Source organism: Poromitra crassiceps (genome assembly GCF_964638095.1).
Source record: "Poromitra crassiceps genome assembly, chromosome: 6".
Taxonomy (NCBI): Eukaryota; Metazoa; Chordata; class Actinopteri; order Beryciformes; family Melamphaidae; genus Poromitra; species Poromitra crassiceps.
Window position 1 is genome coordinate 45,780,033 of NC_139627.1, and position 61,419 is coordinate 45,841,451.

The window sequence follows — 61,419 nt, forward strand, 5'->3', positions numbered from 1 at the left end:
TTACACATTACTCATTGCTTTACAAAAAGTAAGTAAATGTAAAGTCAAGAAAATTGAATATTTGTCCTTTCTTCCTTTCTCTTCAGATCTCAAATTATTTTAATGATTATTTTGTCAACAAGGTTTCCAAACTAAGAGAGAACATGGACAAAACTATTAATTCCAACTCTGAGGTGCTGAGCTAAAATGTGTAGGCTACTTTTGAATTTCACCAGGTCGATGTGGGGATGGTGGAAAGGTTATTGAGCTTTCTGCCAGATGATAAGTCTGCTGGGACTGATCACCTTGATAGCAAATTGCTAAGAATATCTGCCGTACATGTATCCAAACCAATTTGTCATATTTTTTATAGATGTCTGATTAGTGGTGTGTGTCCAAAATTATGGAAGGAGGGAAATAATATTCCACTTCCTAAAGACACAAAATCAAGTTTATGTGGTCCCAACAGCAGGCCTATCAACATTCTGCCAGTACAGTACTTAGCAAATGATTGGAAAATATATCAGATAGCTGGTTTACATCAATTGACAGCTCAATGCTTGTGGGCACAGTCATGCTTGACTTCAGTGTTGCTTTTGATGTGATTGATCACAACATTTTCATTTCCAAACTTATTAGTTATGGTTTTAAACCCTCAGCTATTCTGTGGTTTAGGAGCTATATGCCCTCTAGGCAACAGCGAGTATATTTTAATGGATCTCTATCGAGCAGTCGAGAGCTGGACTGTGGCATCCCACAGGGGAGTTGCCTTGGACCCCTCCTATTTTCAACTAATGATTTGCCATATTCAATTAGACAGGCTAGCTTGACAATGTATGCTGATGATTCTACTCTTTATTATGCCGCACCCACATGATCAGATGCTCAGGTCCTGTTTAGCGAGCTTACAAGTGGATAGAAATAAATAAACTTATACTTATATCAAAAACAGTTTGTATAATATTCGGTTCTAATTATAGATGATCACTCAATCCTAAAATGAATTTACAGATGGAGGGTCAAACTATACAACAAGTAAAAAAGGCAAAGCTTTTAGGACTATGGCTTGACTGTACATTGTCTTGGTCTGATCAACAAAATAGTTGCCAAGATAGGCAGAGCAGAGCGGACATCATCGTGATTATGAAGGGGGTAGTGAAGCCGTGAGTAGAATAGGATATCCCCCTGTGGAGTCTAGACCTGGTGGTGATGATGAACTCTGAGAACTGAGAAGGGCTTCTCCAGGTCTCAGACCTGGAGGAGAATGGGGTGGAGGAGGGTTGCAGCAATCACACTGAAATGACAGCAGACAGAGGATGAGAAGAGAACAGCTCAAATGTTGCCGCTAAGACTGAGATTTGCTGAATTGGAAGATGTGGCCGACTGTGATTGGTTTAGCAAAAGCTCTAACGCCCCTCTAATCAGCTGAATGCAGGGCAGCTGAAAGGGGAGAGAGGGGACTGAGTGAGTGTGACAAAAATGTATTTTCTGAACTTTTGCATTAGCTTCATATATGAGATGAAAAATTACACATTATTTTTTTAAGTACATAAATATAACTTATTTGTGTGCAAACAGACAAGGTTACAGTAATTTACAGTCATTTATGTATAGTAGCACCAACACCAGCTTGAATGTCAGAATGAATTCACATTAAAATTCAATATCTACACCAAAGTTCATGGGGCTGTGTGTTACTTTGTGTGTGTGTGTGTGTGTGTGTGTGTGTGTGTGTGTGTGTGTGTGTGTGTGTGTGTGTGTGTGTGTGTGTGTGTGTGTGTGTGTGTGTGTGTGTTTGTGTGTGTGCATGTTACTTTGCGTGTGCACGTGCACGTGTGTGTGTGGGTGCGTGTGTGTGTGTGTGTGTGTGCGTGTGCGTGTGCGTGCGTGTGCGCGCGTGTGTGCGTGCGTGTCATGTGATGTGATGTGATAGTGTTTGACCTTTTTTGTCTCTCAGTCTTTTCAACAGCTACACAGTTCAAATACAGTGATGGAGGTTTAAAGGATATCAGAGTAGCAGAAGTGGGGAAGTTTCGAACGACTACAAAAGATTGCAAGAGTGATAGAGACAATGAGGCTGTAAAGGCCTTCCTTCCTTCCTACATATAACTCATAAATTCATCTATATTGTGCATTATTGTATTCCCCGTTCTATTGTAACATGCTTTTGCAGCACTCAGTACTAGGGTACTTGATTCCTGCTACGAAAGCCTTTTCTGAATATATGAGAGAGAGAGAGAGAGAGAGGGGGGGGGGTGCACTAACCGAGCTGTAAAGGCGTTCCCTTCTTGGCGTGATGCTCTTCTTCTAATCTCGACTCCTCCATCAAAAACAAAACTTGCTCTCCATGTCTGCTGCTGCCTCCTTCCCCCTTGGCTTGCGAGTCACATTTGACTGATTCAACTTGGTTTTCTGCTGCAGCCTTGCATGCTAAGCGCGCCGGAGGTGGGGGTGGGCATGCACCCCCCACCCCCCCGCACCCCCCTTCAGGGTTTGCATTCATAAATGGGAAAAGCATCAATTAGCAGCCTTGCTAGGTGAAGGGGTGACCTGCAGACTGAGGCTTTCGCTGCCTTTAACACGTTCTGTAGCTGCTGTGTGAACTGTGCTAAATGCTTATTGATTTTACAGGTGGACCGGGGGACGTGGGACAAACTTCAGTTAGGCTATTTTATCTCGTATCCATTCCAGACAGATTTATACGCTTATTTGGGTATTTTCACCATCTCACCGCAAATGAGAGTTTGTTCCAGGAAGTATATATTTGCTGGTGGTCTCCGGCAAAGTCATATATTGTTATGCTTCAGCATTATTTCATTTACAAGAAATTAACACAATTGGAGAATGTAGAAGAATGACTGACTATATAGTAAAAACCTTGTATCTCCCAAATGTAAACGTGTTTTAAGCTTTGACATCTGTCCCTTTAGAGTTTATCCCAAAAAATAATAGTCCAATGCAATTCAGAAGCTTTTGGATGGTAGAATTTTCTCAATTCATAGAAGAATCCTTTAATTTTTTACAGTGGTTCTCAAATTTTCTCAGGACCCCTAAACTGACAAAGATTAGACCACGGACCCCCATTTGATAGGATTTTGTCCCACAGTCCCAGATAATAAGATTGATGCTTTTAGATGTTTTATTACAGAAAGTGTATAAAACCCACCATGAGCAAAATAGTCATTGTGTTGTAACTTATGAATGGAATTATAGCGGAAATAAATGACCCCCTTTTGGCTGGGAACCCCCTGGGTCCCCGGACCCCCATTTGAGAACCATTGCTTTAAAACATGAAGCTCCCCAAAATTGGAGTTAAGGTCCTCACCCAACAGCAGCAATCTCAGTCTTGAGATTGAATGAACATATTTTTTGCTCCATCCATTCCTACTTTAAATAATCAGAGTGTGCACTTGCCTTTGGATTTCTATGACACAAAACAGATGGTTTGCATGGCTTTCCAAACGTTTTATGTTCACATGATGCAAATTCGTATTTTTAGAAAGGCAGTTGCAGAAGGAACGGTGTCTTCTGCGTTCCTAAAAACACAAATTAAAGACTGGGACTGAGATTTCAACAGCAGCTCCCACTGTAGTTTCACAGACAGAGAAACCAGTCTGACAAACGTAGATCCCTGACTTTTGGAGCTTGTCTCTCCTCGACATTCTCATCTTAAGTAAATATTCAGATCGTCTCTCTTTCCTCCTGCAGAGAAAATCCCCGGGCCTCTCAAAATAAAGAAAGAGCATCTTAAGAGAATCTCACTGTAATCACAATATTCTAATAGGCTCCATCATATCCTCAAAATGACAGCTTAGGCATTGTCTCTCTGTCTACATAGAGAGGATTTAAGCCGCTTAGTATGTTTGTCTCATTACAACGGGTAAAGTATGTAATTATTAGCTTATTAGATGAGTCACAATAAGCTAACTGATAAAGCGTGTCAAAACAAAGCACAGGCAATTTTTTCACTATCTCTCTCCGTCCGTTTTTATCCAATCCAACGGCAGAATAAAAAAATTGCATTTTACGTCTGAAAGCCAGGATATGTACAGTACCACTGTAAATTTGAAACAAAACGTCTGTAAAACATTTCTAAAACGTCACATTTTACATCTACAATCTCAACGTTTAGGCAACTAAAGCAACAACGTCAACCTAGGTCAAGGTTAGGGTTGTGGTTTGGCTTGTGGAGAGCATCGAAACTAAAAACACGACATGCCTTGTGACATACTTCAACACGAGACAGTTGCTAGACTCTATGACGTGTATAGCTAACATGAAAATTAACATGCAACGTATTTTTTGGTTCAGAAATGTTACATTTCCGTGGATTCCAGAAACATACAACACAGACATTTTATTCTGGCGATTGGGCTGTTTTGATCTCTGCCTCATGCAGTCCGTCCTCATCCCTAACCTCCCTCCCCGTCTTCCCTCACGCCTGACCTGCTTCTGCATTCAGTCTGACTCCAGGGTCTCACACAGCCAGGTCAAAGGTCAGCTGACCCACTTTCCTTTTCAGTTTTTTTTTTCTCTAAGCGCATGCTAATGAGCACCTCTCAATCTTCATTACTCGTTCCCTCTCTGTCTCTCTCTCTCTCTCTCTCTCTCTCTCTCTGTCTCTCTCTCTCTCTCTCTGTCTCTCTCTCTCCCTCCATCTCTCTCTCCCTCCATCTCTCTCTCCCTCTTGTTCTCCTGCAGTGAGGAGGAAGACACGGAAACTTTGCCAAGTTGAAAAATGTAAAGTGTATAGAGATCCTCATTAGTTGATTCTTCAGTGGAAGCTTGATTTGCTGTAGAACCGATGATAGGTCGATGGTAGACATAATCATAATATTAGTATTGCATAATAAAGAGCAGCTTACTGTGTTTATTGGTCAGAGCTAAACAATAGAGAATAAAAGCCAGATAATGAGTGCAAAGTTAATGAGGACAACCTCAGAAAATTACACCCCAGCAACCAAGATATTATGTAACCTGCAGTCGGGTACTAATAGCCGTGCAATAATGGTATTTGCAAGGCTAGTCATGCCTTGGCTGATGTAAATCTGGCTGAGGAAAGTGAGTGAGAAACACTCTGCCCTCCCTCAACATTGTGTTGCGCTGCCATTGAGCAAGGCACAACAATGGCCAATAGTAGAAGATATATAGACCTATATGAAAAAATGCAGCTATTGACAAGTTGCATATAGCTTTGTAAATATCTGTGCTCTCTGTTGATCTGTATCATGTGTATGTGTCCTTGCTATAAGTATACTGGGTGGGGGAGGGGGGGGGCATGTCAACCTAAGTTGTTTTGTCAGAAAGGGGCAACAGGCCTGTTTTGAAATAGGCAGCATGTTTCTTCAGGGATATTAAAATGTCATTTGGGGACACTTTGTGGCTGCGGGACCCCATCAGAACAAATCCAAACTGTTTAGATGTTACTGGGGGAGTGGAGCCAGAGAACATTGACAGATCCTTACCTGCTCCATATGAGCTTATTTTTTCAGTTTTCATAACAAATAGCTCGACGTCGGTTCCCTTTTGCTCTCGTGAGGCTTCCTCCAAGGCTGTCCGAGCATATCTCTTTCCCTCGCCCTCATATCCCACAACAACATGCACCGCAAAACCAGGTTTGAGGTGTTGCCATGACAACAAAATACAGGTAACTTACTCAACGGCCATGTGATGACAGGAGAGTCGTATGAATGCCTTTCACAATGGATGGTCATATCGCTAGAGGTTAAAGCGGGCCATATTCTGGTGAACATGACCTTTTATAATTTAGCGTTATCTAGCGTTGTTACTCAGATTTCAACTTAGCTGGCAGCGAAAGCACAGTCGCACTGAACAAATGTGTGTAAATATTGAAGCTGCATGGAAAGCATGCTGTCTGTGACTGTGTTTATCCACAATAATAGTATGGCCTGGTAATAATAATCATCATCATCATCATCATCATCATCATCAACCTGGACTATCAGAAGTTTGCTGCAATGATGTCACAACATTACTGTATAAATTGTTATATGACCATAAAGACAAAAGAAAAAACAAAGCAGAAATGTAATCTCACATAAATGTATTCAAATGACACAGATCATGGGAAAAAAATAAACAATATCAATTGTTTGTGTCTCTGTATGAGTGTATTGAGGCGATCTTGTCTCTGTATGAGTGTATTGAGACGATCATGACATTCTCACATGATGGATGCGATATGATGCGTCACACTGAAAGACCCTTATTTCTGTTGATCCTGTGGTGATTTCCATCTAACCCAAAGCTCTCAGAGGCCTGTCGGACAGATAGGCTAACAAAGAAACAAACGAGAAAAGATGCTGAACCCTCAATGCAAAAAAAAGCTCTCCTGCTCAACAAGAGACTACATTGTGCACAGGACAGACAGACAGACAGACAGACAGACAGACAGACAGACAGACAGACAGACCGACCAGCTAGCTTTTGTGGCAGTGACATTTATTGACATTCAAAGTCAGCTCATGTAAGTTGTATTAACTATTGTGTCTGTGACCACTTGGGTGTTCCCTATCTCCCTCTTTTGCCGGCCAGTCTCAGACGGCCCCCTGCCACAAAGAGACGAGTGATCTCTCCTGATTCCTATTCGGAATCATGGAAAGTCCTGCTTTCTTCAAAAGGCGACCACGATGTAAGTTATCTGTGGTCAGCCTCCTCGTCTTTTCAGCGGGACCCAAATGTCCCTGCTTTTAAGCCGCGTTTCGAAGTTCAAATCCTCACGGGCGCACGTTAGAAACATTGATAGATGCACCCTCTTATTCTATTGTATTCACCGTAAATTACTGGCAGATTAAAAAGGTAATCTGCAGGATGATAGTTTTACTTTTATTCAGTTTCCATCTTCGTTGCTCAGCCTCATCACTGTAGTCTTTCTGTCCTTCCCACAGAACACCTGTCGGTCAAACAGTGTGGGCGGAGCTTGTCTTCTGTTGCTACAGTTTGAGTTTCTCTTCTCTGTTCAGTGGCACTGTTTTCCACTCTCTGTGCATATCTTCCACATCTTGCCCCCCCCCCCCTGTTTTTACGATATTGGCTGTTTTACTTTTTGTTGGCAATGTGGTTGGTCTGCATTTTCTCCTCCTGCATGGCGTTGTGCTGACATTTTCCGAATCCAATCCGAATTGATGAACGAGTACAGGTGCAATGGCTCACAATGAGGTCATTTACACCTGGCACTACGTGCGTTTTCTGTCATCAGATTGCAATCACATTGTGCTTGACCACTTGAAAGTACAGGTGTAAACGCCCCCAAGACACGTTAAAGACGGATTGCAATCTGATCGGCCAAACCACCTCCGGAGGTGGTCAGGGATGCATTGTGTACACATTGAACACAAGTGTAAATGCAATGTGTCCTCTCAATCTGCATACAGCAACTGTATGCGGATTGAGAGGACACCTATTTTGGGTGATCAGATTGCAATCAGATTGCAATCAGATGACCCAAAACGCATGCCAACGCCAGGTGTAAATGGCCTCAATGTATTTGAGGACCCATATTGCATAGACCCAAGCATTTAAAGAAATAGAAAAATATATACTGTACAAATAAACAACTATCTGACAATAGTATATTCATTGGATATCATATAGCCACATGAAACATTCCAAGACAAACAGGCATCTACTGTAGTGGATATACAGCTTAGAAAAGGCCTGTAATCAATCTCCTCATTTAGACCAGCTATGTCATAGCATTAAGTTTAAAAATCCAAAAGGTTTCCCTTTGAAGGAGAGTCTCTGTAGGCGATCATCACCACCTCTAATGGTCTCCTTCACTAATTATAGACCTTCTATCTTCAATAAAGACACATTGCTGTCGCATAAGTGTTTGGCTATGGGATAGTCTTCATTCTGTGTTCTGATCGCATATTGTGTTCTGACAGTCTGTCCTTAAAGCATAACAGATGAGCAAGGTCAGATGCCTTGTTCAGACCCCCCCCTCCAACCCCATGGGTAGTCAGATTTTAGGGGTATTTTGGGGGCAACTTTATTGCAAATCAATTAGCAGAAAACTCCCCACTAAGAATTAATTTCCCTTCCCCAGCTGGAAAGTAACTGCCAGCAGCCTTACAAAAGAGGATGACAGTTTCCCCCTCTCTGTCCCTACTCAACCAGTCCCATCTTCCACTCCTTGATTGCTGTTTACAATATTGGTTGTTTTATTTATTTTTTGTTGACGAAGAGGTTGGCATTTTCTCCTCCTCCTCCTGGCATTGTGCCAACATTTTGTATTGCTTCAGGCTGCCAATTGAGTTATTTTCAAATCGAAAACATAAAATACATATCAGATCTTCTCGGCCAGAATGCTCTAACAATCTAAAAATCATAGGCTCCCAAAGATCATCTATTAGGGTGGCCCATGGGGAAGAGTCGTTCATGCATGCCTCTAACAGCTAAAAAAAGTAAAAAAGAAAGAAAAAGTAAAACACCCCCTGCTTTTTAATCTCCACAGCCGCTATTTCTTAGCCTCGCAGAGAAATCACATTATGTCACATTACAGTTTTCAAACCTTCTCTCCCGCAATGCTTTTTGATATACCTGCTAGCGACCGGTAGTCGCAGCGTTACACGGAATTCAGATTGATCCGGCGTTGCTCCATATACACAATGATGGCTCCTCTTTCATGGCTCTTCCTGTCTGACCTCCCAGTGGCCGTCACATGCGTAGGCTGAGGGAGGCACTGTGGCTGAGTTATGTGCCCGTTTGCCCGCTCGCACCTGCTTGATTTAAAGGCCGGGCTCCTGTGAATCAGCCGTAATGCGCCGCCACTGTTTCTCAGATGTGACACATCTCTATTCATGTGAGCGATGCCTAATGAGAATCTATCACTGCATACGAGCGGCCCGAGGGCGGAGAGACTGGAGTGGACTGTGGACAAGTCGTGGGAGTCGGCCATTATTCTCCAGGAAGTGGGTGGCTGACGGGTCGCGATCGCCATGCCCCGACGCCGGCTGTGGCGGCTAATCACGATGCTAAAGTGCCCCTATAAGGCCCCATCGCTCCCCGACACTGACCAACTTTAATGTCATCGGCCAGCCGCGCAGATGAGCCTCCTCCATCCGCGCTACATGGCAGAGAGACACTCAAATACTGCAGGAGAGAGAGAAGATGGAGGAAACTGTTGATGTATTCTTTTACACCGGGGGCTTATATACGCTGCAAAGTCATCCTCTTAAGTCTTAAAACACATCGTTAAAGACAGGCCTTTTAATCAATCAACCATATGTTCAATCAACCATGTTCCACCAGCTGATTCAATTTAAAGTTGCTCATCGTCTTCACTATTCTAAGCACAAGTTGCAAAAGTTCTTCCACTCTGTCTCATCACTTTGTGACAGGTGTCAGGTGTCAGAGGGCACTCTGTCTCATGCCTTCTGGTTCTGCCCTTCACTGTCGGGATTCTGGGCCAAAATATTTGACTGGTACTCTAAGGCCTACAAAATTACCCTTCAGCCAGAGGCAAAACTCGCCATCTTCGGCTGCTCGGAGACCTCTCTGAACTTCCCCACAGCTGTGCAACAGTCTCTGACACTGGGGACAACTGTTGCCAAAAAACTAATTCTGAAAGAATGGAAGTCCCCATCTTCACCTTCTTTCCAACTGTTTTAAGGATGGAGAGGCTCAGATCCTTGAGAACGAACTCACTTAAAAGGTTTCTAACTATTTGGGACCTGTTTCTGGCCTACCTCGACGAGGTTAGGGGCGGTGGGTGACTTGCCCGGCTGGTTTCTGTTGGACGCCTTTCGTGGGACCCCATACGCGACATCTCTTACAAGTATATAAGCACCTTATATGGATGGTAGCACCACATTATAACTGTTGATATATGTATGTTTTTTTGTTTGTTTGTTTTCCGTTACTGTGTCTGAGCTTGTTCATTTTTGTTCATATATATTGTTATAATTGGAGGGGAAAAACAAAAAACAAAAAAACAGACATGTTCTACATGTCCATTTTGTTCGCACATTTACCGCTTTGTTGAATACTCCATTCTGTTGAATACTCCATTCTGATTGGCCAATGCAGGCATTCTGAGGACGTGTTTTTATTTCTGAAAAGACTGCTGTATTACAGTAACTAGAAATATTGTGCACTTGGCGCTGTCATTTCAGCTCACACAGAACCCCTCACCTTATCATAGTAGTGAGAGATCATATTGCAGTCAACAAGTTGACTTGGTGGATTTCTGACTAAATTAACTAGTGCCAAAAATTCATTCATCCATGACTGCTGGACCATCTTTCACTTTCTGCATTCTAGGAACCAGCTTTTAATCTGGGCAAACAGGGCGAATCTACAGCGTCTCAATTAGAGACGTGGGTGCGGTTCTTTTTTTTTCTTTTTTTACTGTGGGTGGGGTTCTTTTGAATGTGTTCACCTCATCTGTTATCATATTACTTTGGCTCCGTTTATAGTCTAGGGTTGTGTTTCTCAATTAAGCTTTAACCTTCTTTAACACACTCGAAGACCATAACCATAAACTGAAATGAACTGAATTTGTTTGGGCTGCTGTGATAACATAGCGTGACCATGGCTCTCACCTTTCAAGCCCAGTTTAACCCAAAGAGTCACAACGAGACGAGTTGAAACTTGCAAGCAGCCCGTGCGACTTGACACGCTGAATTGCTGGCGACGCCATAAGCCGGCTGGAGTGGAGATGAGACGGTCCAGTTTACACCGCTGCAATTTTCCCTGCCAACATTCTAAAATAATGGTTTTGTCTCATTGTGAATCATTGGTGTAAACCGGGCTTAAGATGCCTTGCTACAGTACACACCACTCTCGGTTAATTCGCCGTCTCTCTGCGTCGTTCACGCTGGGAGCTGCACCCGGTCCGGTCTATAGTCCCTCTCTCTGGTGCAGCCCTCCACACGTCCAGCCCCCACCACCTGGACAGCTCCCTCTGTTGTCTTTGCTGAACGAGACTGCAGCGTCCAGGGAAGACCATTGAAATGGCCCATAGAGAAACTGCTACATCCCAGGGTGTCCCAGGGGAAAGAGTCAAAGAGACATTTGTCCGTTCATATCTCCATCATGAGTAAAGCGTTCAGTTGTGATGTCACGAGAGAAAGCATTGCCCCATACTCGCTTTCCTTGCGGCTCCTCTCGCATGTGTCCCATAACATGTTCTCCCCTTCCTGCTTTCATCAGGGGGGAAATGATGTCAGACAGGGCCCGCCCTCTAACAAGGTCAGGCAAAACGACAACAGCCCAAGCGCAAATATAATCTATGATTGACAGTCAAACTAGCCAATGACTACTCCTGAATCAATGCAATGGACCAATGAGCCCATAAACTGGGGTTTGACATATCCTTATGACGGATTTGACTGTAACAGGGGATGGGACAGTTTTCTCTCATAAAACGGCGATAAGCAACTTTGAACTAACTTGCGAGGCAGCTGGATTCGCGCGAGATTATGAGATCACGATCACATGACAAATGCATCTTGCCACGCTCCAATCTATTGGTTCGAATCCAAACCACCAGTGGTTCGCAGAACTTCGCACCAATCAGAGGCAACGACGGCGACGACGGGCGGCCTTTAGTGTGTGACGCCAGCGAGAGCAAGCCCGTGATAGACGTCATAGACAGATGGTTCAATCCAAGGTCCAATCACCTGCCAGGTATTTTTTCCGAAAGTGCCCGCCCTTTGAAACAGGTTCTGAGCGACTCGTTCGCAGATGGTTATGTGAAAACAAAGCATCTGGCAGTGTCAGGTTAACTTTGAACAAACCTTAAACTTACTGAAAGAAAGCATTTAAAATAGTTTTTTTTTTTACAATTTACATGCTAGTCTGCTGCCCTGTCATAGCCGAGCGTACTGTACAGGAAGTGAGGACGCTTCACCCGCACTTGACACTACTTAAAGTGTGAGACATGCACACTCAGAGGCTCATTTGCCAAGGGAGGGAAAACACTTATGGATAATGACACCTCTTGTTACTAACACCCCCCCCCCCACACACACACACACACACACACACATACACACTGCCACCCCGCCACTGTTTGGTTGCCCTTTAACACTAGCATTAGCATGCGTCGTATACAAATGAGCGCGCCTCTCTCCCACGGGGCCGCTCTCAAAGGTTAGCGACTGCACACCGCATGGCAGATGAGGGCTTTTAATGAGCAATAGAAACCCGTTAGATTAGTTTGGCTAAATTGGACCCTCAAGGTCCCGACTCCGTGCGATCCTGGGTGCAGATACAGGAAGACTCCGGGTCAGTCTACTGTACGAAAAGCCAGGAGTTTGGAGTACGATTGGACACTTGTTGGAGTTCATCTAATTACTGCGTGAATGTGAGTGTGCAGGCGGACATGTGAGGGTTCACTGAATGTGTCGTGCTGCAAGGTGACTAATTAAACTAAGTATTGCATTTCAAAATGTACATTTTCCTATGAGAGAAAGAGCACCTATGGCAGTAAAACAGGTAAGAACAAATTTGGCTGTCCAAGTAATAATAATAATAATAATAATAATAATAATAATAATAATAATAATAATAATAATAATAATAATAATAATAATAATAATAATAATAATAATAATAATAAAGGATTCATTTCAAAAGCGACAAAAGTATATAGTGTTCACCCAGGTCTGCTGGAGGTATAGTTACCACACTCATAAGCACATTTCACTCTATAGCTCTTATGGGAAACATTGGCATGCAGTGAAGATTGGAAACCAAGGGTGGGAATGGCTAATCACATTTACACACTCACTATAATTGAGTAGCTTTCATTTTTCCTTATTGTACTTCATTCACTTCAGGTATTCATACTTCATTACATTTGAAATAAAAATACAAATTTTAATTTCCAATTTTATAAATGATCTAGTTTGAACTCTGTCCTCTTGTCCTTTTAGAATTATTGCTTTGCTTCTAAAAATGTACTAAAAATGAAAATAAATAAATAATCTCATCAACAAGTAGATGCCCCTTGCACAGCGCTGTCAGCCTTTTCTTCCTGGTGCAGGTGATGCCAGGAAACATCAGATGAGTGGTTGAAGAAGGAGAGTCACAAGACGGCTGAATTTCTTCACTTTAATTCATATCTTAGTAAACAAGTACAAAAAGGGATGCGAATGACGCGTTGCGCTTACTAATTTTTGGGACGGCACGATGGGTCAGTGGGTAGCGCTGTTGCCTCACAGCAAGAAGGTCCTGGGTTCGAACCCCGGTCCGTCCCAGGTCCTTTCTGTGTGGAGTTTGCATGTTTGTGTGGGTTTTCTCCGGGTGCTCCGGTTTCCTCCCACCATCAAAGACATGTATGTTAGGCTTAAGACTCCTGTCAGTGCCCCTGACCAAGGCAATGGCAAAAAGAACTGGAGTTGGTCCCTGGGCGCTGCACTGCGGCTGCCCACTGCTCCTAGTTCTAGGAAGGTTCCTAGTAGAGGATGGGTCAAATGCAGAGGATGAATTTCCCCATGGGATAAATAAAGGATAACTTAACTTAACTACTGGCGAAATTCAGCCTTCTTGTGTGCGGCGACTCTCCTTCTTCAACCACTCATTAATAAACATTTATGTTTTACTCATTTTAAATGAGCTTTTTTCTTCTTCTATCTTACTAAAGTAGATTTTCACACCAACACTTTTATATCAAAATATCATCATATAGTAACAGTGCAATCACCTTCAGTAGGACATACTGTACTCTTTCCTCCTCCACTAAACCTCTATGCAGTTAACCTAGTACCTTGTTTTTCATGTCAACTGTCCTCAAATCATAAATGTTAGCAAATTTCCCCAGGGCATCCTTCTGAATCTCAACAGTTGATGCCTCTGCAGCACGATGAGTTGGAGAACAACACAGATGTCGACACAGATTCACTTTGACGTTTTCTACACAATTTCATGAGCTTCGTTAAAGTAATTGATTTGGACTGCCAAGTGTCTGCTGCTCTTTGGGCTTTTTAGTGGCTGGCTGCATGTCTTAAACTGACCAATGAAGGCCTTCTTCTCTCTCCCCTGAGGGGTTAATTTATGTGGCATAAGATGGTCACCACTGCCAGCTCAGTGGCTGCCTGTCACCCACAGTCATTTCATCTGGGGGTACAGGATACTGCTGTTAATTAACTGTTACGCAATGTTGACACTGTCTGACAGTGGTTATTTTTTCATCTCATTAAGGTAGTGGGCAGTGGAAGCACAAGCGTACTGGCATGTGTGTGTGCAGGGCCGGCCCGCCCTATATGCGAACCAAGCGGCTGCCTAGGGCCCCCCCCCCCCCCCCCCAATTTTTTTTTTTTTTTTTTTTTAAATAAACATAGGCTATAATATTATAGGCTGTGTGTGGTAGTTAAAACATAGGTTGACATTTATTTATGTTTGTAGTTTAAACAAAAACATAAACATAAACATAAATGTAGGCTACATACAACACAAAAGGCTGTTATTTACCTTTTGTCGCCACCTGGTGAGTAAATATACATGTATATGTAACTAAAACCATTGAAATTGACAACCGGTCCTGCATGTATCTACCGGTCCTTGGCACAAAAAAGGTTGGGAACCCCTGGTTTAACTGACCTGGCAACCCCTATGGCTGCTGTGTTCTACACGCTTGCTTGACACTGATAGGGCTACAAACGAGTGTCATTGTCATGTTTGTTTGTTTTAAATATTCTTCTAAATATGGCTAAAAGTCCCAAAACGTCAAATTTTCTTCGGCAGCACCGAGAGTCCCCTCCTTACAGCACCCCCTACTTAAAAGTACTTCCAGCGCGGATGCCCCCAAACCCCCGCCCCTGGGAGGGGGCCCCTGATCTATATCCTGCTTAGGGCCCCCAGATGGCTAGGGCCGGCCCTGTGTGTGTGTGTGTGTGTGTGTGTGTGTGTGTGTGTGTGTGTGTGTGTGTGTGTGTGTGTGTGTGTGTGTGTGTGCGTGCGCGCGTGCGTGCGTGCGCGTGTGTGTCTCTGTCAGCTGAAGCCAAATCTAAGCCCCAGGTTCCATCTCCACCAGCTGTGCCTGATGCCGTCCCAGAGATGTTGCCAGGCCACCGTTTCTCCTTCCTTTCATTCTTCCCTTCCCTCATCGAACCGTCTCTAGTGCCAACGTAAAGTTGAGATGATTATGGTTGTCCATAGCTGCTACTGGTTTTCTGAAAGTAGGACCTTCAAATAAAGTGATCAGATTTCTCGAAATGAACATCGGGGACATTTCCCGTCCAGCAGTCAATATATCATTAAAATATCCAATATTATTATCTATGGGGGGAAGGGGAGGGGGGGACAATTCCGGTTCTGTGTATTTTGACCATGAGAGCTTGAGGAATACCATAGAAAAATGCATGCTGTGATTTGCTACCAAAAACGTTTGACATTTAGAGATTTCTGGATTATTATTATTAATTTTTTTGCAATTGGGTGGCGAGCACATCCCCTGAATGCCCAATGTCTGTAGTTTGTGCTTGTACAGTTTCATGATATGATAAGCATCTTCACTCTAGCTTTCAAAATGAACCCGCTGGATCCTCTGAAAGACAGTCATTTCGGCTGTGGATGAGGAGTAGAAAATCAGGGATCTTTTCGGGGACAGCTCCAGCCGGGGACAGGTCACCAAAAATGGGGACTGTCTGGTCACCTTCCGTTAAAATCATTCTGAGTTCAAAACAGTTTCCAGAGCTGTGAATATACGGTGCTATAATACTTTTGGACTTGGCTTAAAGTTCATAATCTTACCTTTACTTCTGTACATTTTTGTATTGTAACAGAAACTGGCCATTCATAACTTGGCCAACTGTGGAGCCGTTCATATTGAATCATCAGTCATCAAAGAAGAGAATCTGGTTTTAGTTAATGTGGTCTTACTTCGTTTATTCACTTTATTTTGTAATTTTAAAAATTCCAATTGAAAGAATCAAGTCTGAACTCTGTCCTGTCGTCCTGTAAAGATTTCATGGAAAAGATCACCTATAACTACGTTCTCTTCTCTAAAAAGTTAGTTATTTACTCTGAAGACAAACTACTTTTACTTAATGAAGTAGATTTTTGGTGCTAAGTAAGCAGGCCATTCTAGTACTCTTTCCACCACTGGGTAAATGCAACTAGTTGCTTGCTTAATGTTGCTGCCTAGCTGTCAGATGCATTCTGGGGTCTGTGCTGTGTAGCAGGTTAAACCTGTCTTGATAAGTGTAATACAGTATTGTCTTAATGAAAAAGCAAAAGCCCCTCTACTTGAAGTAGGGCCTATATCCATATCTTTCCTCATCTTAATGAACTTTGACTTGACTTGAATAGGGCATCATTAGGATGGAGAGGATGCCCCGCGTTTGCCAATCCGAAACACTCCTGGGAATAAATTAACTGAAGTGGACCGTGTTTTGTTTTGTGTTGACACTGTCCTTGACACTGTGATGTCATAAAGTACCGGTGTTGACACTGTCCGTGACACTGTGATGTCATAAAGTACCGGTGTTGACACTGTCCGTGACACTGTGATGTCATAAAGTACCGGCGTTGACACTGTCCGTGACGCTGTGATGTCATAAAGTACCGGTGTTGACAATAATGTCTTTGACACTGTGATGTCATAAAGTACTGGTGTTGACACTGTCCTTGACACTATGATGTCATAAAGTACCGGCGTTGACACTGTCCTTGACACTGTGATGTCCCCGCAGAACAGCAACAGGAAAACCAGCGAGGCCCAGCAGGTGATCATTTTGAGCATTGTCACAAGAAATCCTTATTGATATATAGTCACTTCAAAGTCACTCAAAATAACACCTTTTTATCGAGATGATGACTGGGAGCCAAGTCAATCCGTAACTCTTCTTAATAAAGGAGATCAAATAAAGACGATTAATTTCCCCCCTACAAAGGAGCGCCTGGCACCCCTGAACGCTCCGCCGGGCGCTCCTTTGGCATGCGCGGCGTGGTGGTTACTGTCAGCGTTTGATGGGTGTTGGCCGAGCCCGTCCTGCAGCGCGGCTCTGACCCTGTCTTCCACCGCAGGCCCTCAGCTGGAGGAGGAGGATGATCGATGATTTGTGGCCCGGTCGGTGCTGCGCCGCGGCAGGGGCGTCCAGCTGGCCTCGCTCCCACGGAACGCCGCCTTGTCACCGACACGCCGCTAAAAGTGCTAAGCTGCTGCCCAGCCTCAGCGCACACGGGGCCGCTTGACAGCCGAAAGGTGAGAATAATGCTCTTCCTTTTGGAACGCCGGGGTTGTGAATTCATACTGTCAAGTGTTTACCGCTGATTATTTATCCGTTCCCTGGCAGCTGTGGAGGTATAATGATGAATGAGCAGGTGGAGGATGAAGAAGCTGCCATCTGTAGGCAGTGTTTACTTGCTCATTGAGTGATGTGCCGCCCGCCCCAAGAGAGAGCAGAATTGAAGCACGCAGTCAATGTGTGCCTTCAGCCTGAAGGAAATCCCTGAGTGGCTCTTTGTGTCCAGGAAAAGCTGCTGGAGCAACACATTGTCCAGTGGGCATGAAACAAAGTCAGAGGAGCTATGCCGGGGGAAGGGGGGGGGGGGTCAAATGCTACCATGTGAAACATGTAGCCTTATGTCTGTATCACCTATTTAGCCACGCCCATTTGACCCGGTTGTGTGGTTGTGTCACGACTTCCGGCTAAAAAACAACAACGCCTGGCTGCTCCAATATCATCTAACTCTGAATGAACTAATAATTTAGCCAATTGTATAAACATACAAAATAAAGCAAACGGCAATGTCTAAGAATGCAACGCCATGTAACTGGCTCGTTAATTCTCGCATTCAAGGGAATTACGTTAACGTCTGCGGGTCTTATAGACGTAAGTGGTAAGAGTGGTAAGAGACTGAAAACCATCTGAAGCTTTCTATGTTGGAGTCCAGCTATGTTTTGTACAAGGACGTCTCTCAGTGTGTTGCTGTTAACTGCCCATTTCGTTGTTTTCTTTTTGTTGATCTCATCTTTTTCGTCTTCGACTTGATTTGTATCACTCAGACCGCAGCTGCGGGCGATGTTCAACACATTCCTGCTCTAAAAACAACTTTCTTCTTCTGACGTTCTTTTGTATTTCGCGCCGTGACCACCGGAAGTGTTAACACAACCCGGAAGAATTTGGCCCACGCCCGCGTATGAACATAAGGTGAATAGTAGCACGCCAAAGTGAATGAAGATGAGGCCGATTCAGGCAACAGAAGAGGGACACAAACATAGAGAGGAGAACCGCAGCTGCCCTGGCCAGAGCAGAGTGCTAGCAAAAATGAGAAAGACACGGATACAAACATGGTCAAGAGCTGTCACGATACTGTAGGTCACTAAAAACCACAACAATGATCGCTTTCCTGGCTTCTGCTGGTGTTAACACAACTCATACTACCGTAGTTAACTGCCATGGATCCATGTGTTTTGCGGTGATTTGTTGTTGTTGTGATGTCATGCTGATTCCTCGTATAGAGTACCGCAGGGATGATGTATTTTTGTAGGCCAACCCAGAAGTCATGCACTTCCTGGTTCCCTCTTCGGGAGGTCAACTGGATTTTTGTATGGGATCTCAGTTCAATGTCTGAAACAGTGAACTTTGTGTTCAAAGATAATCTTCAAAAATTAGGACCACTTTTGGGATTTTTGAAGCGTTTTCTGTCAATCTTGATTTAAAAAAAAAAATCACATTTACCCTTCAGAAATCATAAAAGTGGTCGTCCTAATTTATTATTTATTGTCTTGCAGCTGCTGAACACAAAGTTTGCCGTTTCATAAACTTTGTTAGCCTAACAGTCAAATCATTTAACCAAAATCCCATAAATAAACCCCTTTGACTTTGAGAACCGGAAGTGCTACAGTAACATCTGGGTCTCAGGCAGGTCTTAGCGCTCCCTCCTGCTGCCGTACTCTATAAAGCTTCCCTATATAATTGAAGGTTTTATGAGATTTTATTTTTGAGAAACTGAAGTAGGCCTACCCAAAAGTGCCCCAAATCAAATCACACAGCCATATATCCCTGCAGTACAGCACAGACTCTCTGCGGACCCAGTAATGTGCGCTAATCGCTTATGAATATCCGTCTAAATGTCTCTGCCACTCAGAGAGTCTGTGGCGGCGCGACGGCGGTTCACACAGGTGAGGAGGACAGCGAGGGCACGCTCATTAGCCATTCCATCACCCGCTCCTCCTGCTGACCCCCCCTCCTCCGCTCCTATCATTTATTTATCCGTGCCAGCCCTCAATTGCAGGCGGTGGTCCGGGCGGGGGCCGGCGAGCAGGCCTGGGTGACAGGCAGTGGTCCGGGGGCCTGGGAGCAGGCGCCCGGGTGACCCGCGGTTGGTCTGCCTAATGAACGACGGAGAGAGAGAGAGACCCCCCTCATGTTTATTTCCAGCTTTCACCCAGAGCAGGAGCCCCAGGAGAAACGGAGAGACAGGGCCGCTGAATGATAATCAGCGCTCTGTCGTTTTAATACGCCGCTGCCGCTCTCCGGGCCGTCCCTCTGCATACGGACAGGATGGAGGAGGGAGAAAGGAGGAGAGGCGTGCCACTTACAGGGAGAGATGATGGCGATGTGACTCAGGCTGCCGTCCCCTGAAGGCAGCAGCGGGCAGACGGATGGGCGGTGAATCACAGCCCTCCCTCGCCCCGGCCTGGAAGGGAGCGTTTGAGTCGGACAGTAATGACGCCTCGCTCCATTTTCACGAGCGCTTCCTGAAATTAAACGTCTCACTTTGCATTCCAATTTCTACTTTCCCATCGATCAGCCTGACTGCTGATGATTAAAATGAGCGTTTTTTTTTTTTTTTTTTTTAGATTTTGATATTAATCTATGATGTGTGTCAACCTCTATCAGCAACCAGCAGGATTAAAAGGAACGTTTCTTTTTTTGATTTCAGATTTTGATATTAATCTATGACCTGTGTCAACCTCTATCAGCAACCAGCAGGAATTGCAACAACATTCATAGAGCTTTCCTCATACACAAACATACAAAACATGAATGTGAATCAAACTCTGTAATTTTAGCCATGATTTGAAATTTTTATTCAGTTTTCATCTTCCTCTTCTACATGTCTTGAAAAGTGGAGGCAGTAGTGGACTATAGAGAAAGGTTTTGACAAATTTTTTAGCATGGATTTTAAGTTTTGATTTCAGGAATCAGAAAGTGACTAATTGTAAAATCTTGACGACGTTATACAATTATATCTGCAGCAGTGATGATTTCATTGAATTTCATTTTTCATTGCAAATGTGTTTCACGAAACAGAGGACGGGGGGCAATCAGAGAGACAACTCGAGTCCCATGACTTGAACTGGAGTCACAATTTGAATTGCTTGAGATTTGATGAATGAAGACGACTTGAGACTTGACTTGGGTTCTGGAGACTTGGTGATGACTTGAACAGGTTTCTGAAGTCTTGACTTGAGATCTTGGGTTTGTGTGAATGACTTGGATTGAAAGTGACTGGATTTGTTCCAGCAAATTATTTAATTTAAATTCTATTTTCTGAATTTGTATGGAATGATTTAATGTATTGAAGTTGAAACTGATGATTGAAATCAATCTCATGATGCTCTTACCAAGTTTTTTTTATCCTATTAAAACCACATTGCATTGAAAAGTCCTAGATATTTAGTTAAGACACGAAGTGATGTCTTAGACTGAATTTCAATCATGAAGCCTTTCATCACCCCTATGCTGTGCACGCCCCTTTCATTCATGCTCTCTCCTCATCCATTCAGTCTTCTATGCTTCCCTTCTGCAGCAATAGCCAATCAGCTCAAGCCATGGCGAGCCAACCACCGAAACCTGTCAGCATATTAGAGGCCCTGTGTTTTACTATCTGTTACTCTCCTATGGTTGTCACCCACAGTTGCTGTGATCTTCATCACTGAAGCGGTTGTTTCGCCCCACCTCCACCCCTGCCACCACCAACGTCATGACTCCTGAAGAATTCCCTATGGGGGGATTCTCTATCCACTGACGCCCTCCTCTCTCATCTCAAGAGGAGCGTCATCATATCATGGAGTCATACGCCAAACCTAATTTGTCTATTTGTTCATTAAAGTTTATTGAACCTTCTTACTAGTCTCTCATGACTAGACTTGCTGTCCATATTTCGACTTGACATGGACTTGACTTGGTAATCTACATTTAGACTTGAGACTTGACTCAAGACTTCTGCCTTGAGACTGACTGACTTGGGACTTGAGTAAAGTTGACTTGGTCACACCTGTGGGGGTACTTCATTATCACACGTCCCTACATATAATAGGCCCATGTATTTGGGGATTTGGAGTGTCTCAAAATTCCAATGGGAAGAGAGAGTTTTTTTTGTTTTTTTTAACTCTCTCGTAACGGGACAAGCCCCGTCTTTTATTGTCACACGAACACCACAACACATGCATGCGGCCACAACACACTCATGCTGACGGTGGCCGGTGAAAAGTGTCCTCTGCATTTAACCCATCCAGGCATGTCCTTTCCTCCGAGGGGCAGGCCAGGAGCAGTGGTCGCTTTCTCGTACAGCGCCCGGGGACCAACTTCGGATGTTGTCGTCACTGGTCGGATGACGATGACGATCTGATCTTCTGCATGTTTTTAGTGGGGGGGTTATATACGGAGGAACCCCCTGGGGGAGCACGGGGAGAACATGCAAACTCCGCACAACCAGAAAGGCCCTTACGACGAGATACCCCACCTGGGCAGTAGGCACTGAAGATATGGGGGGGAACACAACCACAGCGCCCACAGTGTCCCAGGTGAGAATCGAACTCAGGACCTTCTGACTGTGAGGCGACAGCTCTACCACTGAGCCACCGTGCCCACCACTGAGCCACCTAACATAACAGTGCGGGCCGGAAAGTGGGGGGGAGAATGTTCTAAAAGCCAGAAACCTCACCAGGAGATGAGCAGTAAAAATCGTATAAGAGTAACTACTGATGCCATTTCTGTCATGTCCGGCATCCGCATCCGTGAGTGTAGCTATTTGTCCCTGCAGCGCAGCTGTCTCTTCCTGCAGACTGTGAGTGAACCAGCTGTGGCAGAATTCATGCCTCAGCATGATTCCTGTCCTTGATGTTGACCTCTTCATCTCTGCTGACCTATGCAGGAGTGGTGTGTAGTGATGTGTGACGGAGGAGCTGTGATCATCCCGTCGCTGAAGGCAAGAGAGGGAGAGCGGAGGACAGGGATCGAATTGAACAGATTAAAACCCCGACCAAAGAGGTGGCAATACTGACCACAGGAAGGGGGGGGGGAGCGAGGCCTTCTGGATATTTCATCATAAAAGTGTATTTCCAGATGGCAGGAATGAGGACTTTACAATCAAACATTTCCTATAGGCTACTGTAGAGTAGATGTTTTCTTTTATTTGTGATTTTATTCTGTAACCTTTTCAATGTTTTATCCTCCTGTGCCTCCTGTCATAAGAGAGGAGCAACCAGTGTGGGATCAGTATGTGATTATTATTCTATGTTATGTCATTAAAAAGCACATTATTGAATGCCAAATAACAGAATGGGCATTCAATGATACTATCGTATCATTAGTTTCCCAGGGAGCAAAAAAAAGAACACAAAAACATGCAAATAGAAATTATATTTAAATAAATGCAACAGTGAGAAATTCGACATTCACACTTTAATTAGGTGCCAATCAGAAATGGTTAGAAGTTTGATATTCAAACTTTAACTAGCCTACCTACGTAAGCTACAAACAGCAGCCAATCAGAAATGCGAAACAAGAATCGATTGATCCAATGGAAAACAAGAGCAGGCTATGAAAAAGTCTGAGGCTATAGCCTAAAAAAGAGATTACTTTCTCCTTCTAAATTGCCTTCAACGTTCGTGTGAGCCCTGCACTTGGTGTTTCTCTGACAGTTTTTTCACTGTGGGTTCCAGATGTTAATTTCAGCCATAGTGCACCATCAAGTCCAAGCGGTTGCGGTACTTGAACTGCATGGATGAACTGGCTGAACCCCTGCTCAACGAGATAGGTTGTTGCAAAAGCAAGAAGTAGCAGCCTGGTCCTCTCCCAGAGAGCCGAGGAAAGTTAGGTACAGTATATTGGACCCACATGCTGGTCCAGCCAGAGGTGCGAAAAGTAGCCCGTGTGTGACCCGCGGGATCCCGCAAATAGCGGGCGGGACCGGGTGGTTACTTTTAAAGGATGGGTTTTCCGTGGGGAATATGAATATATATTAAATCTCACGCCCCTAAGGTTTTCGAATCCGTTGAAATTTTTGAAATTGGATATTCACTGCCAGAGATATCAAGCATCTCTCACATATTTTTTGGGCCAGCCGACGCGTTTCGCGTCATCTGGCCTAAGTCCGCCTTGCGGAAGTCGTGCACCTATGAACTACAACTGTTGTTGGCCATGGTCCCGCCTCTAGAGGTCCTCCACGCCCCTTCAGAGGCCTTGACCAAAACAAAAACGCAGCCATCTTGTCAACCGCCTAGCCTGCTGTAGCTAATATTAGCTTCCCATAGTTCCTTGCAAAGAGACCATTATCTCGGGAACGGAAGCACTAATCGACACGGGACTGGCGGCATTGGAAAGCTCGTCAAATTTTACATCTAGTAGTAGGTGGGTTGAAGTAACGAAATCAACGCTGAGCAATGTACCCGTTTTTACACATTTTTACAGAAAATAGTTACAACATCAGATGCGCGTAACTCCTACGAAAATGCCTTAAAATGCATGAAATTTTTTTTATGAAGACATCTCCCGACATATATACTACCGTTTACATTTGGTGCAATTTGGAGGCAATTGATTTTCGATTTATTTTCGATTTATTTCTTCTTCTCTCCATGTCTTCTCTCCATGTCTTCTTCTTCTTTGAGTTTTATGGCGGTTGGCAAACATATATGTGCATTACCGCCACCTACTGGAGTTTGATATCAGCCAAACGCCTGAGGGGTGGGCATGGAAACGAAGGCCACGCGAGCCCAGTGCATTGTGGGAAATGTAGTATTTCGAGTCCCCGCACCCCCCCCCCCCCACCACCCCCCCCCCCACACACACAGAGTGGATTTCTGGTGATATCTCAGGCTGTAAACAACCAATTTCAAAAATTTCAACGGATTCTAAAACCTTAGGGGCGTGAGATTTAATATATATTCATATTCCCCACGGAAAACCCGGCCTTTAACTTGGCTACGCTCAATAACACACTACACACATTGTGGGAGCGGGCGGTAATCGTCAAGAATCCAGCGGGAGTGGGCAGGTTGTGGGCGGGTGCAGATGTAACCGAGGTGAATCGCGCGGATTCCTCATGAGTCCCGAGTGGTAGCGGGTGGATTGGTTAAACTCACTCCCCAGTATCCAGTATAAAGGCATGTTAATCAGCTCCGCCAAGGGAGCTAGCTCTCTTGGTGGAGTGGTTAGTGTCCTTGACTCCCAAGCCCGAAGGTCGGCGGTTCGTAACCACCCCTGGGCAAGCCCTTGCATGGGTTGCTGCAAGTACCACCTACACAACGCCGTTACACATACACTTAGACGATTTTGAACTGGCTATTTTATTGCTAATTAGTCTACTCAGTCATTAGTCTACTAATACATGTTGATACTGACATCCCATTCCCGTGAAGGCAGCATAGAGCTGTGCTACAGCAGGCTGACAGAAACACTCAGAGCCATTGGAAACACTAAAGTAAATAGTATGGAAACGATACACTCGTCTAGTCTCATTGGTGTAAACTAGCATTATTTTGCAGTAGTTGCAAGTGTCAACTCGTCTCGACTTGAATCTTTGCTTAAACAAACAACATTTTGAAGTTGATCCTATGTTTGAATTTCTTTCCTTCTCTTTGACCTCTCTACTTTCCCAAATACAGTAGCCTAACTCATATCAAGTGTATAAGTCCTTGGGCCATATCTTGCTAATTCTGGCGCAGCAGTGGCTTTTTGAGGCATGTCTAAGTCGCAAAATGGCTTGCTATCTTCCCGGCACCAGGCGCATGGCCTGAACTTGCCAGGTGCGCAGGTGGACGATAGGAAAGAGAGCTGGCGCAGATGCAAGCGCTACCGCAAATGCCTTCTGTGCCGGTGTACACTAGAGCCCAAAGCAGGGGCATAAATATAGACAGCAACACATTCTCACACCCCGCTTTGTCACACGCTTTGTGCATTGGCGGTAACGCACCACGGTACCTTGTGCATTGGAGGGAACGCACCACGGTACCTTGTGCATTTTATAGAAAGCACTCTGCACCTGTTGGGTTCAGTTACGATTGGGGGACCCTCTTTCTCCCTGGTTTTGGGTTAGGCCCTAACCTGCGCCCCTAACCGTTAGGGGCCCGGGTGAGACCCTTCCTTTGGGGTCTCCAACCCCAGGGACACCTGGGGACCCTAACCCTATAAGCCCCCCACCATTTCCAGACCATAAGCCTAAGACCACTTATCCAATGCCTAACACTAAGACCACGTACCCAATGCCTACCTCCAACTCACAAGGTACCGGGGCGTGCTACCTCCAACGCACAAGGTACCAGGTGCGTTACCTCTAACGCACAAGGTACCTGGGCGTGTTACCTCCAAATTGAAAAGAAAAAAAACAGGCAGAAATATGTCTGTGTTCAAAGAACAACAGATACAATTGGTGCCATTTATGCCCTCTGATAGCTTTCTCTTTGCCTCTGATAGCTTTCTCTTGGACCTCTCTACTTTCCCAATACAATAGCCTAACTCATTCAACTGTAAAATCAAACACATTGTTGGTCAAATATATAATGGTATGCGTGTGTGTCTGAGTGAGTGCGTGCACGCTTCATAATAACTAGTTTGCACTTGGGTCCGTCAAAATCGCTTGAACTGGGGCCGGGCATCGTGACTACTGTTCCTTACAGTACACCACTGCCGTCAAGGAAAAAGAGGCTACTTTAAATTATCTCAAATATAAGGTTTGTTCAACACTTTTGGTCACTGCATATTAAATTCAATTTGTGTTAGGTCATAGATTTGATGTTTTTTTTTTACAATAGCAAAAGTACACAGGAACAGGAAATGTATTGCAATTTTATGACATTCTTTTTAGAATGCATAGAAATAAAATACAGCATAATCATCTGTTTGTGGTAAACTGTCGTGCATTTAAACTAATGTCTTTAGCAATGAAGTGAAACAGTGCATTTTTATATGGTGTGTTTTGTGAATATGAAATGAGATCCAGCTGGGAACATCATTAGTGGGATCTTTGTTTTCTCTTGAGCGTGCGCGCATGCGAGTGTGTGTGTGTGTGTGTGTGTGTGTGCGTGCGTGCCGTGCATGTGTGCGCGTGCGTGCGTGTTTGTCAGTGTCGGTGTGCATGTGCCAGTCAAGAATAGTAATAATAATGGATTTAATTTATATAGCCCACTTTAAAATACGAGATCTCAAGGTGCTTCACAGAGTAAAATAATCATAGCAATGTAGTAAAAACTGGTCAGTCAACACATAAAACAGGCAATAATAAGCACACAACGTCATAAAACTGGTCCAATTAAACATAAAAACAGGGAATAATATGCACAAGCCATGTGAGGATTAAAAGGATGCATAGAATCAGTGACAAATTTTTACTTTACTTTACTTACTTTATTTGTTTATTTGGACGGGACAATGCACAATTAATGAACACATAAAACATGAAACAGATACAGTCACCTGAAACATGGTAAAAGTGTAAAAAGTACACAAAGTGGATTTAGCACAAGGCTAGATTCCATCCGCAGTCCCCAAACATAAAAACAGAGGAATATAAATGAGTAAGAGCTACATACATAATTAATAGAACACACTCAAATAGAACATAGTAAGGTACACTCAAAAATACAAAAACGACAGAAAACATACTATAAGTGATTACATGTCTGGTTGGCTTTCAACCATTGTTTTAAGAGGAAGAGGACATAGGAACCATGGCCTAGGGGAAAGCACAGTGGAACAGGTGCGTCTTAAGTTGGGATTTACAGCGAGTGAGTCTGATGCCCTAATTGTTGCTGGGAGCAGCTGTGGCCCCAGCGATGAAAAGGCGTGTGGGACCATGCTGGCAAAGCAAGGAGATTGGAACTGGTGGAACTGAGTGACCGGGGTGAGGATTGAGGGGTGAGGAGTTCCTGAAGGTAGGTTGGACTGGTGCAGTTTATGGCCTTGAACACAAGGGGGAGTCGTTTGAAAGTGATCCGTTGGTTTATTGGGAGCCAGTGAAGGGAGTGTCTGACTGCGATTATGTGCTCTGATTTGCGTGTTTTTTCGGTGAGAACCCGGGCAGCACTGTTCTGGATGGTTTTGGCTGGTAGGGCCAGCGAGGAGAGAGTTACAGTAATCAATGTGGGAGCTGATGAAGGCATGGGCCAGTTTTTCTGCATCACGTTTGCTGAGGGAGGCTCGTAGCTTTGACATGTTTCTCAGGTGGAAGAATGAAGTTTGACAGACAGACTTGAAGTGGGCATCAAAGGACAGTGATGAGTCCAGTTTGACACGCAGGTTTGTGACAAGTGAGGAGAGGGGGGTAGGGTGACCATTGATGGTGATGTGAGTGAGGATCCTGCCTGCACTCTTTGTTGACCCATCCACCATCTTGATTGGTTTCTTGGTGTTTCTAGGCACACTGCACCCCAGCGTCCTCACCATGGCTACAGTTGTTTGTACCAATTCCATTGTGTGGGCAGGCGAAGATATCTGACTCTGTGCCACGGCATTGCAGGTCATCCAGCCAGATGTTCCCAGTCCCTGAAGAAGGACAGAAGGAGATCGATCATGGACTCCTGTTTCTCAGCTCTCATACGAATAGCTTATTGTTGATGGCAGGAAAGGGAAAGTTCTTAAAGGAGAATTGCTCAAAATTAACAATATTTCTTAAAGTCATCTAATCTGTGCCCAGCATTAGATGCATTGAGCTGAAAAAGCTTAGCTGTGTCAGACAGAGCCATTCCAGCAGCAGTTTCTGTGCTATGAGATGTACGGAAGCCAAATTGGAATTTGTCACCGATGTTGTTATCTGTGAGATAGCAGTTCAGTTGCTGATATGCCACCGCCTCAATTCATCTAAGCAAAGTGAGTTTAGCGTATAATTGCTAGATGCATTCGGGTGCAGGTTGTTCCTCTTTAGAAGTGGTCTGGTAGCAGCAGTTTTGAAGCAATGGATACCAGTCTGAAGGGAACAGTTTACTATTGACAGAATGTGATCTGTTAAAAAATTAAAAACCGATTTAAAAAAGGATGTTGGAAGTGGATCATGGGGGCTGGTGGAGGACTATTAAAAGCATCAGTGAGGCCAGTGGAGAAATGAGACAGTAGGCACGCAGAGGGGAAGGAGGTATGTCATAGTTAGCAGTGCAGTTAATTGAAATATACAACTACAATACGATGTAATAAATTAAAGATCAGTGACTGTGAATAATTATGTTTATTTCTGAGCCACAACAAGCGTCTCATAGTCATTTGTGATTACTACAGCAGAATAAAATGGAGCTAATATCACAATTCATTTTTCTGCCTCGTGATGCGTATTGTCATTTTTGTATTGCGATATATTGAATTTTGTCATTCGGTCCCATCCCTCACCATTAGCGATATAATGCAGTCTATCTAGAAGGCAGTGCTATGAAAATGAATGGGCTAAGGAGAGAAGTGGAACTTTTTTTTGTGAGCGATTACAGTGAGTAGAGATTGTGGGGGGGGGGGGATTATCTGTTCCTACCTGGGCTGGCACTAGTGAAGGTGGGCCATAGCCAGGGGGGGGGGGGGGAGTGTGGACGATTCCAATGGCCCTTGACTGACAGGGGCCCCAAAACATTTTTTTTTTTACAGTGCACCTGAACGCAACATACAAGATACCAGCTGAATAAGTGTCCAAATGTTCATGTCATTCTGGCCAATACTCTACTTCTGTTATAACATTTCAGTCTGGAATATGGAATATCAATAATCAATAATTCAAAAAATCTTTATGACTAAAAGGCTAAAAGTAATCTCATGTGTAAGAAATGACTGTTCTACATTGAAGTAAAAAATGTAAATAATTAACTTGTTGGTTTTGGATTTATTTAGCTTCAAGAGTGCATTTTTGTTCATGTGACCCTCAACACAGGCTTTGAGAATCCAGGGCCACTTACTGATACTTATGCTTAAATTAACCCACTCATATTGGTTATCTGGTTTATTTCTAGAAAACATTTTGGCTAGTGAAAATTCTAATTGGCTGGTAACTTCTAGCAGCCATATTGGCAGGTAGCCAAAAAAGCAAATGTCAAGCCCTGCAGGGAGATTGTCACACTCATCGATACATATTTGAGGTTTGTTTATTAATTGGGAAAAGGACCACTGGAACAAACGCCGCAACATGATCCGGCTACTTTTTCAATCTGACTGGCTACTCAAAAGTTTGGGGAACTCTCTGATTTAAAATGAGATATTCCTCTAAATTGGGCTTCAAATGGCCAAAATTTTCCAAGGCCCAGAAATTCTTTGGCCATTTGAAGCCCAATTTAGAGGAATATCTCATTTTAAATTAATATTCAGCTCAGCTTAGAGACTATTGTAATGTCATTATTTGCCTTTTCTCAATCACCTCTATATCACCTATACCAGCTCATTTTTTTAGGGCCCCTGTCAGTCAAGGGCCCTTGGAATCGTCCACACTTTCCTCCCTCTAGCTACGGACCTGGGGGGATGTAATGTGTTCCTACCTGGGCTGGCACTAGTGAGTAGAGATGGGGGATGTAATGCGTTCCTACCTGGGCTGGCACTAGTGAAGGTGGTGAATAGAGATGGGGGATGTAATGCGTTCCTACCTGGGCTGGCACTAGTGAAGGTGGTGAATAGAGATGGGGGATGTAATGCGTTCCTACCTGGGCTGGCACTAGTGAAGGTGGTGAGTAGAGATGGGGGATGTAATGTGTTCCTACCTGGGCTGGCACTAGTGAGTAGAGATGGGGGATGTAATGTGTTCCTACCTGGGCTGGCACTAGTGAGTAGAGATGGGGGATGTAATGTGTTCCTACCTGGGCTGGCACTAGTGAAGGTGGCGAATAGAGATGGGGGATGTAATGCGTTCCTACCTGGGCTGGCACTAGTGAAGGTGGTGAGTAGAGATGGGGGATGTAATGTGTTCCTACCTGGGCTGGCACTAGTGAGTAGAGATGGGGGATGTAATGTGTTCCTACCTGGGCTGGCACTAGTGAGTAGAGATGGGGGATGTAATGTGTTCCTACCTGGGCTGGCACTAGTGAGTAGAGATGGGGGATGTAATGTGTTCCTACCTGGGCTGGCACTAGTGTAGGTGGTGAATAGAGATGGGGGATGTAATGTGTTCCTACCTGGGCTGGCACTAGTGAGTAGAGATGGGGGATGTAATGTGTTCCTACCTGGGCTGGCACTAGTGAAGGTGGTGAGTAGAGATGGGGGATGTAATGTGTTCCTACCTGGGCTGGCACTAGTGAGTAGAGATGGGGGATGTAATGTGTTCCTACCTGGGCTGGCATTAGTGAAGATGGTGAGTAGAGATGGGGGGTGTTAGCTGTTCCTACCTGGGCTGGCACTAGTGAGTAGAGATGGGGGATGTAATGTGTTCCTACCTGGGCTGGCACTAGTGAGTAGAGATGGGGGATGTAATGTGTTCCTACCTGGGCTGGCACTAGTGAGTAGAGATGGGGGATGTAATGTGTTCCTACCTGGGCTGGCACTAGTGTAGGTGGTGAATAGAGATGGGGGGTGTTAGCTGTTCCTACCTGGGCTGGCACTAGTGAGTAGAGATGAGGGGATGTTATGTGTTCCTACCTGGGCTGGAACTAGTGAAGGTGGCGGTGGCAGTCCGATATCCCAGCATCCTGCAGATCACCGTGCCATCCACATTGTCGAAATTGTCATCACACACGGTGCCCCAGACCCCGTTGTGCCTCACCTCCACTCGCCCACGACTGGCGCTCCCTCCGGCAAGCCGCACGTTCATAGGTCCTAGTCACAGAAACGTTCATTTTACAACTTTTACATTCAGTACAAAGAGCGTGTCTTCATTTGGATAGTCCACAGGTGATACACAACTGACTATAAAGTGTAAAAAGTTTACAGAGTTTCAGGTGTACATTAGTGTGGATAGTAGGCTAGTCTATATTCAGTGTCTGGGTTATGGTTAATCTTAGAGTCAGGGTTAGATGGCCTGTAAAGATGGAATTTTTTTTTACATCATCTGATAGTTAGCCCATTGAATACCTATACTATATTTATACATTTTATTTATGCCATTTTCCTGTGACGATGAATTACTTTTCTTTGTTTTCTTGTAAAGTTAGGCTACCTCCAGATAAGACATTTTGTTTTCCTGAGATAATGGATTTTTACATCCGGAAGTCCACAATGGGCTTCTGTAAAGTATCAAATTGACTATCCAAATAAAGTGTTTCCCAAGATTGTAGTACATCCCTTACAGAAAAACCACATGAACTTCACATGTGCAAAATCACATGTGATCACATTGCAAAATCACATGTGATCACATTTGATTTTGCACATGTGAAATGTCACATGTGATCACATGTGAAAACGTTAAATTTCACATGAGAAAACATGTGGAACACATGTGAAACATGTGGTTTGCCCATGGGAAGCGTGTGGTTTAGGAATGGTTTCACATGTGAAATGTGTGAAACCCATGTAAATTCCCATGTGATTACATGTGAAACCTATGTGATTACATGTGAAACCCATGTATGTTTTCCACATATGCTCCACATGTGGAAAACATGTTGCTATACTTGTGGCAAAACATGTTATCACATGTTTTCTACATGTGAAAATGTTCCAAAACCACACGCTTCCCATGGGTTTCACATGTGTTCCACATGTTTTCACATGTGAAATTTAACATGTGTCCACATGTTTCACCACACGTGGAAACATGTGGTGAAACATGTGGACACGTGAACCTCATGTGTTTTTTCTGTAAGGGATGTGCTAAGTTTAGTAGGTTTATGGTCGTCTGTCTCTGTTCATTTTCAATGAGAGCTGTCCAGACAGGACTGATGATGCTGCATCTGACAGATTTCATTGAGATTTCCTAAATAGGTCACCACCTATTTAGCCAATCAAATGCGTTCGTTTGGAGCGGTGATTACAGCAACTCATTCTCACATGAGACAGATGTATAATAGTAACGTTGGTCCATTTCATGGACACATGTTCAGTTCAATATTTATAACTTCTCATTCTAGGAAAAATACAATTAGCCACGCCATGCAGCTTGATACAAACCAGCCCACTGTTGTAGTTCTTTACAACCCTAGTTACGACCCTAGTTTGCAAACTAGGGTTGTGTAACGGTTTGTTATGTGAGACTAGGTAGTATCCCCTTAGATCAGATATGATCACGTTTACTTGTGTATTTCGGGCTGTCCTGATTATTGAATGATGTTTAATTGCCTGGCGGAAGTATGAACTATTAATTATGATTCTCAAGGTGACCTTTCCCCCTTGCTTCCTGTGGGATTACTTCCGGGGTGAGGACGACGGCGTTCACACAGGCAGAACGACACGACAGCCGAGCTAACCTTATGTTTGATAGACTTCGGAGCAAACCTTATATAGACTTGTATTTTCCAGTCTCGCTTCGGCGATGCACTACTGAACTGGTGAGGCCTGGATCGGCCCTCACACCTCTCCAAGACGACAGTGCTGTTGCAGGGTCAGGATGAACTAAGCTGCTACCTGGAGAAAGAGTTGACTACAAGACGCGGCGTGTCATCCTGCGCTCAGGGCTAGGTAATTCAAACTAATTCCAATGACCAACAGCCTAACCTCCTTGTAACCTTTTGATCACATTCATGTTGCGTGCGGTGTTGGTGGAAAGATAAAATACCCCTAGACACGAGTTTGATGAGAAGTTCAGAACCGACACGTGACATTTGTATATGTGGTTATACATTTCTATTATCTAGTAGAGCTGAACTAGGTTGGTTACTAATTGCATGTGTACAGTAGGCCTACTGCATCTAGATGATCTATGTTAAGAAAAAGTAAAGATGTTGGTTATTTCAGATATTTTAGCTAAAACACGAGTCGAATGTGCCCAGTCCGCCCACAACAGCCCTTCAGTGAGCAGTGTGTGTGTGTGTGTGTGTGTGTGTGTGTGTGAGTGAGTGAGCAGAATTTTATCCGGCCACCACACATGATAGATGTGTCAAACTCAAGGCCACGGGGGCCAAATGCGGCCCGGTACCTCATTTTATGTGGCCCCGAGAGTTAGCAAAGAATACAATTTGCGCAATACAGTTCTAATTACTTCTAAGGCTACTACTGTAGTTGTCTGCCATTATTTTACCTATAATTCTGCTTTCTGAGCTAGTTATGACTAAAAACTAATAATAAACTAATCAGAGGCAATTATTTAATATGATAACAAGTAGGCTAGATACATTTATATCGTGTAACATTTACAACCGGCCCTTTGAGGGGCAGTAATACTGATGTGGCCCGGGTTGAACAATTGAGTTTAACACCCCCGATGCAGTGTAATTACTAATTCAGCTCTACCAGATATATTATCGTTTATATATTTTTAAGTGGTGCAGCCGCTTAGTGACATGTTTGTCCCTCCGTCCAATTGAGCCGAGATGTCAGCCAAAATCTGAGCAAGGGATTTGAGCAGTGCACTGAGATGTGCGCACGAGATGTAGACTAGGCCCCTCCCCCTGGCTCTACAAGGAAGTGAGAGCGGCGACAGAAAGCACCTCAAAGCCTTGTGAAACACGCACGCACGCACGCACGCACGCACGCACGCACAGACTATACTCGAAAACTCTGAAACAGATTACTTGTTGGAAATAAACAATGTATGTGTTATGTTATGTGAGCAGCAACTGGCCATTTCTGTCTGATGAAAATGTTAGCTAACACTTACTGAAACAGTTTGGTTAGGTTAGGATTAAAGTCATTGTTAAATAATGAAAACTGAAATCGCTGAAAAGGTGAAATTTCACTCACAGTGGAAAAGATCCTTGCATGAGTTGGGAATTGAACCCGCGTGTCTTCAGAGTAGAATTTAAACGCCCCAACTAACCTCCAGTCTCCCCACACCATTATTTTCCAGCGTGCTATTTCCATGTGGAACTACTTCCTGTTTCTATTTGCTTCGCTGCATGTCCCTTTTATGGGGGACAGCATTTCTGTCACTGTTTGTGCACTTAGCTCATTCATGTGCTCATTTCATGACATTTAATGCGAACAGGCTGTGACTCTATTCTAATCTGTTCTGCTCTACTCTCTACTGACTCCACTGCTCTCAGGTCAGTCCTGTGACTCTATTCTAATCTGTTCTGCTCTACTCTCTACTGACTCCACTGCTCTCAGGTCAGTCCTGTGACTCTATATTCTAATCTGTCCTGCTCTACTCTCTACTGACTCCACTGCTCTCAGGTTAGTCCTGTGACTCTATTATAATCTGTTCTGCTCTACTCTCTACTGACTCCACTGCTCTCAGGTCAGTCCTGTGACTCTATTCTAATCTGTTCTGCTCTACTCTCTACTGACTCCACTGCTCTCAGGTCAGTCCTGTGACTCTATATTCTAATCTGTTCTGCTCTACTCTCTACTGACTCCACTGCTCTCAGGTCAGTCCTGTGCAGACTTACTTTCTCCTGGGCTTCCTTTCTCTCCCTTTTCTCCAGAAGGGCCTCGGGCTCCAGGAGGACCTGGCAGTCCGGGTAAACCTCTGAGACCTTTGGAGGAAAAGGAAGAATGAAATTATACCACTGGTGCTTTCAGCCATGCGGTCTCAATGGCCAAATATGTTCCAGTTCCCATCAAGTCAAGTCAAGTTTCTTTGTTAATCACTAATTAATTAATCATTAATCATTAATCAGTCTCAGACGCTTCACTGTGCACACATGAACATAAACAATGAAAACAAGGTGGGGACTGGAGCCACTGACTCTCCGTCATAATTTGAATTGTTTGAGATTTGCATGAAGAGAAGGTTTCACACACGCACACGCACACGCACACGCACACACACACGCACACACACACACACACACACACACACACACACACACACACACACACACACACACACACACACACACACACACACACAAAGAGCTGGTTTAGCTTCAGAGTGCAGTGAGAGGGACAGAATGTAAATTGTAAGACAAAGAACAACTTTGACACATTGACACACTCATATGTGACATGATGGCCTGGTGAAAGGGGTAACAGGCAACCGTGAACATTGCACAAATCAAGATAAAAGTTTGTTTCTTATTATTCATTTGTTTCACTTTTCTTCATATAACACAAATTCAGATGTTGAAGAATGCACTCAATATAACAAACAACAGTTTTAGGATAACTAAATACAGTTTAGGATAACAAAATACTTGTATTTATTAGCAAACTAGTTTGTTCAGGAAGCTTGTTTACCAAATTCCAGGGTGATTTTTCCAATATACCAATATTCAAATAATCATATTTTATTAAACTATTTTCAGATTTCAGATTACACAAAACACCTGTCACATGTTTACTCACCTCCTGGACTGGGACTCTCAGTGCCAGCAGTTTCTGGTGTAGCTGAGGACAAAATGAAAAGAAGAAAATGGAGCAGAGTTAAGCACATACTCTCACATAAAGCACATTATTTTTGACTATGGGGACCGGATTGCACGTTCACATCATGACAGGGCTGTGTGACTCACCGCCACGGGTTTCTAAACCTAACGTGTTCCTCTCTCTGAAGATCCAGGCTCCTTGCAACCAATACATGCTCTTGTTGTGTGAAACGGCCTCCTAACCTAACTCCTAAAGAGGTTTCCAATTTATTTTACTAGGGAAGGTTCAACATTTTTTAGAAGCCAAAATCATTTTGGAAAATCTGAGAGTTGTCAGGCTTTGTGTGAGAACTTTTTTTTTTTTTTTTTTTACTTCCGAATGACTACGAATGTGAATAGATTCCCCTAAGTATTTAATAAAATTCTTCTAATCTTTTGGTTAGTAGCACTATAGCTTTGCTAACTGGTTTATCAAAAGAAGAAAAATTATGAATATCCTAGATATGCTTGGTTATGAAAATACTTTTACAGTTTTTAACTTTCCCAGGACTTTCTCCAGTAAGAGGCAGAGTTTGTATGAAAGTATTTAATAAAATTGTTCTAATCTTTTGGTTAATAGTACTATAGCTTTGCTAACTGGTTTATCAAAATAAATCTTTTTATGAATATCCTAGATATGCTTGGTTATGAAAATACTTTTACAGTTTTTAACTTTCCCAGGACATTCTCCAGTAAGAGGCAGAGTTTGTATGATACAGGCTTTTGAAGACTGATACCGAAGCTGCAGTTATCTCTACGTTTTTACATTTTCATAAAAAAAATAAAAGAATATTCAGAGTGTCTCTCCACTGGAACCAGACTGATGAAATTATTTTAGTGTCAGCAACTCTTTACGGCAGAGTGACCCACCACCACACCTACAAGTATTCAATGTAAAGAAACTCTGGGAGACATTACTGCCTTTAAAATAAGAATTAATTTACAAAAAACACAACGATATAAATGAATAAATAAATAGATGTTAGCTGAAACCGACCTGAAGGTCCCGCTGGACCGGGACCTGGAACTCCAGCCACACCCGTGTCTCCTTTGCTGCCTTGGCGTCCAGGAATACCTGGGGGTCGTGGGAGTGGAAAACACATCTAACACATGAGCAAGAGATGGAGAGATGGAGCTGGCAGCTGTGTCTACATGTACACACACACACACACACACACACACACACACACACACACACACACACAAGCATGCACAGGTGAATCATGAATGCGTACCTTCATGACCAGTGTCTCCCTTTTCACCGTTGGCCCCCGCTGTGCCAGGGGGCCCCTGAACACCTGCGATCACAGCAGACATCAGACAGGTTAGTGGCAGCAAAATATAAAAGCTTTATCAAGTCCATACTAAAACTGTCACGGCAAATCTCTGCTGTTATTGTCATTTTAGAGGCCATTATTCCGTGTCCGATATCTGATATTTAATAAAAGGTCTATCGGCCTGATATGTTTGCAAACTGATACCATTGTTTTGACGCTTGTTTGAAGTATTTTGGTGCTACAACTGAGACGTGAAGGAGGCGGCCCTACCTGAGTGTCCAGGGTCTCCCTTTAATCCTGGGCTTCCCGGGCCTCCTGGGGAGCCAACTTGGCCTGGGGCACCTGGGGCGCCTGCGCACGCACGCACACACACACACACACACACACACACACACACACACACACACACACACACACACACACACACACACACACACACACACACACACACACACACACACACACACACACACAATCATGATAAATGAGAAGATAGATAGATAGAAACCATCCCTAGCTATTATTATTATTATTACTATTAATGTAATGTTTAATAAAGAGTGAATCTGATCCCGTTTTCCCTCTATTATTTGTGGAGTAGGGGCAGTTGGTAATTTTGTTTGTTCATGACTAGTTACTAGAAAATATTAAAGGTTATTACAAACTGTTTAAACATCAGCTGCATAATATGTTGTGCTTTGGGTGGATATTGGGCTCAATTGGTTTGGTTAATTTCACTTTTTGTCTAGCAGCTTTGGCAATTTTACAATTAGGAAATATTAATCTGCCCAGTCTGTAGAAGAGCAATCTGGGAACCCAGTGTCTATTTTTCGACTCTGGGACAGCCCTACAGTTTTTCCAAACTTCCTGTACAGCACACCTCTCGTGCTAACGTCATTAGTGAATAGCCGAAAAGGAAGTCACGGTGGCTTTTCCGTCACTTCCGCTTTCCTTTTCCGCGTCCATTTTGGCTATTCACTAATAACGTTAATGCATAAACACACTGCATAGAAGACGTCAACTCGTCTTAAAACAACAGTGGAAAATTACTGGAAAGTCGCGGCGCAAGTTGTTATTTAGACTGTAAACAGTGGAGCCCGGACGCGGAAAAGAAAGTGACAGTGGCAGGAGAGGCGTGCTGCAGGAAGCTGGGAAAAACGGTAGGGCTGTCCCAGAGTCTATTTTTCAAATAAAAATAGACTCTGGGTTCCTAGATTGCTAGAAGAGTAATAATGATTATATTTGATTGACTGATCACTGAGGAGAAATTGGGCCATTTCACCAGAAGTGAATGTGGTGTAGGTTGATCAACAATGATTTTTTTTAATATACATTTTATAAATACAAATACAGTACAAGAAGAAAAATATTAAATATGAAGATCATTCTAAAGAGTTCAAGCGCATACTGTATGTGCTGATTCTGCAAATTCACACTCTTGATCCAGATTGAATAACATCTAGTCAGCAATATCCAACTGCTGATGATGTCCGGCAGATAAGAAGGGAAGTGAAACTGGTCGATTTAACAATTCTTTTTTTAGCACCATGTGATGTGAAATTATGAAATATTTGCTACAGTCTATGTACTTTCGTAACTCAGTCAGCATGAGATTATTATGATGATGAATCAGTATGTGAGCCACATGGTTTATCATGTCAAGCAAGGAACATTTTCCCAGAGAAGGTTGTCTGAACGCACACGCTCATCTTCAGCACTACCCTGCTCATATTAATAATAGTTCCGACCAAGCAATCTGATTGGTCAACTATATAGACATCTAGAATGTGATCAAATCAGCATGACAGCATACCTCGCCGTGCTCATCACTAAAAATATGACTTCACCATTTCCATGGCAACTATTATACAAAATAACTCTGGCATCCTCCATCAGCTGTGCCGGTGAGTCAGTGACACGCGGCCCTACTATCTTAAATATACACGTGAAGTGTAATTCAAGATTTTATTGATCACTTTTACAGTAAGACAAAGTTAATCCATATTATATGAGCCGCTGTCATTTTTAAACATCTTTGTAAAACCTATGTTTTTTTGTCTGTTTGTACCAAGCTTCAGTCACATCTACAGTTTGTTTTCTTTGGTCCAACCCAAAGAAAAGTTGACTTTGTTGCATTTTTGTATTTACTATATTTACAATACAGATTTTTGGAGGGGATTCGCACGTGCAACCACTCACAAGCCCCACCTCTAACCTCGAGGTTGCAGCAGACATATGTAGGATGGAAAGTGTAACTTCTCAGCTTAACTCTGTGCTGGAAGTTTAGATTATCTTTGCAAAATCAATCTATCAATCTATTCTTAGATGTGCGGAGCACTTTAGAAGCGGACGTGTCAGAGTGAGATAATCCAGAGAGACAGGGATATCTATCTGCAAGCAGCAGAAACTTAGATTTAACCACACATTGTACACTTTCTCAGTATGTGTAAACGTCTACAATGGAATCTTTTGAAGGAGTCAGTGTTCATATCTCAGCAATGAAAAATACAAAGTCTCTGAGCCTGTTATAAATAAGGGTTATCTTTTACCTGTATGCTGCCGGGAGCACATTGTGCAGGTTTTACTCTGCTGGATGAGGTGTTGAAAGCATACTTAGACTAGACTATACTTAGACTGTGTAAAGCAGCTGATATTCAAAGTGTTTAACATCTAATTATATATGCCTGTTTGTAGCTTCAGTGACTTGGTTGGCAATAATGTACCGCTGCTGTTGGGGGGGGACTTGTGTTATCATACTTTTTGGTTAGTAAGAAACAGTTTTTTTTTTTAGATTGACGACCGAGCACATTTGAAAGGACATAATATTTTTTAGACATAATATACTTTTATGAAACAAATTCAAGGGTGGGTCACTGTCCTCAGGTAATTACAGATTTGTTAGGCCTATGAGCTTATTTTAAATCTTGTTTTCACACACACACACACACACACACACGCACGAACGCACGCACGCACACGCACGCACGCACGCACGCACGCACACACGACACACGCACGCACGCACGCACGCACGCACGCACACACACGACACACACACACACACACACACACAGAACCTGGTCATTGGAACCTTACCGTCGGTTCCATTGTTTCCTGGGAGTCCCTGAGGACCAGCTGGGCCTGAAACAATGAGACAAGTTGAGGTGAGGTTGGATCCTGGTTTTAAAGCCTGGTCAGGGACACCATACACCACAAGCAGAACTGATTATTCGTGCACCTCCTTTACTTTCACATCAAGTAAGTGTCTATTCTGGGACACATTTACTTCAATTCGATAGGGGAACATATGGGAAGAAATAAAAAAAGATGAAAAAATGCTAAAAACAAACCCATGCTCTTTATCCTTCGCTTGACACATTCTCTTTGTTACCACGTGCGCAGCAAGCGCGTGGTCAAGAGAAGGCTTTTTGGGGTGAGTCATGAATTCATTCATTCATTCAGTCTGAAATGGATAATGGAGAGCAGTGATGATGTCATCAGTGATGACGTCATCAATTGATTGAGTGAAAATTGTAGCCTTCCTCAGTTGCTCTAAATCGAACTAAATTCTAATCTAAATTGTTACACCAGTGCTGAAGCAGGTCCTATGGCATGAGCTGCAGGGGTACTGCAGAGCTCCCCCTGCAATGTTGTTAGCCTTGAAGGCTGAGATGGCTCGTTCAATCTCCAATTTATTTTCTGAAAAACCGATTAATTTAGTGATGACATTACAGCTGCTGAGCTGCACTAGACAAATCGGATGTCTCACTCGGTGGGGGACTCTTTACTGATGCACCCCCACTTTGTGATTTAGGTGGATACCCTTTTTTTACAATAACATCTTGTAGCCTTGACAATAACCATTACATTATTTCAATCATAAGCATAATCCATCTTACCTGAACTACCGGACAGTCCTTGCGGTCCAAGGGATCCTTGGGGGCCCGTTGGACCTTGCTCTCCCTTTGGTCCTTGGGGGCCGGCGACGCCAACACCAGTACCTGCAGTAAAGCATACAGATTCTCATAGATCTACTGCTGGACTGACACTTCTGCAGCTCAACACAAACACATACAGACCTAAACTTAACCCTGACTTTTACCTTAACCTGATCCTAATTCCAACATTAACCCTAAAAAGCTAATCCGACCCCTAAAACAGTCCCTCGAAGAAGTGTCCTCACTTTGCAAAATGTGCTCACTTTGCAAAATGTCCTCACTTTGAAGATGTAAAATTCTAATTGGTATACCGTAGGTACAGGAACACACCCACACACACACACACACACACACACACACACACACACACACACACACACACACACACACACACACACACACACACACACACACACTGCACATCAAAAGTTTCGGGACACCTATAGCTTTTGAAAATGTTTGATAAGCATGTTGCTTTTCAATAACATAACCCCATTAAAGGCTAACCAGGTTTAGTTTGAGGAAAAATAAAATCATAATAAATATGTTGATGATGCCACTAACGTTAAACTATGTGTCATTCCAAATCTGTGGGCCAGATAACTGCAAAGTTATTGCAAGTGGGCCACCAAATCATTTCCAAAACATTACAATCTTCATGAAAAAAATGTATAATAATAATGTAAGAATGTATTTTCCAATTATTAAATTATACCGTTATTTAATTTATAATCAATTATTTGTTAATTAGACAGCAGACAGCCCCTCACTTTTAGTTTCTGATTTCTGTGTGGTGCTGATGGACAGCTCCTTTTATCGTTGAAATAAAAAGTACTCTGAGAACACATGTGTGTTTGCCCTCTGTGCTGTTTATGGTTAGATGTGGGCCTGCGGACATTTTCGAGATTTTCAAGTGGGAACCGTTGATATGTTCATCAAAGCAGCTGAACTGCTGCTCACATTTTCTTCATGCCGACAGTCGTGAAAAACCTGAGTGTGGAAGAAATAGATCCAAATAGATCCAAAGTAGGAAATAGATATTGTATGTTGAAATATAACGGTGAAAATCAAATACTGTAGTACTTAAAGGATGGCTTTACCGATTAACACACTTTCTATCATTATAATGTCATTAATATAAGCAGATGGGCAGTGACTTCGCTATATATATATACAGTAAGTATATAAGTATCCTCCATTTGTCCAGCTTGCAGAAACTCCGCATATGCCAGTTGCAAGTCATTAAGGCTCGTTAAGGCTCTCAATGTGATTCGATATGTGCATACTTAAAAAATATGAATAAACAATAACAGCCGCCCTGGCAGCCGAATCGACAGCCCTCGGAGCAGATTCCGCATCTCGAGCAGAGCTTCCGCAGTTCCGTTGTGACGCAAAACGCGTCACAGCGGAGCGTTTTGCCAGAGGAGGAATTGGGAGCTCTCCGTGTGGAAAACATATAGCAAAGGTAAACACTGTCCATCTGCTTATATCAACGACTTTGATTATAATGATACAAAGTGGGTTGATAATCGGTAAAGCCACTGTAAATCTAGACATCACAAACTTTTGACGGGCAGATTACACACAGAGAAGGAGAGCTCTGCAAAAGGTCACAATCAGGAGCCAGCCTTGATGAAGGAGCCATTGATGTGTTCAAGTGTTTATTCAGGGAGAACAGCATCTCATTTAGATTATTATGTTCTTTAGGGCAATTATGACCTTAATACTGTAGTGGAAACCACTGTGCGTCAGCATGTCGAGTAGGGATGTCACAATACTAGAATTTCTGCTTCGATACCGATACCCAGGAAAATATCGATACTCAATGCCATTTTCCATACCACGGCAAGGGGGGGATGACACATCAAGAGGCATACAAATAAAGTTAGACAGATGGACGGACAGACGCACACTTCTCCATAACCTAGTCCTGATAAAACTTTGAATTTAGACAGCAGATTAGCCCTGCTCTAGCCATCAGAGCACGTTTAGCTTGTTGAAGCAACAGATACCCACCAATGATAGGGAGGGGAAAATTAAAAGAAAGCACTGATGGTATCGAGACTGTTGCAAATGAGTATTGTATCAGTTTCAAAATTTTTGTATTGATACTTTTCGATACAATCGATACCTGTTGCAAATGAGTATTGTATCCGATTCACATTTTCAGTATTGATACTTTTCGATACTATCGATACTTTTGACAACCCTAATGTCAAGGCATCAGGTGCTCACCTTCCAACAGTAATGTAATGAAGGATGATATTTTCATAGAGATGGGGTGGGGGGGGGGGGGGGGGGGGGGAGAAAGCGGTGACCTATTGGAAAACATCTGACTCAGACTCACTGGGTAATTTGTTGGCTTGTGTAAAAGTCTGCCTCCTGATAGAGATTTCATACAGGAAATGTCAGTGCATTGACTAAGTGGCGAGGCCATGAGAGAGAATGGCTGCAGCCTATCCATCCTGCTTTTCATCTGCCTGCTGACAGGAGACGACATGTCATCATCGCCGGGATCATCGCCAGGCCTGCAGCTGAAAGCTAATGCTCGCTACTGCACATGCCTTCAGTGCTTCTGAGGAACTAATTTCAGGAAAACGAATGAGGAGTGGAACTTTTTTCCACCTTTTATGCAGGTAATTTAATCAGAATTCCTGTTCAAAGTAAATAGGATTTTACTTCCCACATATAGCACTAAATGAACGATCATAAACCCGAGGGGGTTTGACAGGTATTTTTTATTTTTTTTATCCCCCATTAGTGCTAATTAAATTTATTGGTTGCTGCTCCACCCTCTGCCGATCTGGGGAGAGCCGAAACTGGCTCCATGCTTCCTCCAAGACATGGGCAGTTAGCCAGCCGCTTCTTTTCACCTGACAGGGGAAGCTTCACCGGTAGGACATAGCACGTGGGAGGTTCACGCTATTCCAACCAGTTCCCCTCTCTCCGAACAGGCGCCCTTAACGACCAGAGGAGGCACCACATTAGCAACCAGGATATTGCATGTTTTGGTGACGGGTTCCTATATGAAGGAAACCCCCAGGGGGCATGGGGAGAACATGCAAACTCCACACAGAAAGGCCCTTTTGACGACCCCACCCGGGCGGTGGGCACTCGAGGACATGCGGACGGGCACGCATTCCTTCAGCGCTCACAGCGTCTCAGGTGTGAGCGAACCCAGGTCCTTCTAGCTGTGAGGCGACAGCTCTACCTCTGAGCCGACCCTGAGGGTTTGACAGGGTTGATGATCAACATCAGAGATAACTTCAGCAGGAGCTTGAGATTTCTGTCTTTCAAAATATCACCCCACTACTCAATATAGCTTCCTGTATAACTTCCTGTGTTGATGAAGATGACTCACCGCTGTCCCCCTTCTGTCCCGGTGCACCTGCAGCACCCGTCGCTCCAGCTGCACCACGGGGGCCTGAGGACACATGCACAAACGCACGCACGCACACGCACACACACACACACACACACACACACACACACACACACACACACACACACACACACACACACACACACACACACACACACACACTGTTTTATGAATGAGAATAGTTGTCTGAGTACATACAAAATGTGTTTTTTCGAACTAAAAATAAGCAAGGATACTATATTGTACTTTTGTTGTACAGTAGGCCTACTGTGCTTGCAAAAGGTAATGCAGTTAGGCTTCTACTGTCCATGTACTTTAATCAACTTAACTGGTCCAATCAAGTCAGAAGAAGTTCAAATGCACCTAGTACACTTTTGTCTCAAGTAGACTAAAAGTATACAGAAACAAACTTAAAGCTAACTTAACTTATACCTACAAGTACACATTGATTTAACTAAAGATAGGACAATTTTTTTTAGTCCCACTAATGAACAAAATAATTCACTTCAATGTAAACTCATTAGGCCTATGGAAAACTGCTATCTATTATGCATATCTCCTTTAACCTTAAAACCACTTAAACCAGCCACTCACTTAATTTATGTTCACTGTCAACACAAGCCTCGTTCACATTGAACGGCATACAACTGTACCATGTAGGCTACCGTGTAATATCTGCATAATCCTTGTTTACTTAACTATGTGGCATTGTTGCACATTTTACTGTACACATTTATTGCACATTGCACCTTATATATTCATATTTAAAATGCAATCCCTGTATAAGCCTTGTTTACAAACCTATGTAGCGTTGTTGCACTACTGTACATCCCCTAATATATTCATATTTAAAAATAGCCACTTTACTACATTGTATATAGCACAGTCACCACATTGTATATAGCAGTCACTGTAATTTTTTTTGCTTATGTCCAACAAAGTATTCTTGCCTTGATCGCCTTGACTATGTGTAACCTTCTTTCTCCTTTTTTTTCTCTATATGTGTGTACTTGTGTATTCTGTGTGTACTTGAGAGCAAAGCTAACCGGAGCCCAATTCTTGTATGTGTTTGCATACTTGGCCAATAAAGCTGATTCTGATTCTGATTAATATTGTGCACTTGTATTTTGCAGTCAGATTATTTTCTGGCCTAGTATCCACACATGTTTATCCACACATGTTTACATGTCACACATGTCAATAAAGAAATATATATTATACAGTAGGCCTACACACACACACACACACACACACACACACACACACACACACACACACACACACACACACACACACACACACACACACACACACACACAGTACAGTGTATATATGTGTGTGTGTGTGTGTGTTATACTATGATATTTGGGGTTTAGTTGAAGACTATGAGCAAAGCAAAGAGGGTGGATATGTTATTTTTGATGTTTAACTTATTTTCTAAGTGTGTCTATGACGGCATGATGCACACGCGCCCACCTGAGGGACTTAATTTTCTGTGGCACACGTTGCCTGGGGGCCGTATTTTTGATACACGCAGTCCATGCCTGCATGTGCAACACGTCGTCTCGTTGTAATTTTCAAAATGCAGAAGATTTCTGACTTTTTCCAAAAACCCTCCAGCTAAAGTTTCAAGGAGGAGTGATTGAGCTTCAAGTGCAGCCACTGTTGTTGCTAGTATTAGCACCGACCCAGCAGTGCGACTAGCAGCAGTTCGGACATCCAGTCAGCTATAATGTTATATAATGCTAATGCTAGTTCTTCCTAGCTACGTCCCCGCTCCCGCGGCTGCCGTCAGAGCAGTACCTAGCGGCCCAAGCAGCTCGGACCAGTGACTCGGACATCACCCAGGACCCGCAAGCTAGCTGGCCGGCTAAAGCTAGCCATTCATCAGCTAACGTCACCACTCCCGCAGTCAGACTGAGCAGCAGCAGCACCTGTTTGTGTTTACCTGTGTCCACTGCTTCCTCAGATGTCTTTCTCCGCATTTCGTCGTCTCAAAACTTGGTTCCGCAACAGTATCACTCAGAACTCATGGCTTTACTACAACATATCCACAAAGACATTTTGGATCATATTTATCCCCGGGACCTTATGAGGGAATATATCAGCATCACTTCAGAGCGCAAGTCCACCTTTGGAGTGCCACCGTCTTCACAAGGTAAAATGCTGCCCTTAACTTCTGCCGCCGTGCAGTAGGCCTATGTTTGTGTACTAGTCTTTCTGGTTGGGATTTGTGACAGAATCTGGAAAGTTATGAGATGGGTTTGCCGAGTAGCAGGGCAGTATTTGCTTTATGATGGTAAATCATTGCACTGGTTGAGTGGTTTGATCTGGTTTATCTTGTGTCAGCCAGAGTCGTGTAAAGAGAGTTGCGACATCTCCATTCACTCCAATGGACCCGTTTTTTACTCTCAAGATTTCCAGGAAGTAAGGTCCTGGATTAAGCAGCACGTGTCGAGTTGCAGTAACATAGACAGTTTGTGTTGTACTCTGAAAGGTTTTTTCCCCTTCGATCAAATTGTACATTGTCAGATTTATTTTAGCATGCAAAAGTAGCGCGAGACCCATTCCTGGCTGTTCATTGGCTAATGAGTCTCGCAATTGTGGTACTCCGCTGACGCCACTCTCTCTCTAGACTAGAGGACACTAGTGTCAGCACAGCAGTTGCTGTTGTGCGTCGATGTGGCACCACAATCTGTGCGACTAGTACTTTGGTATTTTGCATCAATGCATAGCACATGTCTGGATGGATAAAGTTTCGAGGCATTTGGCAACTCCACACACTACTTTCACATTTGTAGAACTGTGCGTAATCGTGCGTAAAACCTGGTCTATGTGGCCTGGAAGCTAGACGCACAGTGCGCAATTATATAATTGTTTTGGCTTTCTGCCTTGTGTGATGTCCTTGTCTAGTTCAATGGGGTTATTGGGGTATAAGTGCATCATATAGTGTGATTGTATCCATACAGTATTGTCTCACTCTCTTCATCTCTGTGCAGTAATAATAATAATAATGATGATGATGATAATAATAAGTTCAGTGTTTCTGCCTGTCTGTCTGTAGGGAGAGCAGGTGGTGACATGAAAGTGAGTGAAAAATGAGAAAATACTGAATAATGGCATCACACCAGTTAGCCCTCAGACTCTTTCTATCGTTCGTCTCAAGACTTTACTAATGTAAAAGGTGATAGTCCTCTATCACCCTAGCCAAAATTATTTCGGAAATCTGTGTCGGGCATTAAACTCACCTTATTCTACACTTTGTAGGCACAGGCAACCTTATTATATCGGATCTTAGTTGCTCCAAAAAGTGAGCGCTAATTGCTTTAAAAGACGCTAGTTTGACGCTAGTTGTCTGGGACCAGAGTCCAGAGACGCATGGGCACTGGCATAATTTCCTCTTCTACAGACATTTTACAATGCATTTTAGCCACAGCCCCCGAACGCGTGACAGCGAAGATAGTCAGAAAGATGGCAGATGTGACACATTGCTCAAATTGCCAACAACCTTTTGAAAAACTGTACAATCGGTGGAAAGCTTTAACATGCACTAGCCCAGAACCTCAATTTATTTTTTCCAGCAGAATCAACAAATGATGCCAGTATCAATCCCTATGAACAGAAACTTAATACAGTAGTATAAAAAAAGAGAAAGTACTGTGAAAGGTTACAAAAATGTTTGGAAAAACTATTTCATTCATTATCTTTCAAATATAGAGCATCCAGTAATGCTATGATTTTGTTTTAGGAATTTGATGTTTCTTTGTATCTTTAATCCTGCATTTGTCTGAATTTTGTGGCATTTTGCAAGCACACTCAATATTATATATTATATTATATCATCATTGAAAAAGAAACATTCACAATATCTTTAGTCGACTCTACGAGAATGAACTAGTTTGGATTGATTTGAGGAAGAAACAACAACCAAAAACAATCTTAATTTTTTTAAGTGTTTTGTCCTTGCTGTTTCTATAATATGAATCTCACCTTGAGGTCCTGCGTCTCCCTTCATCCCTGTTGCACCTGGAGAACGCAGACAGCAGAGTTCAGACACAACAGTCATCTGGGTGCGTTGCATAAATAAGCTCATGCTTTGAATAATATAAACCTGAAATATTTTCATTCACTATCAATCAATCAATTTTATACTTATATAGCACCAAATATAGCACCAAATCATGACAAGAGTTATCTCAAGGCGCTAAACATCAACAGCTGTTCAGCCAGGCTCATCATGTGAGACAGTTATTCTGATGCTCACGCACGCACGCACGCACGCACGCACGCACGCACGCACGCACACACACACACACACACACACACACACACACACACACACACACACACACACACACACACACACACACACACACACACACACACACACACACACACAGCACCTGGCGTGAGGCTGATTGCAGCCAGTCTTCCCTCCAGGCTGTAGGTGCTGGTGTTGACCCGCCTCAGGTCAGACCTCAGCTGGCCCAGCTGACCCTCCGGTCCACAGATGCTGTTCACCTGAGGCATTAAAACAACTACTGTAAACAAACCAGGTCATCACTGAGAAGCCTGTCAGATACTGTTCACCTGAGGCATTAAAACAACTACTGTAAACAAACCAGGTCATCACTGAGAAGCCTGTCAGATACTGTTCACCTGAGGCATTAAAACAACTACCGTAATTTCCGCACTATAAGCCGCACCGGACTATAAGCCGCAGCAGCAAAATTGACTGTTTGTTACATATATAAGCCGCACCGGACTATAAGCCGCAGGTCTTTTAATGTTTAAAACTGGTCAGGAGGAGGCGTAGCGCCTGCCTGTAACAGAGATCTCCGTGTCTTATCAGCGGAGACCATCACCGTTTGAATCAAAAACACTTCACTACGTCCAACATAGGCTACAAGATTTGTTTCATTCCATTGAATTTGGCAGCGCGGACGAAACATGGGTGAAACGAAACATGCAAATTACATGTTTTGCATGGCAGCGCGACGAAACATGGGTGAAACGAAACATGCAAATTACATGTTTTGCATGGCAGCGCGACGAAACATGGGTGAAACGAAACATGCAAATTACATGTTTTGCATGGCAGCGCGGACGAAACATGGGTGAAACGAAACATGCAAATTACATGTTTTGCAAGGCAGCGCGGACGAAACATGGGTGAAACGAAACATGCAAATTACATGTTTTGCATCCTCATCGTCGTAACACAGCCAGTTCTCCATCTTTTGAAGCATGATGTTAGATTACAACGAGCTAGTTGTGTGGCTTAGCCTTCCAAAATGTTGCCATTAGTTTTTTAGAATGTAATACATAGAATTGGGAACGTTACATTCAATTTCATTCAGACTGTCTTTCAGGCTCAATCGCTGCCATTTTCCCCCCGGAGCGAGGGAGGAGGGAGGGTGTTTTACTGTAGTGGCTGAGAGAGCGTAGTGGCACAGTGCTCCAATCAGGTCGCGAGGCACATTTTTTGCAACATCATCCAATCAGGGTCTCGCTCTCGTAATGTCTGTCTTGCTCTCGTTCTGCCTCGTACCAAAATCCATAGATTTTGGAGGTCCCCGAGTGGCCGTTTGCTGAAAAAATCCATAGATAAGCCGCACCGTTATATAAGCCGCAGGGGCCGAAAAACGGGGAAAAAGCCGCGGCTTATAGTCCGAAATTTACGGTACTGTAAACAAACCAGGCCATCACTGAGAAGCCTGTCAGATACTGTTCACCTGAGGCATTAAAACAACTACTGTACTGTACACAAACTAGACCATCAAGTTCAAGGTCACCATGGCCGCATGTTGGAGAAAAATATAAGTTCCATTGGCATTTCCCAATAAGCTATTTGCATACACATAATTAATGCTATGAGTCATTAGTCCCTTTGCATTGGCCCATGACATTTCACCCCATTTCACCCATAGCAGGGACTGCTCCAATTGCTGAAACCTTGGACAGTGCATCAAGTCCCATAACAATTGATAACAGTCTCTCAGTCAGACAGGCAGCCCTGTAGGCTCCAAGTCAAGTCATCACCCCATCACCCCCTCCTCTCTGCCTTTTTCCTCCTCCTCATGGTATAAAGCATATGGTACACTGTCAGCCATTTGCTGAATATTTGACTCTGTACATCGATCAGAATGTGTACATTGAGATTCATGCCCTCTGTCAATATGCATATTGCAGAGAATATCTGGTATTAAATATACTTTTATGTTAAACAGTCCTGGACTCAAGGCTTCAATTAATTTGGTATTAGATAAGCTGTGATATACATTTACATATACATTTAGCGGAAAGAATAGATTTTATTCTCTATCACCGCATGTCCTGTTGCATCAAGGAATGGGGCGGAGCTAGGGAAAAGGGGCGGTACCTAGGGATACGAAGGTCGTATAGAGTCGGGATTTGAGGGGTGTGTAGGGGGAGTGGCTAGAGGTGTGGGTGGTGGGAAGGGGCATGATGAGGGAAAGGGGCAGGGCTAGGGAAAAGGGGCCATACAGTAGCTAGGGATAGGAAGGTCGTAGAGCAAATGACACTCAACTTGCAGGACGACCATTTTCTAATTCACAATGAAAATTAACGTTCAATAAAGTTTGACTGAGCACCATCTAAGGGGGAAAAACTGAACTGATGACATTGCCCGAAGTCCTTTTCGATTTGTTTGGGAAGAGGGTTTTTACTCAACAACAGATTCCAGAAGTGAACTGAAGTGAACAAACTGAATGTCTAGCTTTTGATGTTTATTGTTGAATCCCCGAATATTCTTGTTTTTTTGTTGAACTCTGATCTCTTGATTCTTGGTGAATAATATCTGGTTTGGTTAATTATTTGGACTTGCCTGTAAAGGAAATTTTTATTTCGTGAGTGGTTTTCATTGTACCTACTAGATTCAAGATTCAAGATTCAAAAGATTTATTGCCATGTCAACAAAAGTTGATAGGAATTTGTCTTGGTTTCACTCTCAGAGACAAACAAAAACATAGCAGCCAGCGACAGGAACATACAGGAACAGTTCTCAGCTACAGCATATACAGTAGAAAGTGCATACAGTTTAAGGTGCATACAGTTTAAAGTGACAACGGTAATGTGTCAGTGCAAATTCAAGTGCCTTATGGCTTGGAGGTAGGTGCTATCTCTGAAGCGAGATGTTCTACTCTTCATACTCCTGTATCTCCTGCCTGATGGGAGGAGGTTAAATAGGTGGTGTGCCGGATGAGAATGGTCTGCAATGATTTTGTTAGCCTTCCTGATTATTCTTTTTGAGTAAAGTGATGACAGTGAGGGGAGACTACAGCCGATAATTTTAGCTGCTCGGCGTACTACTCTTTCCAGCCGAGTCTTGTCCTGAGTGGTTGCGTGACCAAACCAGACAAGCTACCTACAAAGCTGATTTATATTGAACTTCCATGTGTTTCCATTGTCGCTCTGATTGCTTTGATTATTTGCATTCTGCTTGGTGGTTCAGATTAATGCTATGTATGTGGGTTTATATACATGGATACATATATATCTTAAACATTAAAATTGTCAAACTAAACTCCCCAAAAGCCTATATACAAAAATACATATGATTAATTATTCATATGTTTGTTTATTAACTGGCCCCTGGCCTTCTGTCATTTTGCAAAAGTGCCCCCCTGGCAAAGCATGTTGAGTATCCTTGTCGCAGAGGGTCGGGGTTCGAGGGATGGCTAGAGAGAGTGGCTAGGGGGGGATGTGGGTGGTGGGAGGGGGTGTGGTGGTCAAGGAAGGGGGTGGGGCTTGGGAAATGTGGCTGTAGCTAAGGACACAAAGGTCATAGAGAGTCGGGATTCAAGGGGTGGGTTGGGGGAATGTCTAGGGGGATGTGGGTGGTGGGATGGGGCGTGATCAGTAAGGGGCGGGGCTAGGGCAAAATGGGCCATAGCTAACGATAGGAAGGTAGTAGAGAGTCAGGGTTCGAGGGGTGGGTAGAGGGAGTGGATAGGGGCTCTGGGTGGTGGGAAGGACCATGATGAGGGGTGGGGCTAGGGGAAAGGTGCCATAGCTAGGGATAGGAAGGTTATCCACCTTATTTTTTAATGCCCCGCTCTACTTGATTTGAAAAGATGGCCGCCTATACTCCCTTGTACCCTGGCTGAATTGAACATAACTTGGCAAATAAGTATGTAACATACCAAATAAAACAAACGGTAATATCTTTATTTGATGTAGAATGCAGAGGACATGTAACTGTTTCGTTAAACTCGCGTTCCAGGAATATTGTATTTACTGCACTGCTCTAAAATAACGTTAGTGGCACGTGAGTCAGAGAGCCTGTTCGTCCTGGAAGCCACTCGCTTTGCGCCAGAACACAATCGATTTGGGGGTGGAACACGCTAGGTTTGGCCAACGCCAACGCCCAGAACTGTCAAATCAAATCATCGATAGAGATGCTATGGTCCGCCTCCCAGTATTTTCAGTGTATCATAGTTAGATAGAGAACGTGACAAATATAGCCACGTTATGGTTATAAACAACAAACTAGGGATGTTCATCAATAATCGATAATCGATAGTTGAGGAATGAATTCGATCACCTGGAATTTTTATCGATTATTATTATTATTATTATTTTTTGCTGACTAGGTTTGGGTGGAATTTGTTCCTCCTCGCCCCACTCCATTGCACAGCCGAATAACGTGAGGTGGAGCTTCATATAGTCTCTAGTTTTCTGGCTGGGCGGGGGCCTTTGTGCAAACAAAACTGTTTTAAACATGGGGAATTCACAACGGCATGCGCCGCAGACACAAACAAATGCACCCAGCGGTTTGCGGACCTCAGCGAGGCTGTTATAACTATGACACTTCGTACACTTCTCTCCTAATTTCCAACAAAGTGTGAGTAACGATACACGTGTTTAAGTGAATTCAAGTCGTTTTATTTGTTTATAATATGAACTATGAAGTAGCAGCAGTCAGCATGGACTCAGCTAGCCTTTAGCTGCTAACGCCCACCTGAATCAATTCACACACATGCGGCAAATAATAATATCCACACGTCGGACTCTGAGAGCAGCTGGTTGGAACTCGACCATCAGGACAGATGAGGTTTTTGTCGCGAGTTTATAAGCCTGGAAGCCGCGGCCGGTGAGCTGCCTTGAGAGTCCTACTTTCAGTGACTGTGGTTGTTAACGGTACCGCTGGCGCGCTCATGACGTTATAGGGACGCGCCGAGCTCAGGGCTGTTGATTTGACTTGTGCTGTCAGCTAAGCTGGAATTACAGGCAATTGACGTGCCTGGTTAATAAGATATATGCCCACTGAAATTTCACTAACGGAACTAAATCTCAACGAAGCCTCACTGAACTTTACTGATCTGAATGAACCACAATAAAGTGAAATTGAGCTCAATTGAAACTGACTGGCCAATCAGAGATCTGCTCAGTGAAACGGTACAGTAAAGCGTCAGTCAGACCTTGCTCTGCAGCGCTCCCAGGTCGCCCCGCAGGCTCTTGGTCTCCTGGCTGTTGTTTCGGATCAGCTTTGGCAGGTCGGTGATGCCCTGGTCTCCGCCCAGAGGAATCTCATTGGACGATGTCAGCTTCTCTGTCCTGGAGGTGGAATGCGAGGACTCCACCGTGAACACTGGGACCGAGACAAACACATTTGAAAAGAGTTACGTTTCAGTCCATTTTTACATCCCTACTGGCATTTTAACAGTATATTCCTGCAACAAATATGAATGTAAATTAATTTGAGTCCTGCTTCCCTACTCTGGATAATGATGCCTCTTTGTGCTATCAGCAGAAGTGGGTAGTACTCAAGTGAATTTACTCAGTTACATGTACTTGTACTTGTACATGTACTCTTACTCAAGTACATTATTTTGCGATAAAATATATGTACTTTTGCTAAGTTACATTGGCCCATTAACAGGTAGAGTAGCGAGAAGTGTGTACCCCCCCAAAAAAATGGAAATGTCCCTGAATAGTGCACGACGTGTGAATAGTGAAAATCACTAGTGGTCCCCGAAAAGTTATCCCAGGCCAGTAATTTACTGGGAACTATGTCTGAAAGGAGCTTAATATTGGGGAAGTCTATGAGCCGATTAAGCAAGTTGACATTAGAATGATGGTCTTTCTACTGGAGTTGATCCAAACCCATCGCTTGACTCAACATCACGTTTGCATCACATGCTCCAAGTGACAATGATGGACCGTTGTATAACGTTATCGTAATTGCTTCTAGTTACTCATGAAGTTACTCACAACTTGAGTAGGTTTTTTTTACAAGATACTTTTTCTTATACTCTTACTCAAGTGATTATTTTTACGAGTAGTTTTTACTTCTACTTGAGTAAATATATGATAAAAGTAACGGCACTTTTACTTGAGTATACCGTTTTTGTTTACCCACCACTGGCCTTCGGTGATTAGGCAAGACTATGAAAACCTTTGAGTTGACCTACCTTTATAGAGAAGGAAAATATTCACTCCGGTCAGCAAGATGAGGTAAACAATAATCATGTTTAAACACCGCTGTCTTGTGGGCCGCTTGGACTTGGACAGATCTGAAACACAAACAGAAAATGGCAAATATAAAACACTAGAATGTGACCAGTGTCCTGCAGGAAACTTGAGTCTTGAGAGAGGCAGAATTTCAGCATTTTATTGCCAATTGATGTTGCCCCAGCTTTTATGAGTTTCCAAGGCTCCTAGCAGAATGAACTGTTTGGAATAATTCATTATAGAGAGACTACTGTAATACTGCCACAGTCAATTCCATGGGATATTTAAGATAAACTAGCAACTGGATATCAATAGAGTCAGTTTAGTTTCATTATAGTCCAGGAACAATTTGGAAAGCCTGCTGTGTTAGCACTAGCAGCCCAACCTGAAACATGGCTGCCATCTACTGGTCATTTCTGTGATTTCATCACAGTAAATCTCAGCTGAAACAGTGGCAGCTGACATGTGACTTAACATCCAACTAAAAGCTCCTGTAACCGGCACAGGTAACTATCATGGGGGTTTTGTTCATTCTACCAGACAATAACTGTACTGTATCTGCCCTGCTATGAATTAATAGGAGCCTACACTTTTTAACAGTTCACTCTTGTTGTCTTTGTAATGTCAATTTAAACTGCAACTTCAACACATTTCTTAGTTAATGAAAGTGTTTCAGTTTTTTGACCCTGGGTATCATTTGTGCTGCCTGTGTGATGCTAACAGTGTAGGGCTACATACTTTTCAAAACTACACTAACATGATGAGCAAAGCCCCAAAGCAGTATTCATATCATTGACAAAAACTATAATGACAAAGGTTCCTTAACGACCATTTTTTTTCCACTGATGAAAAGGAAACGTAAAGACAAAGCTGTGATGACAAAATCTATGAGGAAATCTATTGATACTTTCGTCAACAAATAACACGAGACTCAAATGTTAGGGAGGGACAAATTGGGATGAGATTCAATCAGAGAAGATGAAGTTAAACAGTTAAATGATTTAACTGTTTTTAACTAATAGTCTGTATATTGCACGTTCAAACCTTAATACCATTCCATAACAACAGATTAATAGATCTTTCCAATGAGTTTGGAATTTCAAGAGAAACATTTAAATTATGCATTACACTTACAGTATAAGCCCATTAGATTTTAGTCAACTAAATCTATATGGTAGTCGACTAAAATCTCATATTTAGTCAAATAAAACTAGACTAAAACTAACACATTTCAGATGACTAAAATATAACTAAAACTAAATGGCATTTTATTCAAAGGACTATGACTAAAACTAAATCAAAATTTGCTGTCAAATTTAACTCTGCCCCGCCCCCAAAGCTCAAAATAACCATAAATTAGCTCGCCTTATCCTGTTGAGCCAAGGTCTCCTATTTAGCATGCTGCCATTACTGCCGGTATTGACTGAACGACGTCATGTTAATCTGCACAAGCCATTCTCATCCTTGATTTTGATGTTGCCACCCAAGTTTATAACCAATCCTGTCAGGTCCCACACTGACTCAATTTTGCCAATATCAAAATATAAATGGCAGAACTAAAGGGACAGAGGAGGAACAGTGAACGATCAGGTGCTTCTGTTTTATGTGGGTTTGTTAAAGTCCAGCAAGTGTTGTAACACCATGTAAAATTTGGGCATTTCCTCATTACTGTATTTAAACTGATTTATGTTTCCATAATTACTGGATCTCTCTTATGTGAGTGTACTTTGTTATTGATTACTATTTATTATGATATGTTTTGTTTTAGCCTTCTGAATTCCTACACCTGACCTGACCCAAGAAAGTACATTAAAATTCACAATTAATAAAGAGTATCTGTTTATTTTACAATTGGGCATTGAGACTTAAGAAACAAGGGCAAATTCGGCCCCAGACCACATGCGGCGTGTGGCAACAGGCGCAGGCATCCCTGGGTTGTGGCTAGATGGGGTCCAGCCACGGATGGAGTGATGTGAAATTGTGGCAGTTGTTATTATTCCATGTAATTTGTGTTACTTCTTCTATAGTGTCATGATGAAAGCAAAGAGACAACAGGGTGAGATAAAGGATACATCCCGCCAATATTCAAGTAGCCTCTAATAGAGTGTGTGTGTGTGTGTGTGTGTGTGTGTGTGTGTGTGTGTGTGTGTGTGTGAGAGAGTGAGTCACAGGTCCCCAATATGCTGCATGCATTTCTGATCACCAATACCATTATTATAATTTTTAGGGCTTTATAGCATGAATGAGAGATGAATAGAGGGGGCAGCTATTATTGTTTTTGTCAAAATGGCAGCACTCAAAGCATGCAATAATACAGTCCACAGCAACTAAGATAGGCTACTAAGAAGGACTACCCCTAAAACCGCCGCGTTACACACATTAACTCATTCACCGCCAATGACGTCTTTGACGTGTTATCAGCAATGGCCTTCCCCGCCAAGGACGTGTTTGACGTGTTTTTGTTTTTATTGGTGCAGCGCCTGCAGCAAACACTTGCCCAGCCTGTCACACAGACACAGGTCCCTGCCTTCAAAGGGTAGCCGACAGCACGCGATCAAACACATACCGCAGCTGTTGTTTTGAAATCTAGCAAGAGGAAAAGCAGAGAACGGGTAACGCTTCCTTGTGCAGACAGGAGAAACGCAATTGAAACGCCCTCGGCACGAGCTGGAGTCGCCTTCCTCTGTGCCAGCCAGGAGAAAACGGGAGAAAGTAATCAAGAGATGTGTTTGATCATCGGAGGAATGAGGAAATGATCGATCAGTTTGCGAGGGCGGTGAGGACGTGTTGAATAGCCGAGGGGAAAACGGGAACGATCAAATAGCAGAGTTGATAGGGAGACGGGTGTACCAGAACAAATCAAAAATAAACACAGGAACAGCTAGGCAGCAGCGGGCAGAAGGCACTCACAGCAGCCCGCTGTCCTTCTCAAGAGCTCTTCAGTTATGAAATCGCTGGGCTGCGTGCCCTCCAGTGTTGCTCCTGGCCAATCCCAGCGCCACAGGGCGTGGTTATTGCTTATCCTATGTTGGGTTAGAAATCTAAAAGGGGGATCGTGTGTGTGTGTGTGTGTGTGTGTGTGTGTGTGTGTGTGTGTGTGTGTGTGTGTGTGTCTGTCTGTCTGTCTGTCTGTCTGTCTGTCTGTCTGTCTGTCTGTCTGTCTGTCTGTCTGTCTGTCTGTCTGTCTGCACACTCACACCGAGTAAACTGTATTGTTGAAAGCACTTCATGTGTGTATATATATATATATATATATATTTTTTTTTTGTCATTTGTGTCCTAACGAATAATATTTACATGTCTGATGTCAATACAGTTCAAAATAAAAGAATTGAGAGTGAGTTATGCCTGAGATTGTGCCCTTTTACAAAAATGCTTTTTTCTCCCTTTTCTCTTCCCAGACAGGCTTTTTTGATGAACATGGGGTGTATAAAAAGGGTTATAAGTAGAGTACAGAACATGCTAAAAGCTAACTTTCTTTTTGGGGGTGAAAGTAGAGACTTAGATCTTCATTTCGAGGTATTGGACATCACTGTAGTCCTAGTACAGAATTTACTGTGGGTCTTGAAAGATGACCAAACATTATGGAAATACTTGGCCTGTGCCAAAAATGCCAGTCAGATATTGGCAGTGAATGAGTTAAACTGGGACAGAGAGATGACTAACATTACCCACAGTAAAAAACCTCTGACTTGTCTTCCTCTCCTTTTCCACACGACATACAGGGGCAGGAGGGAATGACGCACGCAAAATTTTACATGAATGAAATGAGGGTTAAGACGTAACTCGCCCAGCTGGCGAGAACCACCCCCCCCCCCCGGGGTGCTTATGGCATTGCCCGACTCCCCGGGTAAACAATGGCTTTTGGTTGGCGGTGTTGATAGCAAACAGCGGCGGGCTAAAAACTGGAGAGTGGAAAGTCCTGGGCCCTGTCTGCAACGCCGTCCCCCCAAACATCTCCTCCCACAGCAGTGGTGTGTGTGTGTGAGTCAGTGTGTGCTCATCGAAATGAAGGCAGCGTCCCAAGCGGGCCGGGTCAGGCGTATTGAACCCCCCCCCCCCCCCCCCCCCCCTTCGGGAAACGAGAGTGAAACTCACCGAGCGTCCCCGAGAGTGAAGCGTCCTTTTCGTTCTATGACTGATTGAGTGATCCCATGATCCTCATTGAATTTCTGCCGAGTTGACCAGCATGCGCTAGCGCACGTGGTAAAACGTTTATTCATGTTATTTTGATTTTCCTGCTTTCATAAACAAATTTAAGCTTTGGTAAAAAATAAAAAAGCTAGCGGAAAAACTGTATTTTTTCACACAAAACATGCCTTAGTCAGTTACTTTTCGCATGCATCTGGCTGGCTACTCAAAGAATTTGGGGAACCTCCTGAGAAGAGAGCAGCTTATTTCACTTCCCATTTTTTCTTTCTTCAACTGTATCATGATGATACAGCGAAGTTGCTGCAATGCAACTTGATGTTGGAGTCAACTTGATAAAGTGCCCAGTGCCCAGCAGAGGAAGGATCTCATGATTGCCACACTGAAGACAAAAACACTTCCAGGAGGAACCAAGAAAAAAGATGATCTTCGAGGAAAAATCAAAATTGCAATCGCATGAATAGAGGACAATTTGCAACTTGCACTTATTGTTATTTGATTGATTGATTGATTGATTGATTGATTTTTCCATTTTATTTTATTCAGGAACCTCCAGAAACAAATGCATCTCTCATCTCAGGCACTTATGTTATTCAAACTGGGTTGAGGTTGACAGCTTCAATCCCCTTGTGTTGAAAGCCACATGTTCGGAATAACTCTCGGAATAATGTTATGATTAAAGCAACAGGGTTTATCTGTTTCCCGAAAGAAGCCTATAGAGATTGAAAACTGTTGAAAATGTGACAGGCTTCATTCCACCATCTTCTTTATGAGATCCAAGTGTCTCACTTGATGACTGTTTGGGTAATTTAATTTAATTTATCCTTTATTTATCCAGGAAGGTCCTCCGCCTATACGGCGTCGGGCGAGGCACGACCCTTAGGTGTGGTATAAATGAGCATATACCACGGCCTGCTTATGCAAATGATGAAAAATACCTTAACCGTTAAAACAAATGTTATTTTATCTTGTGATGCTAAGTGCTGCAGTTGTGTAGCATAATTGGCTCAAACCGACCTATTTCTTAACCTTCTTAGCACTTTATTAATTTATTACCTTATTTGAGAACTGTTGGTTTTATTCGGCTGGTTTTATTCTCCTGGTTTTATTATTTGCAACTATTGTTTTTATACTTAGTTCTTATACCTGGTTTTGTTAATATCAGTTTTCCTTTTATAGTTGGTTTTAGTATTTGAAACGGTCTTTTTTACCTTTTACCATTTCCTTTAGCACTACTGTTGCTAGATGTGAATGTAAGCACTTTTTTCTGCACGAGTATGTACTGTGTATGTATGCGTAATTGCGTATATGTTATTGTTCACTGTGATGATGTGCTGTGCTGTGTATAATGCGGTGGCTTGGAGCCCAAGACAAGTTTCCCTAGTATGGGACAATAAAGTTTTGTATTTTGGCTATTTTGGCTATTTTACCCAAAGGATTTACCATCATGGCACTGGTTATATGGGGACTTCTTCAGGACAATTTTAGGACCCATTTTAAAATTCCCACAATCCACCTTCGGTCCCAACTCAGTCTTCAAAAGGCAAACTTCAAACTCTGAGTTCGGGACCCAAAATTGGGTCACTGGCCTGTCTGTATTGATTCCCCACACAGAGCAAGAGTGTTTCTTTTATCAACTCCCCGGCTTTATATCATCATTGTTGGGTCACGGGAGTAACCTATTTTCTCTTGAACTTTGTGCGTTTGGTTAGTTGCTTGCTTGCGTTTGGTTAGCCTATACTTTAATGTTGGTGATCTGAGAAGAACTCAAGCTTCTTCTACTTTTGCACTCCTCCTTAGTCACTCTGGATAAGTCTAAATATCAGCTTGGACCGCAGAGTGAGAATCAATTCTGTTTGAAATGACTTGATATGTTGTTGTAAGCTCTGTTTCAGGCACTCACCTTCAGTCTGGAAGCTGTAGAGGTCGTTCCTGCTGAGCGACATTTCAAACAGCGGGTTGCTGTGGCTGTACGACACCTCGGCCCTGTCCACCGACATCTTCTTCTTGAGAACAAAGTGGCCCTGGCCTCCTCCATCACAAGCTCTTATAGCGCCGCGTGACGTAGAGGGAAAACCAAAATGCTCCGTGGAGGAAGTAGCCTCTCTTATTGAGGCCGATGAGGACAAAAGTCTGCATCAAAAACACATGCAGCGTCGTTTGTAGAATGGGGAAGTTGGGCGATTGGTCACAGAGGCCCGTTTGGCCTGTTGGGACACATGAGGCCTTGCGAAACAGAAATAAGTAGAGGTTTAGTGGCTTTTGCCACTACTACTCGTACAATGACACCGAATTGTCAACCATCTACACTATGCATCAATCTTTTTCTTTATTTTTACTATCTTCCACATTTTAGAATAGTCAAGTCGAGTTGATTTTACATAGCCTCCTAATTCACAGGCAAGTCTAAAAGGTCTTCACAGAAAATAGTCTACTCTAGATGGAAAATGGTAGATGGCAAATGGTAAATGGTAAATGGCCTGCATTTTATCCAAAGCGCTTTACAGTCAGTAGGTACATTCACCCATTCACACACCGGTGGCGGCAGGTTACCACGCGGGGTGCTGGCAGATCAACGGGAGCAATTTGGGGTTCAGTGTCTTGCCCAAGGACACTTCGACATGCAGACTGGAGGAGTCGGGAATCGAACCACCGACCTCTTTCATCCAAAGTGATGAGTGG

The 61,419-nt window shown here is 43.3% G+C and overlaps 1 protein-coding gene across 1 annotated transcript; it reads right to left on the reverse strand.

Annotated features, from left to right (window-relative positions):
* Nucleotides 1-26,524: 26,524 nt before the first annotated feature.
* marco (macrophage receptor with collagenous structure) lies at nt 26,525-60,738 on the reverse strand. The gene is made up of 15 exons (XM_083639472.1): nt 60,641-60,738; nt 54,549-54,650; nt 53,556-53,725; nt 48,516-48,633; nt 48,103-48,138; nt 44,092-44,154; nt 40,692-40,793; nt 39,889-39,933; nt 37,063-37,143; nt 36,751-36,813; nt 36,513-36,590; nt 35,457-35,498; nt 34,559-34,645; nt 30,714-30,890; nt 26,525-27,665 (listed from the first exon to the last, which is right to left on the reverse strand). The coding sequence occupies exons 1-15, from the start codon at nt 60,735-60,737 to the stop codon at nt 27,535-27,537; spliced, it is 1,392 nt and encodes a 463-aa protein (XP_083495598.1). The 5' UTR covers nt 60,738; the 3' UTR covers nt 26,525-27,534.
* Between the last annotated feature and the right edge of the window lie 681 nt (nt 60,739-61,419).

Excerpts from the sequence above, each read along its gene's own strand:
- marco (XM_083639472.1), bottom strand. The coding sequence starts at position 60,737 with ATGTCGGTGGACAGGGCCGAGGTGTCGTACAGCCACAGCAACCCGCTG. Across the intron at positions 36,591-36,750 it reads GGGAGACACTGGTCATGAAG|GTATTCCTGGACGCCAAGGC; the intron begins GTACGCATTCAT and ends CACGACCCCCAG. Across the intron at positions 30,891-34,558 it reads GAAAGGAAGCCCAGGAGAAA|GACCTATGAACGTGCGGCTT; the intron begins GTAAGTCTGCAC and ends TTCTGTGACTAG.